This window comes from Amblyomma maculatum, chromosome 11 (assembly GCF_055883805.1).
Source record: "Amblyomma maculatum isolate TAMU_Amacu chromosome 11, ASM5588380v1, whole genome shotgun sequence".
NCBI lineage: Eukaryota > Metazoa > Arthropoda > Arachnida > Ixodida > Ixodidae > Amblyomma > Amblyomma maculatum.
This window is the reverse complement of record NC_139354.1, coordinates 74,568,216-74,640,304: the sequence shown is the minus strand read 5'-3', so window position 1 is coordinate 74,640,304 and position 72,089 is coordinate 74,568,216. Positions and strand designations below refer to the sequence as shown.

Genomic DNA, 72,089 nt, shown 5'->3' with positions numbered 1-72,089 from the left:
CTGCGCCTCCCACGCCAGGCAGCCACCGAAAGGGACGATGCTCCTATAAGGCGTTCATAGCGGCTTCGTAACTCGCCACACTAGGCACGCATCAGAGCAACATTCTAACTCTTCTTTCTCTCTTTCAACTTTAACTCCCACCTTCCTCCCTTCCCTTACGGCGCGGTTCAGGTGTCCACAGACAGAAGTGTGACAAATACTGCGCCTTTTCCTTCCTGTCCCAGTCGAAATAAAACTACAGAACCATGTCAAAAATACGACAGAATATTCTGTTGTTCTGTCGTAAACGTCAGACTTTCCTGTAGTTCTGTAGTACTTCTCTGTAGTTCTGTAGTTTTTCTGTAGTAGCCTTTTGTTGTCTATGGTTCTATAGCACTTTGTAACCACAAAAAGCTAGAAAGGTGTGATGTTACTATAGAAAGTTCTGTTGTCACAACAGGTTTTCTGTCAAAAACCGCACAGAAATTCTGTCGTAACAACAGAATTTTGTTTGTAGTTTTTCCAACCGGGGTGAACCAATTATTATTATTATTATTATTATTATTATTATTTTAACGTCCTAAAACAACTCAGGCTATGAAAGACGACGTAGTGGAGGACTCCGGAAATTTCGATCAACTGGGGATCTCTAACGTGCGCTGACCTCGCACAGCACACGGACGCCTCTTCGTTTCGCCTCCATCGAAGCGCCTAATCTGCCAGCTCCTGAGACACGCGACGCCTAAGTGCGCGACCCTCTACCGGGCTGTGCATGCGCCAAATTGATTTGAACATATGCCACTGATTTTCACCACTATAACTAAGCGAAGCACACACGAATCATGTACGCGCACATCAAAACGCCGCAGACGAAATGAGCCAGCTCTACGAATGGAAAGCGGGAGCAATACTGGCCGGTGGTCAGAAATGTGAGTCAGCGTCTGAGGCAAGGCCAGAACATCCATAGCCGTCATGCATGTAGAAAGGGACAGCGGCACATACGCGCACTCTAAACTGTTCGCCGGTGAACCACGACGCCATGTTAACTGGATATCCGGGAGTGGCGGGAATGGAGCCGAATTTCCAACGAATGATGCTTGGAGGCTACTGCGTCAAACGCACTTTCATGTAACAGGCACCATTGAATTTAGAAAATGTCCCTAACCCAAACTTTCTTTCAGGCGGCAATTTCTCTATAGAATTGTTGCCTTTCAACGACCGCCAACGGGTGTTATCACCAATGTGTTCAATACAGTGAAAATCCGTATAGAAAGAAAATATTAGCTGCGTTTGAAGTTAAACCGAGTTTGGAGTCTGAAAGCGTGGTTTAATTTGGCTTATCTCTTGGTCCGTATTTCTTCAGTTTTTTTTGCTCTAAGTTTCGATTTGGTTATGATATATGATATATACACATTAGGCAACATCTACATATTAACGGAGTCTTCTTTCCCGTTCCATTGCAGGCCATCGAACATGGCGCACGTCTTCGGCCGAGAGAGTAGAATGACTAGTAGAAGGAGCTGACTCGCCACTCCGGCGAGATGTGATGCGCCCTATCGATTGCTTGTTGCCCCTATGCAGGCACCTATGACGCGCAGTAATACATCAGACAAATCCCGTCTGTACTGAGCCACTCTCAGTAGTACACAATCTAGACAACCTTCTTTTTCCAGCCAATTCGATAATGACCCTGCCCCGAGGCGGGCAGAGGGGCCCTTACCTCTCAAATCATTTCGTCTCGCAAACGTGGCAGCAGCGTCTTTCTCGAAATATTGCTCTCGTGAGGCCACTGCCGCAAATTTATCTCAAGCCCCCTCCTGCCAAACGAAGTTACGACGAGCGGGACTTCTATGGGATGCAACTTCTTATTACGTGAATTACTCTCTGGGTCCTCGCCTCCACGACTAATGGTCGCTGTTTCGTAAATGACCTACAGGAGCCTTGCGCTGCCCAGGGGGCGCCGCGAAAACGGTGCAAAAAAGCGCCCCCTAGGCGTCTGCTGGGTAGTACAAATCACCGGCGTCTGCATTCGAATGCAGGGAGTCAGTATGGGTCCACCGCTTTAATTTTTATTATGTATGAATTACAACAAAACTTAGGCACTGAAAAATCTTTTAGGGCTATCACGACGTAAAAAAGAAAGCAATAAATAATCCAACGTCAAGGCATTATACGAGATGCAATAATAGGAGGCGAAGTCGACAGTCTCGGCGCGCTGCCAGTCGATAAAGTCAGGCGAGTGTCGCGCGAATTCGTGGAGCTCTACGAAAGCTTTAACGAAGCTAAGCTAAAGCAAGTGAATACACGAAACTGCAGTAGGATATGCAGCGTAAAATAATCCCTCTGAGGCACAAACAGTCCTTCCGCTGGGCACCTTGAGCGGGCCGTGCATGGGCTGTTGGGGTTTGCGTTCAGTGTATAGCATGTGAGCTTGTAAGTTGATCCTAAGCTGATTTTTGCTTTTTACGCACCGTTTAGCTGATAAGTCACACTCGTAATGTTTGGAAATACAGTCCACATACTGGAAAGTTCCACAAAAATCTGAAGCTGGGACTGCAGAAACTTTCGAATTACAGCGCGGCAGGCGCTTGTGTTCGTCGTTAGTTGCAGATATCAGAAGGCACGCTGGCCTAGTTTCACTGCTCTACGGCCTTTGATTTATGTACTTGCAGCGCTCGAGCCAGAGCTTTTGCCTGTTGTGGGCCACGTGGACTTTGCATATTAGAATTAAGCTCTCTATCTCGATCAAGGACGCGCGGTGCATGACCGAAATGCTATTGCCGGCTGCTTAGTAATTAAAATATGCCCAACATGACGTCTATTACTGTTTTCTCTTGAAAGTGAATAGCTGCTTTCATCGAGGTGGCAAACGTTTTAAGTAAACTCTAGTTTATTGCCCTCACCTTTCGTTGCTTGACGTACGCACGTGCAGTTCTTACTTACACAGCTGCCGAAAACAGTAGCATAACGGACGGTTTCTCTCTCGATCACAGATAAAGATATATCTGTACTCTATACAATTTCAGCTCTGAGCCGGCGGAGCGGGCAGCTTGAGCGAACGGCGTTTCTCTAACCAGTGCATGCATGCACATGACCGCCCGTACCAATCGCATCGTAGCCCCGTTCCGTGCGGCTTGAAAGAAAGCAGTAGAGTTGAACTAGGAAATTGTTAACTTGTCCGTGGCACCCTACGATGCAAGCGAAAATAGCAGCATGACGATGTTTCGGGACGGATGGTACACGGCAAGATCAATTGCATGCTTTGAGCATTTCGCCGGAAGGCAGCCGCAGTGCTTTTTTTTTTAATGTTAAGCCACTGCTGGTTCACAGTGATGTCCATGATACGTAACAACTCTGTTCACACTCACGAAGGGGCCCAAAGAAGCACGAATCGACGTAGAAAGCCTTCAAGATACGCGCTACAGCATAGGCAGAGCCGCCGTTGTACTACCCACTCAGGCTTTTCTTGACCGCCACGAGGTGACGCCACCCTACTCAAAACTCCAGCGCTAGGTCCCTATGGCGATGCGAAATGAAATTTTAAGCCCACGTGGCGACGTATACGAGTACCGTAATTCACGGTCTAGACTCCAAATTCGCAGTATAGCTCAGGGTGAACATGAATAAAATATTGTGAAAGTCAAAAGGCGAAAATATGCCTGCAAGGCAGTTTGAGCCACTAAAGTGCGATTATGCTAAAGCTCTTTGAAACACCGTTGATTCCTGCTTTGCTGTATCTTCTCATTTACACTGTGGGGTGTGAAGTTCGAGAAAGCCGCACGTCAGTGCTACAGTGGTTAGGCTGCCCAACTACTGTTTCAGATCACCCGAGTTCGAGGCCGGCCGATGGATGCTGTGTTTCGATGGAGGCGAAACGGTGACATCTGTGTCTTGTGTGATGTCAGTGTACGTTAAGAGCCGCAAGTGGTCAACTTTACTCGTAGCCCTCCACAACGGCTCTTATTCTTTTTTTCCACTTTCGAAGGTTAGCTTTTTAGTTATTGTAACAAAACGCTCTATAAATTCGTGCCCTAGGCCTTTGAAAAAGATCAATAGGTAAAATATACAAGAGTTGTTTCTGAAGAGAGAGTGAGAAAAAACTTTATTTGCCAGATTTAGATGGTTTTTGCCTTGGGTCGCATTCCGCTACTCCAGGTGGCTGGCAGTTTACGTTTGTCAGCGACCTCTTGCCGAGGACCAGGACTGGACGTCTGGGTTCCGGCTAGTGAGAACCGCTTCCCAGTGTCCCAGCGAGGAAGATGGCGCTAGACCTCCCTGAGGCGGATTATATGGCCCCAGATACGGTCTAAGGTGGCAGGCTGGCCGCACAGTTGGCACCATGGGTTTACTATCTCAGGAAAGATTTTGGCATACGTCCAGGGGTTTGGCTGTGAGCGTGTTTGCAGCCGCCGCCACGTGGTAGCCTGTTCCCGGCTGAGTGAAGCGTGCGGTGTTGGCATGCTCGCCCTAAGCTCCTTGTAATAAGTGGTCATGACCTGATACGTATCCAGTGACTCATTCCATCGGGCACCCGCGTCAGAGATTCTCTCACCAGCTCAGTTGAAAAAACCTCGAGCATACTGGCGAGCGGCATCATTTCCCAGAACGCCCGAGTCAGCCAGGGCCCATACGAGATCCACTACGTTCCTATCGTTTGGCCACGCGCTAAGAATTTTGAATGCAGTTACGGAGATACGACCTCTGGCAAAGTTGGAAAGGTCCGTTTTGGAATCTCTGAGAATGGTGCTGGTTCCATTTTGAACAATTCCTAGGGCTATTGTAGCCTCTTCTGCCAATTCTACTCCGCCCGTGACCACCGTAGCTGCTGCCCTGCCGGAGATGTACACCGCGCCTACTGCGAAAACCTCGTTTCCTGTAATGTTGTATTCTGCAGCATCAACATACACGGCACTATACACCCCTTGATACTTTTTGCCTAACGTCTTCGCCCTGGCCCTCCTCCGACTTTCGTGGCGATCTGCTTGCATGTTCTTGTGGAATGGTTTGACCCCAATGCGTTCACGCATCTTTACAGGCAAGATCATCTGGCTTGAAGGGTCCTCGCCCCTTATACTTAAGCCTCTCAGCCCCGCCTCAGTCTGCCTGAGCCGCTGCTCTTGCGATGTCAACTGTGCCTCAATTAGCTCTTAGAGGGTGTTGTGGACACATAGCGACAGAATTCTCGCGGTGTACGTGTTTCTGGGGAGACCGGGGCCCGGTTTGTATGCCTCCTTATCAGGAAATTCATTTTTTCACTATCGGCCTTTGTGAGGTCCAGGTACTGTGTGGCATACACGAGCCGACTGAGGACAAAAACCTGAACGAGCCGACATGCGTCGCACTCTTGCCTACCTTGTTGCCTAGTCGCCACGCGCTTAATTAGCTGTACAGTCTGCTGAATCGAGGTTGACAACATTTCGAATATTACCTTGTTGCACCTATTGGAGTGTATATACATCCTAATCCCCCGTATAGTTTCTACTTCCGGTATTTCGTTTCCCTGGATTTCTAGCTCTATCTCGTTCGGCTTTGTTTTGCAAGCCCTTCCGTTATTACAAATAACCAACATTTCCGACTTCTGTGGGGAGCATTCCAGTCCTGCCCAACGAGACGCCCACGCTCGTTGGGCAGGACTGGAATAATAATAATAATAAACCTCAGCACATTAATAATAGACTCCTCGTCTTGTTTCCAAAGATTATTAGTCGGGAGGAGGCGGTCAGGTCATCCTAAGGCAAATACAAACCGGGTCACTCCTCGCCTCGGCAGTGCTACACATCCTCCACCCAGACATCTGCACGAGCGATATGTGCCGTGTATTAAGTAGGTCCGGCGGACCAATGGCGCATCAAGTGGGACACCGCCATGTTCCCGACCGAAGCTACATCCAAGACGTACCCAGCAGAACTTTAAAGTGCCGTGCAAACTGCAGACAAGGACATTCAACTATAGGGCGTCCAGCAGGCACAGGGATCGCTCGAAAAGCACAAGCCTCACGGCCCACCACAAATGAGCCAAACTGAGGTAATGCAGAGTAGGGCAAACTCCGGGTCGATGCTTGGCCAGCGTCACGACGCATTAAAACGTCGTTTGCCGGCATCTCAATAAAGTTATACATACATACAATTAGGAAACACCTCGACTTCGTTTGGGCGTTCCCAATTAACGCCCTGTAACGTCAAGACTGCTGCCTGGGATCTCAGAAGTGCCGCTCCAAAAACGTTTGTCCTTAATACAACCACTTAAAAAAGATATCAATGACTAGCTCCAAAGCATTTTGTAACCTATTTGCCTAATAAACGTGATATCTAATATTTCATTCTCGATACCCTTGGCAGTGAAACGCTGTTCTTGTCTAGACTCGTAAGGTTGACATGACCTGTCAGAATCACCATCCTCAGACCTTATGTGATGATGAATACATTCATACAGTTGTTTTGTTACAATGGTAGACACATTTAGAGGCCCCTAAACTGTTCCTAAATTTCGGCAGACTTCATTTACGTAAATATTGTAATATACTTTCCACATCAGTTATGTCAGGCTTTGGTATAACATGTAAAGAGGATTTAAAAAGAACTGCTTCACCCCCTTTTTTCTGTCACGATCTTTCCTAAACGTCTTGTGGATTTTGGCATTAACTCTCTCCAAAATGTCTTCACTATGCCATGTTTCGGTTAGTACAATTAGATCAGGATCTTCTGGCCCTGATGGAGTGAATTAGTGTGTGACTTCCCTGATGGGGCTGCGAGGGGTAGGTCACCGCCGCTTGCGGCGGGGGGCTATCCTGCCATGAGTTTTAATCTCTTGTATGCCGTCATTGCACCCGCCACCGCTTCGGTGGTGGTGGTGGAGGAGGAGGAGGAGGGGAAAAACTTTATTTCACGAGCGAGTTTGGACCCTTCAAGGGCCCAGGGCCACCGCACGGCCCTCACATTACGCGCATGTGTCCAGGTCACGTAGGGCCATGGCACTAGCACCCCGGTTCACACAGCGAAGTTGGATGTCCTGGTCCTGCGACGTAAGGAGGACCTCCCATTCCTCTCATGATCTGATGGCGGGCTGTCCCTGCGGGGGAGGATCGGCAGGGCAGCCGAAAAGAATGTGGTCGGTGGTGGACGACGAATGATTTATTTATTGGAAGGGAAAGGCGCGGTAACTGTCTCACTTGTTTTCCTGTGGACACCGCAACCGCGCTGTAAGGGAAGCGAGGAAGATGAGAGTGAAAGTGGAAAGCGAGAAAGAGGAGCCGTAGTGTGGGGCTACGGAGTAATTTCGACCACCTGGGGATCTTTAACGTGCGCTGACATCGCACAGCATACGGACGCCTCTTCGTTTCACGTCCATCGAAACGCCGCCGCCGAGGTCGGGTTCGAACCCGGGCACTCCGGCACAGTAGTCTGGCGTCTTATCACTGCACCACCCCGGCGGGGTGGAGAAAAAGATGCGCGCCGCAAAAACATTCGGTGGTGGACGACGGCTGTTGTTGCAGCGCGCATTTTTTAGTGTTTAGAATAGTGTTTAGAATAAGCGAGGACATTCGTAACACCATTACCTGATAATATGACCTTCCCGGATCGACAGCCAGCATTCAAGACAGCCTGTGATTCCGTTCCAACTTAACATTGTATACTCAGGCCCTTAACAATTATAGTCACTGCTGTTACAATCACCAATGTTATTCTTTCCTTGCACTTACAACTATAATCTTACTATAGCAGCTAAAAATGTATAACCGGGAACATGACGCTTGCATTTTTCATTTTTGTTCTTTAACCTCTGTTCTATTGTTTTTGTAACCACACCCCTCTGAAATGCCCCTGGCCTTGAGGGTAATCATAAATAAATAAAAAATAAATAAAAAATAAATAAAAAATAAATAAATGGATGTCGTAACTGATTCGACCAACCGATCCATCACCTTCCCCTGCCCCAAAGTTTATTCATATATATTCAAAGAGCAGGTTGACCCTGAATGCAAAGAGTGTGGCGTCGACGCTACTTTAGATCACATTACAGGGGGGTGCGCGGCCTATCCGCCACCCGCCGATTTGCTGCCAGCTCCATCTCTGGAGGAGTGGGAGGCCGTGCTGCGCTGCTCGGACCCGGCCATCCAGGCTCGGGTCACTGAGTGGGCCGAAGTGATCGCCGACAGGACGCAACTGGCGGCCATCTGGCGCGGCCAGCAATCAAACTGAGCCACTTAAAGCCGATGAAATAAATGTTTTTCCATCCATCCATCCATCACCTTTGCCAAAGCCTTCTCTGCGGATGCCGCTATGGCAGTAGAAAGACTGCATTCTGTCCCCGCAGTCTGGCGCGCTGCAAGACTAATATAACTATTTGTCTTTTCCTTCAGAATTGCAATGGCCTCACGTCTCGAGCAACGATGCTTATCTACAATATCTAAACTTTGTGTCTTTTCTGTCCTCGCAGGAAAGTTAGTGGAGTTTCCATTATGACCGCCGTTACACAAACCACGTGTCTCTTCTTTTTCACAGGCCTGTTCTCTTTCACGGTGCACACCACATGCACAGCACATACAATCTGACTTACAGATGTTTGCGCTATTTCAAAACCTCCTACAATACGACATTGCAGAGGCCGGGAGACAAACAGTTCAAACCTGAAGAGCGAAAAGACATGTCGGGATTGTTGACGTATGGAAGTTGCAATTGATAAAGGATGCTCTGGATAGAATCTTGTGCATGCATCGCATTTTATCGGCGTCTATAGAGACGCGCTACCCTGGCGTTTCTTCCGCAAACTCTTGTAAAGTGTTCCAATAAGGGTAGCGAAATGGGGCTTTGCAAAAGAGGATAAGGCGAGGCGGTGCCGGCATTGACGTAGCAACGTGTCTGATCGACAAGTGTCTGAAAGGGAACATAGAAGCAGGAATTTCGCTAAGTTCCGGTCCATTTTTTTCTTTTTCCCTTCGCCCTGACTTCGCTTATTTATTTCATTCCTTCCCCGTAGTGCTTGTGCGTCATTAGCAGTGCAGCGGGATTGCAATCGAGACAATGCCGATCGATTATTTCGCGTGGGGCTGTAACGAACAAATTGCCGATGCCTAGAATTGCTTGCCCCCTAATGGAAACAAAGCGGACATTTAAACTCAAGGAAAAAGAACACCTTTTATTATATCTATAACAGAGCAAACCGTTTCCTCTTTCCCGTTTTCTCGTGTCTCCAATGGTGTCTCGTGCCTACGTTCCATCTCCCAGACACACACAATTACATGGACACCTGGACACGAAGGCCTAGAAGGAAATGAGGTAGCGAATGATCTAGCCCGAGCTCTCACAAACCGGGCGGATCCCCATCCCTACCTCACCCCTCTCCTAGGACCCTACGGCGACAGGCTGGAACACCTACGGTTAGAAAGAAGACTTTTCTCACCACCACACAAACACCTTCCTTCCTCGGACGCTATAGACTGGAGAAAAATACAAACAAACACATTCCCTAATCTTCAAATTTTAAATAAGATAAGCCCAACAAAATACACGAGCTACTGTCCTTGGTGCGGCGCAAGCCCCACACTCTTTCACATCTCTTGGGAATGCCAGGACAAACCTGACCCAACGTTAATAGTGCCATGCCCGACACACGAGCAGTGGGAGGCGGCCCTGACCAGCGACAACCTGGACCAGCAAGCCTGGATTATCCAGCTAGTCCGCAAGTCTGCTGCTGCCAGCGGAGCCCTGGACTAGGGGCACCGACCACCCAGCTCCTGCGAATATTTACTGATTACATGCTCATTAAAAGTTTTCTCTCTCTCTCTCTCTCGTGTCTCCACTGCCGCCGCTAGCGCTGCTACTGCGTCTTAGTTTCCAAAATATCAATATGCCTTTCCAGCCTCTTCGGATACAATCCGATCTGGATCAGTGGTGGCGTCGCCAAAATAGGCGTGGTGATGTTTGCAAGGACGGTTCTGTTTCTTGCGTTTTTGAAGCGAAAAAACGAGCTCACCTCTGCATAGTAACATTACATTTCTCCTTGTCGTCTTCACTGTCAAACATTCCTAACCTATGATGTACAAGGGAGCCGTTGAACTGGGCGGCTTCCCCGTTTGACCGTCCGAAATCGTAGCACCTACGTCGGGCCTCTGACACCTCTGCCTGGAAAATTATATTTAACGAGTATAAGTGACGTCGTGCCTCTGACAGGTTGTGTGGGAGCTTCCGTTTATTCCATAACAGCAACAGAAATGCTGAATCCGGTAACGTCATCGTCAACGTAGTTTAAGATCGGTGGGCTCACTTCTACGGCTCGATTGCTAACTCGATGAAGCGTTTTCTTGCTGATAGGCTGGGCGAAAAGCTGAAATCCTGCCTAAGTAGGTTAGGCCAAAGTGCATAAAGGACAAATCAAATACTTTCAATTCAATTCAATTCAATTTTATTTTTCAGAAAGCTTCTGAAGGGTCACCTGGACTAAAAGCTGTCATGTCAGCTTGACGAGGCCCAGGTGCCCGAATGTAGTACAAGGCAGGGCATGGTGGCCTACCATGCATAGGACAGTACAATGAAAAATAAAATACACAATATTCATGGTACAGATTTGTACATGTGAAAATATCAACTATGATAGGACAAAATAGATACATGTTTGCAACAAAACAGCAATGACGTCATTCAAAGAATAGATGCGAGAGAAAAAAAAAAAAAAAAACTTTAATGACAAGGGGCGTCCAAAATGCCTAAGAGTGCGTCACACACCTTTATTTCAACGCGCGTTATCCCATTCAGTGCGCCACGCGTCCGCTGATGAGAAGTGGCACCACATTATGCCCTCACCCCCCTCAACGGCCTAGATGCGGAGATAAAGCTTTGTAGAGCACACGGTGGCCATCTGGCCACGGACAAGAAATAATATCTAATGCGCTAGTACAGATTATTTCAGCGCTTACATTTGGAGATCATGGGGCTTATGAGGTTATCTTGAAGCAAGTGACGAGGGAGGAAGCTTGTGTTATTCATTCAATAAACTGACGTTTTTTTTTGCACATAGAGCGAGCGGTCGCTCTGTTTCTTATGTGTCTATCATGAATTCACACTGTCAGGTCTGAGACGAAACAAGATGTAACAACTTTAAAATTGAACGATTTTGACAAAATATAATATAATGAAAGTGCGAAGCAAGCGAGGATAAAAAAATGGAGACGCGCACCATGCGCTGTACTTGTTAATAATATAAGCCAACAAGACCAGTCTTCCCCGTTTTCCATGAAGCTTAGGTTTTTTCAGTTTTTGATAAATTTCATCATATTAGTGAGTGTCAGCTACTCATGCAGTAATAAGGAACATGTCATAAGTTTTCACTGATTGTTGATTATTATGAGCCCTGAAAATACGGACTTGAAGTTCTCTGCCTACATTACGATTTTCCTTTTATAGCGGTAGCTCTACACAGTGCAAAAGTCAAGCACCGGCAGACTTTCAGCACGGCCTCAATGTCAAACCTGTTGGTCTATTCGTAGAAGCACAAGTCACATGTCTTTGTTCGGCATGTGGCATCTCCAATAGCAAAACAGGTAATGAGTCTTTCGATGGAGTATGTCGAGTATAGCTGACCTTCATTCATTACTCGTTGTTAGTAACAACCGAGGAATTATTCAATTGAGAATAAATGTTGAGTTGAATGCTACAACAAGGTCACATACCATTGGACGCTTACGCTGAGATTAATAGCGCTTGGCTGAGTGTAGATCCTAATAATTTGCCATTTAAATTTTTATTGTGGTTTGGTTTGGTTTGTGGGGTTTAACGTCCCAAAGCGACTCAGGCTATGAGAGACGCCGTAGTGGAGGACTCCGGAAATTTTGACCACCTGGGGTTCTTTAACGTGCACTGACATCGCACAGCACACGGGCGTCTTCCTTTTCACCTCCATTGAATTTTTATTGTAATCAAAAATTTAACTTGTACTTCAGTGTGAAGCCGCGTTCAATCTCGGCAAGTAGAATAAAAAAAAGCGACTCTAAACCACACAAAAACATTCAAAACCGAGGTATCGCTCGTTTAAATCGGCTCAACCAAGGTTCATCTTCTGCCATCTTTTTTACTCTCATTATTTAGTGGATTGTTTACTTCACCCTCCTTCGGGACTCCAGTGGCTGCCGCTGCTTTTTACATATGATATAAGCATTCTTCCCAGAGTGTGTATAATCGAGCTTATGATGACTCAGTAGACGACAAAGACGAGTAGACAGAAACAGTAAGAGTGATAAATATCTCGGTGGGGTCGGAGGGAGAAAATCTATGCTGTGAAAAACGCGCGCGACAATTGGATTTCTACGAGCCGAACATCAGCCGATGACGTTTTCATGGGCGAGGCGCAGTCTCCAAGCTGTTTTCTAAGTCTTTTCTGGTGTTTCGGAGTCTTGACTTGAGGATGGAGAGGATAAGCACCAATTGTATTTTCCAACCTCTCTTTTGTTTTTCATGCTAGTTGAAAACCTCTTTGAATGAACTAACTATAACGGAATATCTCGTCCGACATCTCGTCCGCTTTTCTGAATCTCATTTAGGCATTTGATTGGTTCCGTTAGCAAGCACTTCTATTTCTTATCGCGGAAAAAGATGCTTGTCTTTGAACTCTCCCAATGAAAGTCTTACCCATATCTTTAACTGTACGAAGCTGAATAATATATTTCAATTGTGCATGAAAAAGATCGATGCATGCATATTTCCCGTCGTTGTAGGGACAGCTAAGTTAGTTCTCATTTGTGACGCTTTTTTTTCAGTATTTGTAGAATTTTCAATATTTCCCGTCATTGCAGGGAGAGCTAAGTTAGTTTTTATTTGTGACGCTTTTTCTTTTCAGTATTTGTAGAATTTTCATTTGTACTGCATCGCCAGGCAATGCTGCTGTGAAAATTATACACTAGCCTAGTGTTTAATCATTGGTGTTGTTCTTACCTCATATGATGCACGTCAGAAAATATAAAAGGTATTCAGCCAATCTGTCACCGAAGTTCAACCGAGCAAAACGTTGCACGTATGTGAGAAAACATTCTGAACCTTATATAAAAAAACTTTAGTCGACAGCTGCCTTTATTTCAAGGCGTGCAGATATATTTGCTTCAGAATGATAAGGATTGAGCTTAGTGTTGACGCATTTGCACCTTACATGGACGAAGCCATTAGGTAGTGTCATTCTGCGTTATCTAGACGAAAGGTGTCCTTTTCACCAAACACGGAGATATTCACAGAAATGTTTTTGCAGTTCCCTCGTGGACAGTGAAAAATCTGCTGATAATGTACGCTCAGCACTGACGGCGAGGCCAAAAAGATTCCCAAGATTTATTTCCAAGAGCTTCTTCAGCATGGAGGAAGGAGAGCAGCCGTTGCGTGTCTTCTACCTGAGTGCTAATGAATCTGCCGAATTGTTTCAAAAATCTGGATGCCATTCAGCGGGAGTGCATGAGAGGCAGGAGAGCAAAATTTATCGACCGTCGCTACGAATTGTACTGATCATCATCATCATAACTATGTGCCTTGCTTCTGCCGCTATCGCTGGAACGTTTTGGGCTATTCAGTACAGTCAAATTGTAAGTAAATCTGGTTTCTTTGTATGTGGATGCCGCGTTTAGACCATTAGCTGATCATGGCAGCTAGTGATACGTGCCGGCAATCAAAGACAGAAGCATGAAAATATATAATCATAGGGTACACATAAGCACAGAAAGCAAGTACTATTTCATATGTATCTGCATAGCAGAAACATTACCTTTGGTTATTTTGTTATTAGCAGAATACGAAAATGTGGCACTTCCTGGCTACAGAGGCAGCTCTCAAGCCAGTAACGAGAACGCCGCATTGCTTGCCCTAATTCCAGCGTCTTGGGTTGGAAGGGGAAAGCCACTATCAAACCGCATGTTCTGCCGTAGCTGAACACACCTATAAAGGGCAAAGTTTGTGAAGGTCATAAGGAAGCCTTCGGTCATACTACTGTATACGTAAAATACAGTGGTTATGATAAAAAATTACGGGCTGCTTGGAGTTGGTCCACTCGAGAACATGGCTTATAGAAAGAAGTGACAACGTTTGTATATTTTTTCTAACTCAAAAAACGAGATAAAAATTGCGCTATTCAAAGGAGAACTCCTTTCTATAAGAAATGAGCTGAATAAAATGCTCCTCGAGAAAACACAATGCGGCCAGGGTACTATAATCCAATCATATTCTCATAAAAGCTAAGCTTAAGCTTTTGCCATTTTTTTTAGTACAAGGAAACGTTTCATTGTAAATGAAGAAGCATGTCTGGGCAGGGCTATAATCAAGAATTCAGATTTAAATTTCATCTAAAATATAGTGACTAATCTTAATGATCACACGCGGCTTGTGCAGATGACTACATCATATATCTGAGAATTAAGCCATTCTATGATCACGGTGCACAAACTGTGCATTAGGAACTGTAAACAACTGGGCATTGTCTGGCAGATGACAACAAACACAACTCAGACCACTTCCATAACTAGGAAGAAACATATATCCACATTTCAGTAAATTGCCAACTGCATTCGTCTCGCAGCAGTTAATGAGCTTAAAGATATAGGATTGATAATAACTTCTGACCTTAAATGGGATGCCAAAGGACGAATATCGCCTCAACAGCACTGCAAATATTTTCTATCAGGCCGCGCCTCAAAGTAGCTCCTTATTACACTAAATTACAAGCTTGCAATCAACTAATTCTCTCTTTTCTCAAACATAATAACATCATTTGGTTTCATTTTGATAATATTTAAAAATAAAAATAAACTAATAAAAACAGAGGAAGTTAGTTTTATATTCAATAAATACAGTACGACGGACTCACAACCCTAAATATTGAAACTAGAGGGAGCAATACCACATCACACATCAGCTCAAGTCGCACAAGTCTAACTCATGCTTTGATCACTTATCAGCACTTGAAAATTGTCCTACTAAATACGTCACATTCTCAACAACTAGCTCAACAGGTAATAAGGTTCAAATGCGCCAACAGTAGAAAATGTTTCCTGTTTGAAGCATTAAGCTTCAAATACCAATTTTTCCCTTTAGCCACAAGAGACTGAAACAGCAAGAGTCAATTCGTTACTCAATTGTATTTATTTAGGTAGCTTTTATTCGCAGGGAAAATATATAATATCATTAGCAACAAGTTATTTTATGGTCATAATTTGCCATTATGGCGCCCTTTAGATTCTCTTAATCACAATCTTTGCAACTTAAACGCACACATATGATAACAATATACTCATGCTTTTGCTCAAAGCAGTGTTGTAATATCTGTATGTTTCTCATCTGTGCATAATATTAGAAACAACAGCTGCATATTTTGTTTGTGCATATACTCAGGTAATTGCCTGTTCCTTACACGCTTTACATACGCTTCTCCTTTACTTACATATGCGCACCTGCAATGATCCCAAATTGGATTATAAGTACCTGTAAATAAATAAATGCATAAAAATAAATAATTACGGGAAACTGTTTCTGCAAAATGTTTGAAACGAGGCGCGCTGTAACCCGTCTCACACTTTGTACAAGAACCAATGCATTGCGCATTGCAAGATAGCATCCAGTACAGCTTGTGCTCCGAGTTTCAAGTCCGGCGTTTTTGGAGCGTCTCTCACGAAAGTCAATGCTTTTCTTCACTAGGCTTCTTCTGATGGCTTAACGATCGCAAATTTCGGTGAGTTTCTCCAAGTAAGCATATAAATGAAAAAGGACCAAACATATTCTTATCTGCTTTGGATGCTGCTCTATTGTTATCCCGTGCGTTTGCTGCATTACATTGCCGTACAACGTCTTGTAACATAACTTGTTTATTTATTTCTTTCATATTCAAGAAAAAACTTGCTGAAAACCGGAGACGTCTATTTCACTAAAGGTATAGAAACTAGACGCAATTAAATACACAATGTAGCCACCAGTAACAAGATATTTGTTTACAACTAAGGCGCACAAATATGAAGAGTGGAACATGAAAGTAAAAATCCAGATAAAAAATTATAACGCAGTCGAGTGATAACAAAGTATAATATTTCCTTAAAATGAAGCAAAATATATGGGTAGATTGCTTACTTCGTTTAATAGTTATGTAAACTTCAAACATATATCCTGAACAATGTAAATGTCCACTCTTGAAAGGATAAGAAGCAGTGCACGTAGAAGTTAATAAGAAGAACAAAGTTTCGGGTTACGTTTCATATTAACACGAAAGATACCTATTGGACAGTCCGGCCGAAGGCTGTTAAAAACCGGCAGTGCCGGTACAAACCATATGAATACTAAGGAAAAAAGAAGGAATTATTGTTTATTCTTAGCATTGTTGTAGATATCCTACATTTTAAAGAATAAAAGTTTTGTGAGGACAGTAAAAAACTAAGAAAACAGCGGTGGCGGATCACGCCTTTTTTTCGTCGCCTAATGGCACATAAGACGTATATGCCTCTGTTTGTGAATCGCAGAGTCGAAAATAGACACGCGATAATTGCCCATTGCCAGTGTATATTTCATAGTAAGTTGTTTGCTAATAAAGTAATTGAGCTTAAGATATAAAAATCCAAGATAGCGGAAACAAGTTAGCGTTATACTGCTAAGATCGCGGCGGAAGTTAATAGTTATATAATTGGAGTATATAGACCACCGAAGTGGTGTGGGAAAGCAAACTTAAGAGTGCAAGAAAATTTATTTCATAGCTTTTTCTCGTATTTAATGTAAACACTACCGTCTGTACAAATCATCTTCACGCAAAATTGAAAGAAATTACTTATTTGTAGAGATGTCGCGTTATAATGAGAACATTGTATAAATATTGTTTATAACAGTTAGCCATTTTGCTCACAGGTAACTGATGTTCACTAAACCCAAGCGACGATATGTCCCTTCATATCTCATTGTAATTTCTGTTCAGAGGTATTTGTTATGTTCGCTTGTGGTAAATGCCGTTGTATAATGCACTCGAGAAAAATACCTGTGCAGTCAATCATTTGCAATCGCATTCTCCTCAAGACTGCACTTTTCCTGTGGTTGGTTCAGCCTGCAGGAACAGCTTGTCGCAATCCAGTTACGAGGAATAACTAAAATGGCATAGCAATCAATACAGGAGACCCCAGTTCTTTGCTGGTCTCTATACACAATAGCCCGCTTTTAGCGGTAACAATGTAATAGAGTGCAGCAAGAATTGGGCAAATTAGACCAAAGAGAAACTGTCATCCCTGATTTTCATTTAATCGCGATCTGAGAAACAAAGATGGCGACGAAAATCGGGCGTTGAGCAGTGCATATCTTATAAAGTTTGTTTTCCCCTAAATATCACAGTAAAAGGAATTGGTGAAAAGTTTCATTGAGCATTGTTCCCAGTTACTATTGTACCGCAGTGGAAATTAATAAATACTTGCCTGCCTGGAACGAGAAAAACATGGATGGGTCAAGCAGCAGATTTTCGCATTTTTCAAACGTGTTTCTTTCACAGACATTTCGGATGCCCTTAACATGAGACTAGTATGACTTGGGGACGACTCGTTCACCGTGGCCTGGGATCGACCAGAAGATGACTTCGACTTTTACTGGATAAACGTCACAGAAGAAGGATTTGGCCCCCGTGGTAGCAGTGCTGAAGACTACAGAAACTCGTGCGCCGGAGGCATATTCATGGATCGCGGCACAACACGGGCCTCATGCAGTCAGTTCCAGAGTTGCACAAATGTGAGCCTCACAGTGCGCACATACAAAAACAAAACGCCTAGCTTTTCATCAGCAGGAGTCGCTCTTTGCTGCATCTTCATTTCTGGTAAAGGTAAATCATATTCGTTAGAAAACAATATTTTGGTGCTGCTAGGAAAAGTTTGGTTTTTTGCTTCATTTTCCGCTATTAGGGGTCCACGTCAACGATTTCTCCTTTATATACGCTATCCCAAGTAGCACAAAGTGGGCTATGACGTGGGGGCCCGCGTTGGGCCCGTGAGGGCAGCCCATACGGGCCCCATGCGGGATTTGCAACACGTACCCAGAGGGGCCCCGCGTGGGCTGCCAAATTCTGCCGCTATCGGTCCCAATCTGTATCCGTGTGGGCAGCCCAAATAGGGCTGCCCGCATTCAGCCCAGGTAGACGAATGTGGGCAGCACACCAGAATCAATAATGGGTCCCACATTTGTGCAGGCAATGCCATCCAATTGATCAAGGTTTTAATTTTTAAGCCGATTAATCCCTCCTATACCTGAATTATACAGGCGCGGGATTTGCGAAAGCCAGTCCGTTTCGGGCTGACCCACGTGCTGTCCTGATGGGTTGAATCTGGCATTTTTGGGGCTGCCCAAATTCCAATATTCATCAACTGCGAAACATTAAGCGCTATTTTTTTGCTTGTATGCGACACTCAGTAACATGAGAGAAATTTATTCCCAACACTACAATAATGTGGGCTGGCCCACATCACCCCCAAATGTTGGTCTGAATATTTATTTCGGTGGTGTGTGTAGAATAGTAATGCCGCAGGAAACATTTGGAGGTCGTCCAGTGCATACTCGTAAAGCGGATCAGTTACTGTTGCATATTTTCTGTCGACACTGCATAATTAACGTAGTTGTTAGAGTAAAAATAAATAGTCTTTATTCATTGCATAGATATGCTTAGGAAAGTTATGTGAAACCTCCAGAAGAGACAATTAGTCGCCGGTATAACATGATTTATATAAATAAAATGGTGCCTTAAAAATAGGGTGGAGACGTTTCAGAGCGGTAAGCCCGCCTACGGCCAACTATGGGCCCGCTGCGGCATTTCATGGGCCGCCCCAATTGGGCTGATCTTGATTTTACCGCATGGACTACGAATATATGTTGCATTTTCCCGCAAGTACCCCAAGAAATACCCGTGTGGGCAGCCTGGCGGTGTGGTCGTTTTTCAGCCCGGCCGCAAACCATGCGGGACCTATTCGGTTTTTGCGTGGGCAGCCCCAATCGGACTAGCCCGTCTTCTATTTGCTTTAGGCCCACATTTGCATCGCATCTGCCCTAAATTGCCCCACAAGAGACCGATGCGGCAGAAGTGGGAAGGAGCAATTGCCTGCTCCGCTACCGCCCACGCGGAAATTATCTAGGTTTTTGGTGGGCAACCCTATTTGGGGCAGCCCAGGAATTTTCTTCATGAATTCCAGATTTTTGTCTGACCTTCCCTCAAATACCCCTCAAGGGTCCTATGTAGGCAATGTGCGGGCATACCCGTATTTAGCCCCGCCGCGGCCCATGCGGGACCTATTCGGCTTTTGAGTGGGCAGCCCCAATTAGATCAGCCCATGCGTTTCCTACACAAAGCCCATATTTCATTTGCATCGGCCCTAAAATTTCCCAAGCGGGACCCTTGAGGGCCAGATATGGGAATATGTACTCAGTTAGCCCTTTCCACGCCTATATAATGCCTAAATGGAAAAAGCAGGGACAAGCCCAATTTGGGCTTGCCCGCTTGATTCCTAAAGCGGGCCCTCGTGGGTGTTATTGTGGTTGCCCAAGCCCAACTTGCCCATACGGGCCCCCGGTGGGCCATGTAATGTGTGCTACTTGGGATGTTCTATAAATAGACTTAGACTTGACTTTCTGTGCTGGCGCAGTGATTAAGGTGCTCAACTTTTGATCCTACGGCAGGGGCTTGTGCCGGATGCAGGAGGCACGCATCGAGGGAATAGAAACCGCAATAATTAGGATTGTAGACTCGTCAAGCTGCCCAAGGGCAGCTTTTTTCTACGATTCCTCCATCTGTAGTTTTAGATGGGAAATAAACTTTGACTTGTCGCGTCCATATTGCGATCTAAGTGCTCATTAAAGAACCATATATTCAAACCTTGCCAAAATTTACACGGCGTCCCCCGCCGCAGGCGAAAGGCGCTTTAGTTTCTGACATCTAAACCAAACGAACTCATAAAATGCATATTGATTATTACATATAGTTGGTCGCCATGTGTTGAGTTCCTACAGGGTACCAGGAAAGGTACACACGCCAATGCCACTTAAACTCTTCTATACAAGCCTTGCGTTCATAGTCGACTACATACAGGCAACCAGCCAACATAATAATATCGTTAGGCTCGTCCTTACCTATTTGTGTAGCTTTTTTATTACGTCCAGATATATATGTTGTTTTACAAGAGGATGAAGAGAACTGTAGTAAAACTCCAAGCTGGGTTTAATGGTTCATAGTTATTAAAAGGTTCTGCAGCGCTAAGAGACGACACAGGAAGATATTGCTTCTTTCTCTATGTGTCATATTTTAGAGCTGAAAATTGCGGTTATGAAAAAAAATGGCAAACTGCGCCTCCCAGCACTTTTAACATCCCAACGCAGCGCCGATAATCTGTACCGCTGTTCTTGCTTTCGTTTTAACCGTAAGAACTTATAGAATTTTTTTTCATAGGATTCGTGAATGCGGATACAACTAGATGCTTTATGCGATATATCTTAATTCTTGTGAAGAAACTTTTAATCTTCACAATTAGTTGTTTCTGCCTACAAACTGTAGCTACCATAAGTAATGCAATCTCATAGCGTGATATACCATCGCCGTTAAGCGGCTATCTGTAGTTCATTTAATACTATCCTCACTGAAAGCGCTCAAATTACATAGCATTAATTTAAAGGTGTTTTGCTTGATCAGGTCTTCTAGCCCCTACCTAACAGTTACCTTGCTCTCTCCTTACACCAATAAAAGTCGTCGTTTGACATACTATTCGCTCCTTAAGCATGCTGAATCGTGCATAATTATGGTAGTCATTACCACTGAAAACTAAGCATGTTTCGCCTTTCCAGTCCGTTGCGGTCATTAGAAGTCATAGTTTCACATATTGGTGGTTCAATAGGCATTTTAGTCATTTTGTGATCATTTAATTAGTCAGTAATATTATTCATTAGCTCTGTTGATATATATTGTAGCGCGTGTATTCACTACAAATCACAATCAATAGTTCTCATTCCTAATTTCCTTCTACATACATCAGTTATTAACAAGTGGCACATCAGCACGCAGATCCTACACACAGATCCCGCGCATGACTCGCTCATAGCCCTCGCGCACGGGAGTTTGTTCCCTGAACCTACAAAGGCTTTCGCTTTTAAACAAGTGTCGGCGGCTGAGGCTGTGTTTCAGCTATGAGACTTTGGAGAGAGGCGATAGGGACAAATTACTCCTAATAAAAAGAAAAATGTGCCGCGAAAAATGTTTCATAGATAAAACGTCCCAAAATGGTTTCATGAGTTAAGCACCACGTAGATCTTAAATATATATTCAGGTGTCGATGTCCGTGTACTCGCGAGCTTGACACTTATAGGGGGAGCTTGGTGGTGCAGGTATGGTATCTGATAATTTTCGCTTACAGTGCACGAAAATTGTTGTGGACAAATAATTTGATAAAATCGGTTACTGCAAATTGTTTTCAAGTATGACTGTGAGCATTGCTTTATTTTTTATTGTAGCATTTAACCTCTTACCTATCTTCGTCCCACTCTTCAAGGTACACGGCCTGACCCTCCAAAGAATATCACCATGATCGCGAACTCTCCCTCGTGTTCCCAACTTCAGTGGGATTCGCCGATGAACGTGTCCGGCACCATCGGCTCGTACACGGAAAAAGTGTGTGCGAAGCTGGAATCCTGTGACTACATTTACAGTTGGAATAACTGCACCGAGCTTCAGGCAACAAATACTTCTTTGGAGTTAGACACGAAAACTGGAACCTCATACTGCGTCCAGGTCACGGCTAATGCGATCTGCGGCGGACACATTGTTGCAAGCCAGGCAGCAGCCACCGAGCTGATGGCACCTATTTTTGGTGAGCAAAATTATTTCCAAGGCACCGCTCTAGGGCGGAAAGTGTTCTACTGCATGTCGCTGGTATAGACGTTGGCGTAACCCTCGACATAATCATAGTCGTAACAACGCACTTGCCAGCCGTGGAATGTAGCAGCAGTGGGAAGCGCAACCTGACTCGGCTGGCAGCTGGCAGAGGTGGTTGATGGAACTCCTTTCTCTATATTTATAGGAACAGGAAACTGGAAATGCAAGGTTTGGCTAAGTCGCTTAGGGTGTTCAAATAGGGCCAACGCATAGGCAACGAAAATGAACTGTGACCGGAAGGAAAGAATTATGTCATGAGGAGGGCTGAAAAATACATTTCCTTTATTCTGTGCGCGAAGTCGAAGGTTCACTATGTAAAAACACATCGTTATGTGAAGATGACTCTTGCAGATGACCGTTGAGAGGCATGCTTTATAGGAAAATAAATTTCATTATGATGTCCCGCTAAATGCACGTAAAGAAGCAGTGTGAACACTCACACCGCATTATTATATATAGCCCGCAAGAAGAATGAGCTGAAGTGAGGAAGCAAAAACGGTTTGATTCAATACACTGGCGAAAGGCACCATTCAAAAGGGCAAAATACAAGAATTTGCAAATAACACAACTGCACAGTAACATTAAAAGTCCCAGCTCGATAAGCGTATATGCAGCTGTGTAGATGAATAACCGAATTACACTCGATGGACCCGACTATTTTCACTCGACCATCCTTGCCGTTACCCATTCAAATGCAAATTTCTCGAGTTATTTCATTTTGTTCTATTGTCGCACCACAGTTAGCTTTTTTTCGATGACGTTTAAACCTCCTAACCAGTTTCCTGCCCTCATATACTGATGTGTCTACAGATAAGGCACGCCGAGACGTTGAGTGGGCAAACGTTGTGAAGGCGAGGAATTGAGGAACAGCTGTTAGAGCAAGGGCAAAGGTTATGTGACCTCTTTCAGAAATATCATAATGCAGCATGGACATTTGCTATCAGATCGAAATACACTCTATTTCCCACGTGTTTGCTTCCCCTCACATAGTTTCGCGGATTGCGCTGAAACCACTCAGACTTTCTGACCCACATTTACGTGCGGCACATCACCTTCCCCATGCTTTGAATCAGGACACATTCGAACGCTAGTTGGTTGACTGCTACATCACAGAAACGAAACCGTGCGAAGGAATGTCTGCAAGATAGAATACAATACACACAATTTGTGCGTATTTTTCGCGCACGTTTCTTTTTATCAGTTTATATTGTGCGATTTCCTACATATTAGACTAGCGTCCTTATAAAATCAGTCAATTGAATGGTGCTCTAGAATATTCTCTGCAGTATCTGCCCTCTACGCTAGGTCAAAAACCATTCAGAAACAAAAGTAAAGTATTAGTTTCAAGATTATAGCACTGCCGCTACCACGTCCACGTGTTCGTAAATTGTTGCAAAATAAAATGTTTTAAAAAGCTCACGTTTGCACCCTGCTGCGGTATGCATACGCTTTTTGTTTATTTATTTATTGTACCCTCAGGGCCAAAGGCATTACAGAGGGGAGTGGGTTAATTAGGATACAGAATAATGAATATAATACAGTGAAAACAAGTAGTACAAAATAAAATTCCTGCATAATAAAACAAACAACATTCACAAAGCGTAAATAACAAAATCAATGTACACAACACAGTGGAAACAGATATAACATATGATCAAATTCCTTCAGAATAAACATTGTTAGCTATTGCGTCGTGAAAAGCTTTTTTATCTGAAATGGCTGCAATATCGGGGGGAAGGCGGTTCAATTCCACAGATGTGCGGCGAAGATATGACTGAAAGGAAGATTTGGTGTGGCATGTTCGGATGCCAACCTTGTGGTGGTGATCGATGCGATGTGAAATGTATTCTGGGGGTGATATGAAACAGTCGTGAAGGGCAACGTGATGATATAGCTTCTGAAATAACGTTAGGCGACCAATTTTACGGCGAGATTGTAACGATGGGAGTGAAACGTTAGATTTCGTGGCTGTGATGCTTGCCGTACGATTGTAATTTGAAAGAATGAAGCGGACGGAATTATTTTGGACTAGTTCCAAGGAATATATAAGGTTTTCATGTGTAGGGTCCCATATTAGTGCTGCGTATTCAAGTTTAGGACGTATAAGTGCTTTATACAGTAAAAGTTTAAGAGATGAGGGAGCGGCAGAGAAATTCCGACGTAAGTATCTAAGCTGCGGTTAGCGTTATTAATAACGTAGTCAATATGAATCAGTTCAGTCATTCAGTCGTGTCCGACTCTTCGTGACCCTATTGACCATGTCACGCCACGCTTTCCGGTCTCTCACTATCTTCCTAACATCACATAACTTCATCTACAGTGCCTCGAGGATGCCATCTAACCATCGCGTTCGCTGCCTACCCCTTCTCCGGCAACCCTCAACCTTTCCCAACATCAAATCTTTCTCCAGCGACTCCTCACTTCTCATCAGATGACCAAAGTAGCTGAGCTTTAACTTTAGAATTTGACCCTCCAATGAGCAGTCAGGGTTTATGGTCGACAATATTGACTGATTTGATCTTCTGGCAGTCCAAGGAACTCTCAAGAGTCTTCGCAAGCAACACAATTCAAACGCGTCACTTCTTCGGCGGTCAGCCTTTTTCACAGTCCAACTTTCGCATCCATACATCACAACTGGAAAGACCATAGCACGAGTTATACGGATCTTGGTTGGCAGACTAATGTCCCTGCTCTTTACTAGGCGGTCAAGGCTAACCATTGCTCTCTTTTCCAGAAGCAGGCGTCTCCTAATTTCATGGCTGCAGTCTCCTTCTGAGGTAATCTTTGAGTCCAAGAAGAGAAAATCTGTCACAGCTTCCACTTCTTGTCCCTTGATGCTCCAGGACTTGATAGGGCAAGACGCCATGATATTTGTCTTTTAATGTTCAGTTTACGCCCAAACTTCTCACTCTCTTCTTTTACGCGCATCAGAAGTCTCTTGAGTTCCGCTTCACTTTCTGCCATTAAAGTGGTATCATCCGCATATCTAAGGTTGTTGATACGTTTTCCAGCAATCTTAACTCCAGCTGAAGACTCGTCCAGACCAGCCTTCCTCATGATGCACTCTGCATATAGGTTAAATAGGCAGGGGCGACAGTATGCAGCCATGCCTCACTCCTTTCTCAATCGGAAACCAATCAGTAAGACCATGCCCAGTTCTGACTGTGGCCTCTTGCCCTTCATACAGGTTCCTGAGGAGACAGATGAGGTGAATTGGAACTCCCATCTCTTGGAGAGCTTGCCACAATCTGCTGTAATCTACGCAGTCAAACGCTTTCGCATAATCAATAAACCAGAAGTGGATAGGTTTCTGGAACTCTCTTGCTTTTTCCATAATCCAGGGAAGGTTGGCAACTTGGTCTCTAGTTCCTCTGCCCTTGCGAAACCCAGCTTGCACGTCCGGAAGCTTCCGATCCACATACTGCTGCAGCCTACCTTGGAGGATTTTCAACATCACCTTGCTAGCATGCGAAATAAGCGCGATCGTGCGGTAGTTGGAACAATCCTTGGCACTGCCTTTCTTTGGAATGGGGATCTAAACTGACCTCCTCCAATCCTGTGGCCACTGCAGGGTTGTCCAAATCTTCTGACATAATGTATGCAGAATGTTAACAGCGTCATGGTTGAGGTTTTGAAGCAACTCAGCTGGAATGCTATCAATTCCGCTAGCTTTGTTCTTAGCAAGGCTGGCTAAGGCCCATTCAACTTCACTCTTCAGGATGCCCGGCTCGAGATCAGTTATCACAACCGTCTTATGTTGGGTTTGCACATTCGGGTCCTTCTTGTACAGTTCTTCTGTGTATTCCTGCCACCTCTTCTTTATCTCTGCGGCTTCAGTGAGGTCCTTGCCTCGTTTGTCCTTTATCACGCCCATCTTAGCACAGAAGCTTCCTTTGATATCTTTGATTGTCTTATACAGAGCTCTTGTGTTCCTTAATTGGCTGTTGTCCTCAACTGCTTGACACTGTATGTTCAGGAAGGCATTCTTATCTCTCCTTGCTATTTTCTGGAAAGCCGCATTAAGAACCTTGTATCTTTCTATTTCCCCCATAACTTTTGCCATCCTCCTTTCCTCAGCTATTTGCAAAGCCTCTTCAGATAACCAGTTTGCTTTCTTGCATTTCTTTTGCTTTGGAACTACCTTAGTAGGAACTTCTTGTATTATATCACGAACATCAGACCACATCTCTTCGGGCTCTTTGTCTTCTAGATCTAATTCTTGAAATCGATTCCTCCCTTCCACAGCATATTCTAATGGAACTTGATCCAGATTATACCTGAAAGGCCTTCTAGTTTTCTGCGTTTTCCTCAATCGAAGCTTAATCTTGGCAACAAGAAGCTGATGATCGGTGCCACAATCGGCCCCAGGCCTTGTTCTTACTGCTTGTATAGCGCTTCTCCATCTCTGCCGGCAAAGAATATAATCGATCTGATTCCTGTACAGACCGTCCGGTGAAGTCCATGTGTACAGGCGCCTCTTGTGCTGTTGAAAATGAGTATTCGCTATGGTCAGGTTGTTTTCTTGACAAAACTCTACTAGCCTCTGCCCAGCTTCATTTGGCTCACCAAGACCGAACTTGCCTGTAATTCCGGATATTTCTTCACTCCCTACCTTAGCATTCCAATCTCCTATGAGAAAAACGACGTCTGATGATGGGGTGCGGTCTAAAAGGCATTGTAGGTCTGCATAAAATCTCTCAACGTCAACTTCTTCAGCAGTAGTGGTCGGTGCATAGACTTGGAGAACTGTTATGTTGAAAGGGTGACCTTGGATTCGAAGTTAAATCATTCGGTCGTTTTTGGTGTTGTACACTAGCACTGCTTTGCCCATTCTTCTGTTTACTATGAGAGCGACCCCATTCCTTCTCTTGGATTCGTGCCCACAATAAAAGACATAATGGTCGCCGGAGTTAAATTCTCCCATTCCGGTCCACTTGAGCTCGCTGATACCCAAGATATCAATGTTCAATCTGTCCATTTCTCGCTTGACGATATCCAGTTTACCTTGCGTCATAGATCTTACATCCCATGTTGCTATGTGATACATCTCCTTGCAACATCGGACTTTCCGGTCGCTTCCCGACACATCCACAACTGAGCGTCCTTTTGGCTTTAGCCCAGCCGCTTCATTCGTCCTGGAGCTACTAGGAATCGCCCTTTGTTCATCCCCAGTAACATGTGGGATGCCTTCCAACCTGGGGGGTCATCTTCCGGCGCCATATCATTAATGGTATTGTGACTGGCCATAGGATTTTCTTGGCAGGAAATACTGGAGTGGGTTGCCATTACCTTCTCCAGTGAATCACATTTTGTCAGAACTCTCTGCCGTGACCTGTCTATCTTGGGTGGCCCTACACAGCAGAGCTCACGACTTCATCGAGTTTCGCAAGCCCCTCCGCCACGACAAGGCAGTGATCCATGAAGGGGAGTCAATATGAATAGACCATGGTAAATTTTGAGTGATCTGATTACCTAGGTACTTGTATGTTTTTACCCAGTCAAGAGGAGTGCCATTAAGATAATATGAAGGAAGAGCGTTAGATGCACGGGAAACACGCAAAGCTTTACATTTATTAATGTTTAATTCCATATTCCATGCACTGCACCAGTCTGACACCAAATTGAGGTCTGACTGGAGAGTGTCAGTATCGTTAACGTTATTTATTTCCCGAAATATTACACAATCGTCAGCAAAAAGGTGAATGTTAGAGGATATGGCAGACGGAAGGTCATAATTATAGATTAAGAATAGGAGGGGTCCAAGGACCGATCCCTGAGGAACACCAGATAGCACGTTAGTAATCGGTGAATTAGTGTCATTAGCATGTACAAATTTCCAATGGTAAAGAAGGAAAGATTTAATCCAGTTGAAGACGTTAGGATTGAGATTAAGATGGCTCAATTTATGTAGCAGCAATTTAGGACATACTTTATCAAAAGCTTTGAAAAAATATAAAAAAATGCAGTCAGCAAACGATGAGTTGTCAAGTATGCGGTATAGCTTATCAGTAAAGGCAAGTAATCGAGTTTCACATGAGTATGTTTGACGAAAACCATGTTGCGAAGCAGGTGTGAAAAATGAATTCTCATCGAGAAAGGTAACGACATGCTTGAAAATGATATGTTCTAGTAATTTGCAGCATCTGCTTGTGAGCGAAATGGGACAAAAATTTTGAGGGGAGTGCTTACCACCGGACTTGTGAATTGGAACCACCTTCCCAATTTTCCAGTCGTTAGGAAGGCTTGCTGTGTCGAGTGACTGTTGAAAAAGGGGAAGCTTTCGCTTTCTACCAGCGTTGGCGTGGCCATTTCGTATGGTGCGCTTTCGCGTCGTCTGCTACACTGCCGTCCAATGTGTTTCCAGCCCGCTCCCGAATCATGGCGCCACATCCTCGCGCAAAAGGCGGATTGAGAGGAGGAACGAGGAGGGGGAGGATAAGTTGGTTAGACTGGCAGTACTGGTCAAAAGCGCTGTGCGCGACCGCTTCGTTGCGGTCCACTGTGTCAACGTCAGCATTTCTTGCGCTGTATTGTACAGTCATCCACCACCACTAACGCAGACGCTCTTTAGATGCCATCACTGTCCTAGTAGGCGCGGTGATGTCTTCAGTGGCGAATACGTTTGACGACGTGGCACCATCTGGTGCAATTCTTGTAATTCAAACAAAAATACGATGTACAAGCGTGCGAAAGATAGTGCAATTTGTCCAATAAGTTACGTACTCTGGCGTCAGGGCGTACTCGTTAAACTTTCCGAAACTAACACGCATGTGCCTTTACAAGTCGGTATTCGATGTATTAAAAATATTGCACGCAGAAAAAAATATTGCTGATCAGCAATGGGAACATAAAGTGTAATTGCTTGTTTTTCTTTATGTAACACGGCTAAGCCAAAGACAAGCGCAGCTGTTTAGGCCGTCAACGCATCCGGCGTCATGTGCTCACTCGGCCTCCGATTGGGCCAAAATAGATCAGTGGACCGTCCTCTGATTAGTTTCGTCGATGTCGCGGGGCTGAAATTCTCACACTACGGCGATAGGGGACCGTTGGTTCCTCCGCTATCGTATCCGGAGTAGCGCGACAGAATAATGCGTTTATAAGCTAACCGCACAGCCCCCTTACGTTGATCGTGCCTTAACTATGCTGTACAAAAATACATTACTCTATATCGATTTTGTGCACTAACATGTTCATGAAGCACGCCTAAATGATGGACGACCACTACGTAAATCCACGAAAAAAAGAGACGTGTTCTTTGATATTATAGCCTGCATTGCAGACCACGCTCCGCCCTATATGCTCTTGTGAGGCCCACTAGCATTTCAAAGTGGCGGTTGTTCTCGGTATAAGTAGTTTCCCAGTATTTCTTGTTTTTTTTTTTGTAATATGCGCTTCGCGCTTGGCGCCAAGAGTTTGCGAGTAGATAGATGCTTTTATCGCCCTCTTTAATTAGCTGTAGTTGAGCCAAACACTCTGGTACGCCTGAATCCTCTCTTACGGCACAATTTTATTCAAGTAATTGATAACATTGCTGTTGTTGTTGTGACTGTAGGAAGAAGGAAAAGAAAATGCATGGGCCTGTTACTGGCTCTGTAGCTGAGCCACCTCCGCTGATTTATCTTTTTTTTATAGGAAGGGAAAGGCGCGGTAACTGTCTCACTTGTTTTCTGTGGACACCGCAACCACGCCGTACGGGAAGGGAGGAAGGTGGGAGTAAATGTGGATAGAGAGAAAGCGGAGTCGTAGTGGAGGGCTACGGAGTAATTTCGACCACCTGGGGATCTTTACCGTGCGCTGACATCGCACAGCACACGGACGCCTCTTCGTTTCGGCTCCATCAAAACGCAGCCGCCGAGGTCGCGTTCGAACCCGGGTACTCCGGCACAGTAGTCGGGCGTCTTACCACTGCACCACCCCGGCGGGGCCCACCCCCTCCGCTGATTTAACTGATTTATTTATAGGAAGGGAATGACACGGTAACTGTCTCACTTGTTTTCTGTGGACACCGCAACCGCGCCGTAAAGGAAGGGAGTAAGGTGGGAGTGTAAGCGGAAGGAGAGAAAGAGGAGCCGTAGTGGGGGCTACGGAGTAATTTCGACCACCTGGGGATCTTTAACGTGCGCTGACATCGCACTGCACACGGACGCCTCTTCGTTTCGCCTCCATCGAAACGCAGCCGCCGAGGTCGGGTTCGAACCCGGGTACTCCGGCACAGTAGTCGAGCGTCTTACCACTGCACCACCCCGGCGGGGCCCACCCCCTAAAATTAAAATAAATTGGTTCACAGGAAGGGAAAGGCGCAGTAACTGTCACACTTGCTCTGTGGACACCCGAACCGCGCCGTAAGGGAAGGGAGGAGGGTGGGAATGAAAGTGGAAAGAGAGAAAGAGGAGCCGTAGTGGAGGGCTACGGAGTAATTTCGACCACCTGGGGATCTTTAACGTGCGCTGACATCGCACAGCACACGACGCCTCTTCGTTTCGCCTCCATCGAAACGCAGCCGCCGCGGTCGGGTTCGAACCCGGGAACTCCGGCACAGTGGTCGGGCGTCTTACCACTGCACCACCCCGGCGGGGTGGGGCCCACCCCCTCCGCTGCCTCATGCGGACAGAAGAGAGTAGAGAACAAAGAAAAAGAAGAGGGAGAGAAAGACGCGAGCTGCCACAGCCGTCGTCCACCACCTAAGCGGTGGCGGGAGCAATGACGGCCTACGACAGATAAAAAGTTTGTGGCTGGCTAGCCCCCGCCGCAAGCGGCGTTGACATACCGTCCCAGCCCCGTAGGGCCAGCTAATTGATAATGTACGTCTCCGCTGGTGCATCTGCTATAACATTCACATAACAGGTCTGATCATATATGTGCAGCTATTAAAGATTACATGATTTTGACGCCCGCAAAGGTATCAGTTATGTAGTACTGCCAAATGTAGGCACCAATAACTGTGCCCCTTAACTGAAATGTACCGAGCTGTTTCAGACGTTATTTTTCGACGCAGTGTAAAATAACGTTTTCCAACCAACATTTTTAGGGCAATATTGGGCAACTCCTACAGGTATAGTGTAAAGAACCAGCCAATCATATTGTTCTGTATGAAGTGTCATGAAAAGAAAGTGTCATGTAAGAAATAGCGCTCGGTTTTCACATTTCACCATTACTGGGATTTGGACAGCCGGAAAATGCCAGCACCCACACACGAGCGTAATTACTGAGCAATCTCACAGTTAGCGCACGTAGAACCAGTACTGGCATTACACGAGTATTTGAAAGGTTCATCAGTATAAGCATTAAAACGTTCATCCATTGGCGCTGACCCTGCCTGTACTAATTTAGGACCCTATGATGATTTTATTCGCAGCCGAAATCCTACGATACGAGCCGATCGGTGGGAGCCTCAATTCGGGGCGCACACGTGCACGTATTTAGGCCAACCCATGTATATGCGCCAGCCCGTGAGGGGCTCTTCTGAGCACGATTTGCAAATCTGCATGGCGCCCGCATGGGCTGCCCACATGGACCCAGAATAAACCTTCACTTCATAGGCTACTTTGTCATACTAGGAGATTCTCCTCAGGCACAGGGTTCACTCAATTTAGTTTTAGAACCACACTAAAACAGTGCCCTCATCCAGCTATGAATATTACCAATGAATGTGACTTCGTAAGAGTGATCGGGAGAAAAGATATTCCATGTAGTACGTTAATTCTTCCTGCGGCCCTAATATAGCCAAATAAATCCTAAACTTTAACTAACTTCAGTGACAGTAATATTTCGTGTATTTATACCATGATTTTGAATATGAGGTTGGTATCAAAATGTAACCGGATCCTTTTGGAGGCTTAGTTTTAGTAAGCCATTTACACTTATTAAGTTAATTAAACAACTTTTTTTTGCTACACATAGAAACGTGGAGAAAGTACCGCAGTTTTGTTTTCATGTCCTATCCGAGCACAGTTATGAAGAAATACGGTTATAACTGCAGCCAAACTGTTTCAATGCCTACCGCAGCTCCTCGACCCTTCGATAATCTTCGTTTGGAAACGATTGGTGATGACTACTTCTCTGTTGCTTGGCAACAACCCGAGGGCCATTTCGACCACTACTTGGTGGAAGCCATTGATGGCAGTTATGGAGACTACAAAGCCGGAAAACGCAATTTAGGGTCCTGCTCGAACAGCACCTTCCTGCCCCGCGGCCAGACACGAAAGCTTTGCACAGAAGTAGAAGACTGCGCCAACGTAACCTTCAGAATTTGGACATACAAAACCGGGCCACCCAAACGAATGTCCCGTGAAACCATGTTACATGGAATCTTCATTGCTAGTGCAGGTAACTTTTACTTTTTTTTCATTGCGCAGTGGATACGCCACTAACAGCTCCTAATTTGGAGCTGAAGCTGGCTGAGAAGTACGCACCATAACAAATCGTTGAAAGGTATAGCCGGCCTATAGCGAAATAAAATTTACCAGTGTTTTTCATAATGGAGAAATTTACATAATTGTTAACTCATTTCTTAGAAAGGCTATACATTCTGGTACAAAATGACTTTGTAACTAACTTTAGGTTGCCTAAATATTTAATAGAGAGCCTCCTTTATCGGTATTTAATAGCTTCCGCAGTAGGATGTGCCTAGGTGAGGGAAAATTAGTCAATGTAGGATGGGAAGCAATTTGCTCTCATAGACCAATCACCACTACTGTAGGACGAAGGAATTGGAGGTCATTTGTTGCGCCGCTCGTCGCCATCGGGTAAAGGTAGCTCGAAATGGTTTTGGTGATATGTTAAACTTATATGAGGACCATGGTGTTTCCATCCAAAGTATCACAATAGCCTTTACTCATCTACAAGGAGCGTGTTTTGTGGCTCTTATCGCTAAATAGTTATCGATAAATAGTTATAGTTGTTCAATAAATTTAGACCAAATGTTATTAGTCATCATTTTGTGGTTCAGTATTTAGAACAAGGAGCATCGTGATTTAGTACAGTGTTTAGCTGCTTTTCAGGGAAACATATGTCGCTGCGGAATTTAAGAGGTCGCTAGGACTAGTGCATATACGAATATCCCACGAAAAGTCCACATAAGTTTCTCTCATGAGCACCATTAAACCTTACCACGTACGATGCGGGAAATCAGCTATTTGTCCAGCTGTTAGTATTGTTCCAGCCATACATGGAGAAATTACTTCTGAAACGGAAATACATTTTATCACTAACTACTTTACTTGAAATTGCCACAAAGTAATTAAATTACATTACTAATTGCTGCTCCCAAAAGTAATGAAAGATTAAAAATACTTTCACGGGGTAATTCAAATACTTTTAAAACACTTTGTACTTTTTCTTCATGCCATTACTTACTAAAGCTAGTAGACAAAACAACTTGTTCCCCAGAAGCGAAACGCACTTGGCCTTCCCGCCAAATTCCATCCTAGAGCCATTCCTTCCCTCTTTCCTACAGCACTTGCCATTACAAAAAGAAGAAAAACGCAAAACAAAACAACAAAAGCAGACGCAATGTCAAACGGTCTTGAAATGAGCGTCGAAACCAGCATCTTGATGGCCCGGAGCTGTCTCCGCCATTCGAAGGGCAAAAGAAAGCTAGATATTTATTGCTTCCGCTGTCCCAAGAATCGCCGTCGGCACCTTGCACTCAGTAATGCTTATGGCATGGACCCTTCCGCCTGTCTCCCTTATGGAGGGCGAGTTTCACATGGAGGGCGACTCGCACATGGAGGGCGAGTGTCTTGGCCTAAATGCACGGTTTGTGGCTAAGACTTGTTGAAGGGGTCAACTGTTTGCATCTTGCGATTTTTCTTTATAAGTGTACTGGTTTTATGCTGCCCATTACTACATAAGAGGAGCATGAACTGGCATCACCGACCTTTTTGTAGGAAAACACCGCCAGGTCAAGTTCTTTTCGCTCAGGCAGATGCAAGCTAGATCCCATGGTAGCGAAACTTGTATAGAGCCCCATGGTGGTGACTGAGGGAGGCACGACATTTTTTGAACCGCCATGCCACTCGGAGAATATTTATAAATAGTACTGCTAATAACAAACAAGCAAAAAGCAAGCCTTTATAGCGACATATGCTCGGCGCGCTTTTCAAATTTTATTTCGTGTAGATAACAAAAAACAATGCCTGCGAAGGAGAAGTCTGAACGATGCTCGGCCAAGTATGCAAAATATTTGCCCCATAACTAAATTAATAAGAGCGAGTTGGCGGGCTAGTTGGTTTTGCATAATTAAGGAACAGTGCATAGGACGGGACACGGAGACACAAGAACGCACAAACAAAGGCGCTGACTATCAACTGAGGTTTATTGAAAAAATGTCAGAATTTATATAGCGAAGACACCTGGGGGTGGAACATCGATAAAGATAGCGCTCAGTCACCGGCCGTCAAAAGATAGTCACGTCCCAAAGTTAAAACATTTGCTAATGGTTGAAATTGTGGTGAAAAAACAGCCGCCGATGGAAAACAAGATAAACAATAGATTAACAATAAAGGAAGATGATGAGGAAGAGCAATGGCGGTAAAATCTATAAAGCGTAAAAGTTAAAAATTCGAAATTGTGGTGAAAACAGCCGTCGATGGAACACAAGATAAACAATGGATTAACAATAATGAGAGATGAAAGGCAATAACGGTAAAATCTATAAAACGTAAAAGGTAAATTTCAAGGTGTAGAGGGCTTTCGTGAGAATAAAACACACTAAAACAAACTGAAGCCGAATGGCAGACGCAATCGTCAGCGCCCAAATGGGTAAAATCTTAAAAATCTTTAAAAAGTATAACATTATGAGGAGTAACATGCCTACGGGGGAAGAAACAATTAAAACCAGTAAAATTGTAAATACAGCAAAAAGCCAGGCGATGAACAATAATACACTAAGAAAGGAAAGGGAACCATTATAACGCATGCCCGGAGGCGCTTAGGAATTTCAGTTCTTTCTCCGATAAAAAGATTGAAGGTGTGCTTGCACAGTGGTCCTTGGTACGGCGGATGTTGATAGCTTCAATAATCTCCCTAGACGTACGATCTCGTCCTTTGACGATAATCGAACAATCATGTAATACAGGGGCGCAAGATTTCTTTTCACATTTTTTGCAGTGAGTGGCCATATTCCCAGAAATTACAGTATTTCCTACATTGTTTTTATGCTGTTGCAGCCTTATATTTATGCAAAAGTTGAGAAAAGGGGAATGAGATGCAGGAGATAGAAAGTTAAAAGGAGGAGTGAAGTCCAGTTGCGCTTAGGTATTCGCAGAGGTTGGCGGTGCAGCGATTGTCCATTGTCCACTTCTTGTAATCACAATCGCGATTCCACCGCAGGCCCATCTTAATTAGTATACGTTGTCTAATTGGAGTCGTTGCTGGACACGTCCACAAGTGACGCACATCACAGAGCTCAGGTGCAGTGTCACAGTGAGGGCACCTCTCAGTCACTGCAGATCTTTATCACGCCAACGATGTCGTACAGATGGGGTCAGAGCCACCCCTGCCCGAATCCGGCGCACTGATACCTCCTGCTGCCGAGTAAGATTACGGGGAAGAGGATGCGAACACGGAAGAATGAGAGTGCGTGTTCGCTGGCTCAGAACTTGAGAATCGGAAACGGGGGACAGGAAAGGTTCTGGGGGAAGAGGGGAAGGTGCTGGATCGCCTGATGTGTTTATGTGCGTCATAGCATCCGCTTGAATATTATGTGAATCGTGAGCATGGCCGCGAAACCAGTGTATGCGCACAGTAGATGGGTACTTTGAACGGAGCAAATGAATGGACTGTTATTTGGAATATGCGTCGTACGGCCTAAATCTGTTTAAGGGCAGTGAGGGAGTCTGTGCACGTATCCGCGGTATGTGTCACGTGAGTGTTGAGATGCGGATGGGAGGGACTATACACAGAAGCAACTTCTTGCTGTGCAGTATGTGATGCACCGGTATATAATATGCACCCTTCAGGTAGATGTGCGGATGATACCGACAGGGAAGCAGTGGGGCGATTGTCCGTGAGCTGGCAGTGCGACCATAGATGTAGTGTCTTTAAACGATTGAGTTGTAAAGACTGTTTGCGAGCTTTGTTTGCCATCCGCTGATCAACGAGTTCACTGAGCGTATTTAGCTTAGCGTACTCCTGAAAAACTGGTATGGGTGTTAGAGGGGGGAGACATGTTATTGCATCATAGCTTCACGATTGATGGCCTCAAGGGAGTCCCACTGTCTGCGGGTGACACGTTGAAACTGTGCCTGGTAGATTATACGCGGCTGGAGGACAGAGCGAACAAGCTGGCAGGCCGTGTGAGCACGCGCGCCGCCAGAGCGCATAGCTATGCGACCAATCAGACCTAAAGTAGCGTGAGCGCACTTAGGAATAGCTGCCAGCCAAGGGGTGCCAGTCCCAGAGGAATGAAGAAAAAGACCAAGAATGCGAACGGTTTGTGCCTGAGGAATCGGGGTATATCATAACATTTACAGTGGGAGCTTTCCAATGCGAATGAAACAGGATATTGTATGCGAAAGAGTTAGACCCAAAGGAGGAAGGTGAAATGTCATTACATCCAGCGCATGCTTGAGCGCTGCCTGATGGACAGACGTATCTGGGTAACAGCACCATAAGGTTATATCATCGGCATACGCAAGCACGCGTATAGAAGAGATGGTCTCTAGGGCTCGAACAAGTGGAATAAAAGCCACAATAAATAATGTAGGGGCTAGAATGGAGCCCTGGGGCACTGCTCTGTTTGAGGGGAAGTGACCAAAGGGCATTCCATGGACACGCACTCTGCACGTTCTATTTGTTAGAAAGGCGTTAAATGAAGAGGAGAAACCTGTTATTGAGACCAAGAGTTTGTAGGGAGACAAAAATGACTCTGTGAAGGATGTTATCATATGGCTTTGTTATATCTGTAGCGATCACGGTTCTAAAAAGATGATTGTACGAAAAGTGGTGAAGCACGTCAGCAACCAAAGTAGCAAGGCCGTCCTCCGTTCCTATTTGCGGGCGGAAGCCGATTTGGGATTCTGGATAACAATCATGGGATTCCAGCCACCACGATAAGCGAGTGGTGAGAAAACTTTCGTAAAGCTTGCAGATTGTTGGCGTCAGGGAAATTGGACGAAGCGCCGAGAGAGATACTGGAGGGTGACCTGACTTCGGTATTGGAACAACAATAGAATGCTTCCACTCGACCGGCATAACACCAGAAGTTGTGTCAAATAGTTCGTTTTGGTTTCGTCCTTTTCAGACAATGCACCTTTTTTAGGTTCTGTTTTGCAAAGTGATCCTTCATGGATCCCTTTGCGCAAATAGCTACGTTAACTCGGCGACCATTTGTTTTGCAGGATTTAATAAGGGCCGTCTTCTAATAAGGTGCAGCGGTGGCGTAGCGGTAGAACATCCGCCTCGCATGCAAGAGGACCGGCGTTCAAATTCCGGTGCCACGCAATTCTCCACCGGAAGAAAAAAAAAAATCCGCGTGTCGATGGAATTGCATAAACAGGTTTGGGGTGCGACCTGATGCCGGTGAACACCTCCGGCAACGCACTCCCTCACCAGAACAGGAGTTGGCCACCCTGGTGCAGTAATTGGCCACAACCTCCTATCATAAGCTCCATAAAACCCCGGCCCTCAGTCACCAGCGGCCGCGGAACAACTGACCACGGCGGAGGTCAGACCTGTGACGCAGCAGGGGGTGCTAAGAAAGCCTGGCTCCGCCGAACAGGCCGCCAATGGAAACTGACCCTGGCAACGTTTAATGCTAGAACCCTAGCTAGTGAAGCTAGCTTAGCAGTGCTGTTAGAGGAACTAGAGGGCATGAAATGGGATGTCATAGGGCTTAGTGAGGTTAGGAGGCCGAATGAGGCATATACTGTACTGAAGGAAGGACATGTACTGTGTTATCGAGGCTTACCAGAGAGGCGACAACTAGGAGTAGGTTTCCTTGTCAATAAGTATATAGCGGGTAATATAGATGAATTCTATAGTATTAATGAGAGGACTGCAGGCATCGTAATTAGGTTTAATAAGCGGTATAAACTGAAGGTTGTACAGGCCTATGCACCTACATGTAGTTATGATGACCAGGCAATTGAAAGCTTCTATGAAGATGTAGAATCGGCAATGCGAAAAGTAAAGACGCAGTGTACTGCACTAATGGGCGATTTCAATGCCAAGGTAAGGAAAAAACAGGCAGGAGACAAGGCAGTAGGTGACTATGGCATTGGTTCTAGGAATAGAAGGGGAGAGTTACTAGTTGAGTTTGCAGAGCGCAATAACTTACGAATCATGAATACCTTCTTCAGCAAACGGAAGAACCGGAAATGGACATGGAAAAGTCCTAACGGAGAGACTAATAATGAAATCGACTTCATAATGTGTTCAACCCCCGCCATTATGCAAGATGTAGAGGTAATCGGGAAAGTGCGATGCAGTGACCACAGGATGGTGAGGTCCAGAATTAGCCTAAATCTGAAGAAGGAACGCTACAGATTAGTAAGAAAGAAACCCATTAACGAATTAGCGGTGAGGGGGAGGGCAGAAGAGTTCAGGATCTCGCTACAGAATAGGTTTTCAGCTCTAACTGAGGATGGCGACGTTACCCTAGAGGCAAGGAACAATAATTTCAGAGATATCATTACTGAGTGCGCGGTAGAAGTAGGCGGTAGGATAGTTAGAGAGGATACCGGCAAGCTGTCTAAGGAGACGAAAGATTTGATTAAGAAACCCCAGAGTATGAAAGCTTCCAATCCAACAGACCAGATTGAATTGGCCGAGATATCAAAGCTAATCAATAAGCGCAAGGTGGCCGATATAAGGAAGTATAAGATGGAGAAAATTGAGCATGCTGTAAAGAACGGGGGAAGCCTTAAAGCGGTAAAGAAGAAATTGGGCACAGGGAAAAACCATATGTGTGCAATAAGGGACAAGGCGGGCAACGTCATCACTAATATGGAAAAGATAGTCAAAGTAGCCGAGGAGTTCTATACAGATCTCTACAGTAGCCAAAGTAGTCAGGACCGTAATGAGATTGGCGGTAGGGAAAAACAGTCAGACGTTCCACCAGTGACGAAGGACGAGGTCAAGAAAGCACTAGAAACTATGAAAAGGGGGAAATCAGCTGGAGAGGATCAGATAACTACAGATTTGCTGTAGGACGGGGGGGATATCGTGCTAGAAAAACGGGCCACCCTGTATACGCAGTGCCTGGTGTCATCGACGGTACCGTAACCATGGAAGAACGCAAACATTATCCTCATTCACAAGAAAGGGGACTCTAAGGACCTTAAAAATTACAGACCAATCAGCTTACTGTCTGTTACGTATAAGGTATTTACTAAGGTAATCGCTAATAGAATCAGGACAACCTTAGACTGCAATCAAGCAAAGGATCAAGCAGGGTTTCGGAAACGGTACTCTACTATCGATCATATCCATACCATCAATTCAGTGCTAGATGGATGACATGCTCTAAACAAGGCTTGCGTATTAGTGAGCGTGCTGCCACACCGCCCGAGCTGAAATAGCAGAACGAGGGCAGAATAGTGTATAGAAAGAACCCAGCGACGACGTACCGCGAGAAACAAAACTTAACGCGCTTGTGTAATATCTTAAACGTTTTTGTCCCCTTGAGTTCTCTTTCTTCGAATTGTACATGTTGTTCGTCATAAGCCTTATTACTCGCGTTAAAGAATCTGTTGTGTTTAAACTTTGTAATGTTTCTATTTTAGTTACTTTGTTTATTTTAGAACATCGAGGCGATGTTTTCTAATGGGGGAGTAATGCCGCGAAACCTTCAAAACTGTATTTGTTGTTTTTTAACAGCCGCAGACATGCGGGCTTATCACTGTGTATCAATTCTGTATCCCGTGTTTGTTCATGCTCGTTGTCGCGATACGACGCGTTATCATTTTCTTTGTCGCGAAAGATGCGCCAAGATCTGTCACGAAGATGCCGATCACTTGCGTATGTTTCTGCAATGTTCCAAGTTGTGCTAGTAACAGTTTGCGACTTTATCTAGATTGTTCTCAGCAGCCTCTAAATTGAGCGTTGACTAGTGTGAAGGGCATTCTTTGTTCGGCGATCGACAAGCACGTTTGTTGCTATCGCCGCCGCCGGGTTGCTTAGTTCTTTTGCGGGCTCAAGTCAGCCCAATAAAGAGTTTCTTCAGTGCAATCACTGACTCTTCATTTGTGTCATCGACCTTGGTCACCACCACGTGACAATATCATGCCATCCGAGCCGTCAGGGATTATAGTACTTTCTCTAGCATTTACTATTATAAGCAAGTTTTAATTGTAAATAAGATCATGCCATCGTTGTTCCATGTGTCGTTTATAATATACTTTCACGCTTTATTCCTGAGCATTTTTCATCGGAACTCCCTCTTTACGGGCAGTTACTTGCTCTGTAGCAGAGCGCGATTAAACAGCCAGCGCTGGGAAAATTGCAAGCGCTGCGAAACATGTTCTGTTAAAATACTTTATATGTAATAGGGCTCATAGGCAACTAGAATGTCAGTGGCAGTTCTCGAGAGCTGGCAACAAGCTGTAGTATACCATCAGATATAATTTTTGTATCGGCTGGCTCGGTTTCTCTACTTCAAAACGTCTATTCATAGCATTAAAATCGGCAGGTGGATTAGAAGAAACAGCAATGACAGCTGCTTCATTTCGTGCCTTGGTAATGTTTCGCGTCCAAGGCAGGCGAACAATGCATTGTTCGTGCAATTTCTACCACCGAAATTTTTTGTTCGTTTTAATTGTAATTTTCATTTTTAATGTATTTAATTTATTCCTTTATTCATTTTTTTCAATTTTTACCAAAGCCCTTTTTTTATAGCAACCACTATTGTCGTATGAAGTGCACCAGTATGAAGGATGTCAGTACTCAGCGCCGAGTCTCCCAGATACAGGCGCCTTGGGTTTTGCAATATGGATTTAAAAAATGTTATGATAACCACTGTGCCGAGGCCGCTTCAAATAACTACATCGATATCACGGTACACCAAACCGTTGATGCACAACGCTTGTTGTTTTGCTTTTGAAAAGGCGTCATATCCTGTTTCCATTTTCCGTTGCCGGCTAATGGGGACCAGTGACTGTCCAAATGCGGTGGCGCCGGCAAACGTCGTCATCGGTCGTGTTCCGTTTCGGAGGTCTGATACGATAAGCTTCCACCCTTCGACGCAGTTCCTTCTCTATTCTCAGCGCCGCTTGCTCGCGTGTTGCCATTGTGCGCAGAGCCAGGGAATAGAACCTACGGGTGGTCAGCTGCGAAGCTTAGCTTGAATATTGCACTGCCCTTTGCATGCTCCCTCCTAATTTTTGCCTCAGGCCGCAGCGCTTTTTTGATGGGCGGAACTCGGTGACAAAATAACCTCCAACATTGATTTGGACTTCTGAGAATTTGGCATTAGGAATACTGTTAAAGGATAAAACAGGGTGCAGCTTAATTTCCAGAAATGGTTTGAATACTATTGCGTTAAACTTCTCTCAGGAACGTTGCTGCGAATTTGGAATCTCCTTGCTTTGTTTAGGTAAAGTCAAGACCATTACACTATTTCATTTAACGCTTTGAGGCAACCTGTGGGACTCTTGAAGAACGCACTTACTTATCGACCAGATACAGCCTTCCATCTAGGTTTGTGTTAGCATTGTTCCGTGTAAATGCTTAGTTTTGTACTGTGCTTCACTGCTTAACGTAAATTGTAATACAACAGCGGGTCTTATATACCACTTCAAACGGAGAATGGAGAATGACAGGTCATCACTGGGAGTGCAGTATTCTTCTACTCAGGCTTTGGTCAAACTTGTGGACAATGCGGATGGCGTAACGACCGCATCTCAACTAAGGCAGTGGAAGAAGAAACAGCAGCGCCGACAGACCGCAATATGGATACTGAAGATTCTTTTTGTCGTATCGCTCATTATTGTGGGCCCCGTCATCACGTTCTTAGCGCTACGTCCTGGCAAGAAGGTGAGCTGTTGGTGATTCAATTGAATTTTTACAACGCCATCCGCGGTGGATAATTATACAGGATATTTAGGTGTAAGTGTTCAAAACCACAAATCTGAAGACGAAATATGCCTAAAAAAGAGCGCTTAAAATTAAAATAAAAACTCTCCATACATAAATACTTTGTTCTTGAGGAGCATTGCTCGTGTTAAGGAGATTACACTAAATAGATACAAGACATTTATTTCTTTGTGGGCAGCGTGAATCTCAATATCGATTTCGCTTTCATAATATCAGCGCACCACATAAGATGTTCACTGATCACATACCGAAGAAAAAGAGTGCGAATGTGAAACATACATCACTCACCCTGAGTTTAAACGCAAGAATTAACTAGGTCTTTAATTTAGTTGAAACGCTTCAGGCATTACGCATTTTTCAATTTTAAATAAATAACGATTGGCTGTTTCAATTTGTGGAATCGTGCTTGTAACTTGTAATATTTATTTACCACAGCGGAAAAGTAGAGATTATTCTTGAATTTTAAGTGCTTTGTATGTCTTGTCGCTTTTCGTAACACATTCTGCTAATATGTAGAAAGCACCTCCTCGCTGTCACGTGTACCTACGTGAAAGTTGCCATCGACAAAGGATCAGAAAATTTCTCAGTTATAACGAGCCTCGTTCAAATTTTTTGAAGGCAGGCGAAAAAAAATATATATATTTTTGCAATGAACCTTTCTTCATTGTAGAAAAACTGAACGGCGCGAAAAGAACGGAACTAAAGAAAAAGAATGCAGAACGAACGCAGACTTACAAATTATGCCTGCCGCCCTTATGTATTTGCGATCTGTTATAATAGGGAACTGAACAAATTTAGACGCCCTGAACCTAGGAATGGTGAAAAGGAAATGGAAAAATTGTGGCAAATTTTTCATCGTTTTAAGTGCGCCACAATGTGTTAGAGACCGATGGTGACTCATTTGTGCCAAACGCAATCCCAATCCTACGATCAAACCTATTCGCAATGATAGCTTCTCGTATCTCAAAACTATGTCAGATGTGAACACCTCTTACACTATCCACTAAAAAAAAGTACATAACTATTATCCACAGATATATACTGTATGAAATGGCGCCTACACCTTTTTTTGTTTTACCAGCTAAGCTTGCGCCAAATTTTTTGTGCTTCATAAACGGCTATGGGAAGGAGCGAGAAAGCTTCAACTCTAAACTGAATTCCATTTTTCCGACACACCACGACGCCTGGAAAGAGAAACATGATAATGCCGTTTGAAAGCGTGGTACATTTTAAACAAAGCGTTGCTTCATTAAAAAGGCAACAACAAAGAACACGCATCAAAGGCAAAGGCTCGGGCTGAGCTGTGTGGCGGTATTTCGCAGCCTGAATGAGCGCGATGGCTTCTATGAATGAAATCATGTAGCCTGTGTACTCAGTAGACGTTGCACGGAGAATCCTAAAGGCGTCATATAGGCTAATATTTTGCGATTTGGCCATAATGCGAATTTCTGGCTGAAAGAAACTTTAGCATGCTTTGTTGTTTTATTCTTTGGAATTCTTCGATATTTGGGACGAATTTCTTAGCATCTGCAGAAAGGTACACCGTGAAGGAATTTAAACTTTGTTCTCCAAATGAATTACAGCCGTGAATTATCAGAGCATTGACTCACTAATAAAATAGTAACTTGTAAACTTGTGGAGTAGTGACGGATTTGCACTATTTTCTTCGCCATAAGGACGTATTTATTTGCCTAATAGAAGTTGCATACAAAGAGCCACATACCCGAAAACAAAATGAGTATACCCGGTGGCCGCGAAGTGTAAGAAATGAGATTTCAAGCTAAGGAAAAAGTAACAGGAGGAGGCAGTAAGTAAGGCGGGCGAATGATCTTAAAAAGTTCTTAGAGGTGATGTGGAGGCAGCCAGCACATGCCCGGGTTAGATGGAGTCATACAGGAAAGCCCTTCGCCCTGCAGTGGGTTTAAACCGGTCGATGATGACGATGATTATCACAAACGGACATTTATTCACTCTTACTCGAAAGAAGTTAGTTGCCGTCTTTATCCTCTCTCTAAAAACCTCAAAATCGTTCAGATGACGAAGCGAGAAAATGTATAACGTTATCGTGCATTTAGAATTGAGAGCCCTTCGCTATAGCTAAATTGTTCCAGTTAAAGTGTGTAATCCAAATGCAAATATTAGTTATTCGTCCACAATATTACACTCATATTGCGAAAAGCTTTACGTTGCGATAAATATGTGACGATGTTGTAAATAAATGTTGTAAAGATGAAAAATATGTTATACAATGCAAATAATGAATAGTGTCGATAACAGAGACACAATGATTCCAACATAATATTTCGGTTGTTTACAGAGGTATCTTCAGGATTAAAGCCGGAATACTAGATCAAGGTCATGTATATTAAACATCCCTTAGGAAATTAAATATTGGCGCTTGCTTTGCATATATACCTGTCATAGTAGAGAACCCAATAAGCAATTTTGAGTATCGACAGGAACTTCCGGTATAAAATATATTCGAGAAAATCAGAAATCAATGTTCTTCTGTGTGCGAAGCAAAGAATTAGCAATATACTGCCGGCCGAGATGCAGTGGAAGTAATAGTGCAGGCTGACACTGGATGTCTGAACTGTGAGAACAAAATTACTCAATATAGGAATTATAGCTGAGTGCTTGAGGCACATGCTATACATAAACCGGCAGCAGTGTAGTTATATCGCTCAAGAATAATAAATTAAAACCCTTGTTTTATCGTGCTGATTTTCGGGGCCGGGAGGAGTACATACTGAGAAGGTTAAACATAAACTTACAAAACCGTAGTGAGCAAGACAGTCTCACATAATAAGGGTGTGGTCTAAAAGGAAGACTGGAGCAGGGTGTATAATGGAGGAAACACTAGGAAATCCTATCATACTTAAAATGGAGGCGAGCTGAACAAACGCTTGTGTGGAGTCTCACTTTACAGGCCAACCCAAAGTTTCCTCACAGGACTCGTCAGACAATGACAAGTCCTCTTGTAGAAACTTTGGCTTTGTTTGTATACTAAGCATCCCCCACAAACCTTATTCAGTCGTTCTTCATACAGTGCAGCCATTTTTCTCTTTTTTCTATTCTGGATCTTCAAAAGAGAAAGCCTACAGGCGTGTGCAGGGCTTGTGACGCATAGCCAACCTAAGCGATAGCTCGTTAAGATCATAACGAGCTATATTGTATAAGAGGGTTGGTTTAGCTGGCAATGCATAGGTTAGTAGAGGGGCATCGGAGATCAGAATTTCGGAGACTAGCTGCGCTCACCAGATAAAGAGGCCGCAAGTCGCAACAAAATTGAGGCAGTCGGAAAGCTAATAGACATATATTTGCCGCACAGTGCAAGCAGGAAGGCTGAATGTACTGACCAATACATTAACAGTACTTCACGCTCTGCTTTCGCTTCCAGTGTATTTGGATGGCCAAGGAATTTGAAACTACTCTTAGCGTGATTTCTTTTTTCGCCTCTACAGTGCTGAGTGAATAAAAGTTTGAATGAGGACAAAGGTAAATTATATTTTATGTTTCAATTGAGCTGCAGTGCACAGGTAAAATGCCCACACTCACGAGTTACTGACTTTCCAGGTTTATTCCCAAGAAGTGCAAAGCGCCTTTTTCGGTGAGTGCACTATTTATACTGCTTTTTACCTGGTCAAGCTCTCAGGAAAGTAATGCGCAAGCATCGGTGCCTAATGTTGTCTATTTCTCTGGAGGCATGTTCTTGAAGCACACAAATATTTTTGTGAACATAAGTATTACTGCTATCATAATTTATGATATAGGTAATACTTATTATATAGGTAATTTATTATATAGGTAAGACCGGAAAGCGTGGCGTGACATGATCTATAGGGTCACGAAGAGTCGGACACGACTGAACGACTGAACTGAATACTTTCACATCAAGTACCATACGGAAGCAAGACTGAAAAATTTAACCTTGCTCTGGACGCCACAATAGACGATTAGAACAGGACTCGGTGGAGTTTAGCAGATTTTTGGCTTCTGCGGGTCGCTTCAAACGTTCGCATTAACGTGGTTATAAAGCAAGCTTATCTCATGAATTTTTTCGTCTATTGAGGTAGAAATGTTTTCTACCTTAACCAATGTTTTCAAATGTCACATTTCATCTTAGCAATAGGCAGGCGATCAGATTCCTGTCGTGACTGATGCACCTTTAGCCCCACTTTACTGACTTACTGTGCACAAAACTCAAAAGTTAGTTGTGGTTTAGGTCTGGCTAACCCTAGTTGAAATGTGCTAGCACCAGCGAAAGCTTCTTTTGCCTGCTACATTATTCCCTTACCCGCCCTATCTGTGTAAGGCGATACATTATTGGGGACACTTAAGGTTATCCTTTAAGAGTAAGACGCGAGAGTGTAAGCTACCAGCCCACATATTAATGAGAAGGGTTCAATACTGCCGAAACGAATGTCGAGCGAAGGCACGTCTTCTTCTTCGTTGTCTTTTTCTTCTTCGACTTCTTCTTTATCTTCTTTGTCTTCGTCTTCTTCGACTTCTCTCTCTTATTCATCTTTTTCGTCTTCTTCATCATCGTCTTCTTCTTAGTCTTCTTCTTATTCTTCGCCATATTCTTATTCTTCGCGGCTGTTCTATATCAAAGGTGGCTACGGCCGGTGCTACGCGACGAGGCGAAACCTGGTGTAGTATTGCTACCGCAATAAAATGTTATTTCTGATTTCAGAAATCTAGCTCGCACGGCGACGCCATTATATCCGATAAAGACGGAACTTCCCTTTAAGGAATGGAATTAAGAACATTTACAGGTAGTCCTTAAAGATTGTTTTCCCGGTTGTACCAACTTGACAGTGCGATCGCATGAATAATTTCGTCCTGCGTGTGGTTTCTAGAAAGAATATTCAGGATGTAAAGACGAAGCCAGTGAAAGTGCATAGTGACTCAACTAAAGATGACTCTCATTTTACTCTACTGGCGAGGTATGCTGAGTGGCGATCAGTGGTGCCTTTTTCACGTCCTCAGAAGGCCATCCATCATGTAAAGGATGGCAAGCAAAATAAAATTTTGTCGTGACAAAAGAGAATGCACTGGCATTGCCTCGAGAAGAAATGAGAAACAGCAGATAAAAGTAGGCCTTATAAGGCATTTTGTTGATGTATCTATGTTTCTTGAACAGAATGGGCCCTTTCCCACGAGGCCTAATATCAGAGAGCAGACATGTGTCATTTCGTTTGTTTTTTTTTTCAATTGATAACCAGGGCGCGAGTGTCGTGATTTAATCGCTTCTGCATTGATACAGCTGCCTAGTGCTCTAGAATATTAGAGTCCAGAATAATTTGGCTTCAGAAATTGATTCTACTAACGCAGTCTGCCACAGTTGAAGACATGCTGAAAACGACATCCTAATGTCAACTGTCTTGCTTGACATTCGTAACAAACACGTCCTTATCGTAAAAGTAATTTACCTAATCACACGGCAGACAGGCTGAATGCGACTGTTGCATTAAAATCGTCCAATGACAGAGTGACGTGAAAAACGAAGCACTATAAATGTCCGCGACGAAATACTCTGGTAATTATGTCCAGAGAATTTCAGATAACTTCAAGCATTGTATAAAATAGCAGTTTAGCTATTTATCACAGAAAAAAAATATTATATTTCCTTTTAGAGTAGTAATTTTCAGACCTGCTGTGATGCCTCACATAGTTATTTGCGGATTAATGTGATTAAAACAACATTGTTATATTTTCGTCGAGCGCATTGGGCTTCAAATTTTGCACAAGGAGATTGCAGACAGCCGTTGTATTTTTAGGCAGCGGATCTCCTAGTGGCACTATTTTTTGTCATTTACAAAGAGAGCAAATGCGAAAACGCATGCACAATACGCACATGGTTGCCTTTTTATGCCAACAGCAGAGCACCGAAGGTTTATTTTTGTAGAACAATAATTTTTCCGAACATGAATTTAATTTAGTAATGGCAGTGATCAATAAAAGTTCTAAGAAGAGAGCAATGAAGTAAATATCGACATCTTCGTAATTTGCACCTCTACTGGATATAAAATCAGTGTTTCTCGAACAGTATAAAAAACTGCAATAATCGCCAAGTCGTTTCTGCAAATATAATACTGAAAATCAGTCAAATAAATGCGATTAATCAATGTTCACCCCAGCTTGTTAAAACCGTCTTGGGGTTGAGGCCTTGCACCAAGAAGTCAGAGATTCCTTCGAATGCTAGACAGTGCTGTATCCCGAGCTCAGGTCGACTAGAGAGCCTATCTAATTATGGAATAAAATAGCGCCCCAGTATAAATACGGCAGACAAATCTCCGAACTACACAAATCAATAGGCAGATCTCAATAAATCTGCTCGAAGTAGCAACAAGTTACTTGCATTAAAGTATAAATACCTGTTTTATTCTAACCTATCATGTCCTTCTCCTGCTGCGGCTAACCTCTCTTATTTCCTCTTTCTTCACGATCCCTTTCTTACCACTGAACTAGGTTATGTGCGTCTGGTGATTTATTAGCTGATATCGCGAAGCTTGAATACATCGTTTCACTTCTTTTTATATATTTTCAGACTAAAGCAACACCCCCTCCTAGACATGCACAATTTTGCACCCATACATACTGCAATGACAAGATTTCAACTCAATCTCTTCGTGAGGAGTCAAAACAGGCAACGCATTTTATGCGATTGCAATCCTGATAAGGCTGTGGCGGGCCTGAAACATTCTTAAAATTCTCCCCCGTAGGATTTATCGCTCTGCTAAGACACGGCAAATTACCTCCCGGTCATGAAAACGTATGAAGACTACATAAGCTCCACCTTTAAGTTATGAAGGGATAGCGCAGGCTACAAGCCAACATATAAAGCCCCGCTTTATTCGTGCCACAAGAAGATGCATACATGACCTAGAGGTAACGTGAAGACAGGGGTCCTGCAAAGCTGATTGTTGTATCACCCTGTCATATGAAAGGTGAGGCCCGAGTCGGCAAGTCCATACAAACGTTATGTCTGGCGACACTACATCCAGTTAGTGCACGGCTATGTCAACTGCCAGCTAGCGACTGGTAGTGCTAGCTCTTGCTTTTTCACTCACGATACCAGCGCTGGCGTACGGCGGACGGCCGCCGACTCCGCATTTTTGGCGAACAGAGTCTTTAAAGGTATTGCTTTAAAAGCCACAAAGTGTCAGTGCCATTTGTCGGCTCCCTGGTCCCCAGCGTAGGAAGGGAACATGCCTGAAGGGGTGAAGACGCCTCTTTAAGAGTATAATATCTATTTATTCAGGGGTTAGAACACCGATATCGACTGCCTCGGCTGCCATGACCTTTAACGTCCGGTAGAGGTCAAGTAGGTAAGGCGTCTTACGTTTCTTATGAGCAAAAGTGTAAATTGGTTTTATACAAAATTAAATGAAGGGTGGAAGGGAGAACGGAGGAGGAGAAAAGAGGTTGGTTGCGTTGCGAACGACTGTGCACAAAAATTCAGCAAAATCAAAATGTTTAACGTGCGCTAATGATGTACAGCAGAGATACGCCTCTGCGCTTTGCCTGCATTTACTTACGGGTGCCCAGGTGGAGTTCCAGATGGGTACTTCTGTTCAGTACCCGAGCAAATCTAAAATACATAGAGAAGTATATGATTCGATATATACTGCTGAGAGTGAGTATAATCTGATAACTTAAATGATTATCGACTAAAAATGTTAAAACATTAGTGATTCAAATATAGAATAAAGCGCTACATATCTTTGAATAGCGACCTCAGAGCACATTATCGTAGGCCTCAATGCTTGGTCGCCAGTAAACCATGATATACATAGCTTAAGATAGTTAAACCAGGTCTGAGCGTGTGTAACTCCAGCAATATGCACCTGCTTCACTCTCTTCTCCTGCGAAGGCACAGCCATAGATAAAGGTTTTGGTAGAAGGTGGATACTTCCTTACAGTTAAGTTGGAAAACCGTAACTCGACAAATCGGAATAGAATATAATTACGGGCTACTTCCACTTTCGGTTTTAGATGCACCCAGTTTGAACTCGAGCCTGTGCTACGTTTTGCACTATCGACGCTGCGATTTCACGTTGTTTTACGCGATAGCGCTAAGCGGCTACGTTCTTTTAAAATTCATATTTTGTCGGCTTCGTGAGCGAAACAGTCGGGAGCACGGCTTTTGTAGGTGGTAGTTTGCTGATGGCATTTGCGAGGGACTAGCTGGGCGGCATTTATGGGCATGACGCATCACGTCCACAAGAAGACGGTGCAACTAGGGGGCTTTCTAAGATTGGAATCAATCCCATTGGGGCCCTTGGAGCAAATAGCAAGCACATTAATTCTAACGCACGCAGGTCCGTTCATCTGTCTTGACTTATGTGTGACATTATATCTCTATCGGCGGGTCTTGCCTTAATATAGTTTTTAAGACTATAGTAATTAACTTATAAATGTTAAGTGTAAAAAAGTAGCAAAGGCTATATGCGCTAACGAGAGTTGGCAGAGGCTCGGACGGGAAATATTACCGTTGTTGCATCAAATCGTTAAAACTGGAGCGTAATTCCCAGTCGGAAAAGACTACAGAACATTTTCTGATGTTACGACAGAATTTCTGTGCGGTTTTTGACGAGAAACCTGTTGTGACAACAGAACATTCTGTCGTAACATCAGAAATGTCTGTAGTTACAACAGAAAAGTGCTACAGAACTACAGACAACAGAAATATACTACACAAAAACTACAGAACTGCAGAAATGTACTACAGAACTACAGAAAAATCTGATGGTTACGACAGAACTACAGGATACTTTGTCGTATTTTTGACACAGTTCTGTAGTTTTTTTCGACTGGGAAGTGTCCCCAGTATATTTTTTCTGTATGATCTCCAACTCTCTTTAACCGAAAATCCGGCGTTGCCGTTCTGAGCGAAGAGAAATGCGCTGGCAGGCAGTAGCTGGCGGCTGGCAAGGCTGTGCACTGATTGCCCGTAGGGTTGCCTGACTTAAAGTTTGTCAGGAGCTGCCAACTGGGCCCTCTCGTTTCATAACTCAGGAGAAATTTAAAATGGATGACGTTCTAACTTGTCATCAGCCGTCAAAGTGGCGGCAACACTGCACTTGTCGAGGACTATATTTAAAGATAATACACGTCATATGGATAGGGTCCTGGAGAGATGAAAATATATTTTGTCTATGTAAGCACAAAATCCAGTAACAGTTGGCGAGGCCAGGTTGCATATGCAAGAAGGCCTCATCATACCTATAAAACAGGGCACATCATGTAACCAGTTTTGTACAAGGAAAGAAACAGCTGATCGATATCAATATATATTTGTTTTCGTTCAACGACATGCATTATTAGTATACTCGTGATCCATTTCCAGTACTGCAAGCCAACTGAAAAATACTAAAAAGATTCCACACTAAAAAGCAACACAATTCATAATTACAGAGCAAAATCGCAGCTTGCGTCTATAATGTATGACATTTATAACACAAAGGAACAGGATATATATGTAACAAGAGATATTACAATACGTCTAGGGGCGTCTTGAGCATCACTAACTTGCAAATTATCCTAAATATACTTGTAATATCTCTCAATTGCCTCTTGTTCCTTTTTTAGAAGGAATGATAAAAAATACAGAAGAGCATAGGTTACATTACTATTCAACGTGATCAGATGATCGAATTCATAGAATTCATTGTACAGTTTTTTTTTAATGTACGGTGCGTGCTATACACGTGATTCGGAATTCGAAACTATAGTTAGCCACAGGTTAGAATGCGTAGAATACTGTAAACGTAACAAAATGTATCCATTTATTCACAGCCCTGCCTGAAGTGGTAAACCTTCGGTTAATCTCTGCTGAAGACGACTCCTTCACAGTGACATGGGAGCGCCCAAACGATCTCTTCGACTTTTATTGGATCGACGTTGTTGGTGAAAGCAGTGCAAGCAGCACTGGAAATGAAGCGCACCATACGGGATCATGTGCCAGGGGCACCATTCTCCACCCCGACCAGACGCGAGTCACGTGCAGCCACTTAGATGCTTGTACGACGGTGAATTTTACAGTTCGAACATACAAGAACGGCCCACCTGAGCATGCATCCTCTGGCGCAACTCTGCAAGGAATTCTAATCCCTGGCAAAGGCAGGTTTCATGTTTACTACGGGCAACAATGATTCATTTTGTTCTTTTTATATTAACGAAACCTTTTTTGCGACAGTGCGTACTTTATTTTTCAACGTTTTATGCCAGAATCTGCACACTAAGGTTTTAAGGCTTCATATCTACTAAGTGCATTGTCAGAGAAGAACGAACAGTCCTTTCTTTTTTGTACAGCTTGTTAATGAATAATAAGTGTTAATCATTACAATTTGCATGCACGAGGACAGGAATCTTTGTTATTTTATTTTTGCAGCTTCTCAGATGAGAAATGCGTCATTAGGATTGAAACTTTAACAAGTGAAGCTTATATTTATATATTATATTAAGTTTGAACTATATTGGAGTGTTTAATTGGAAACCAAATCTCGTCATGTTCTTTTATTTTCAGGGAACACTTCTATATGCATTGTTTTTGCATGTTTACTGAAACGTTCACCATAACAGTGGTTTGTTGGCCTTTTTTTTTTTCCAAGATAGATCTTTAGTTTGGGCAAGCTCCTGCGCTGCTCACACGTTTTAGCTAAATTTGTAGACATTCTCGACGGTATTTATTATCACCCACTGATTGGCTGATTATCACTATCCTCCAATAAAGTATTGGGGCATTGGCCATCAACATAAATTGGTGTAAAATAGATTACATGCAGTCTTCTTATTCTAGGTTTCACTTGTTATTCATGGTGTGATGGCGATTATAAAAGTTTTTTTTCTCATGCAATACTTTAATTGGCCATGTTTGCTTTCATTAAAAGTGTTCACAACGCTTTCCATGTGCCTTATGCAGGCCCTCATCCTCCTAAGAATATCAGCGTCTACAGGTTATCGTCGAGACGGAGCCGAGTCCAATGGAGCCCGCCGGCTGAGGAGCTCACAGGCCTCGTCTCGTATGCGGTCAAAGTGTGCGACATGCTTGCGTCTTGTGAGGCAGAATATTATCAGAGCGGCTGCAGAGATTATGAGACAACAGCGACATCTCTTGAGTTTGACAGCATCTCCAACAACTCTTACTGCGTCGTTGTCTCGACTGTCGAAGTTTGCAGCGGACAGGTCATTTCTAGCCAGCAAGCAGTAGCGGAGTTGAAAGCCCCTTCAGCAGGTAAGGTTACAAACAGGAAAGATCTTATTTGTCATCGCGAAAGCATAGACACATAATCAACAATTTCTTCGAATCAATAGCAAAGTAGGGAGAGCTTCCTCCTCTCATATGTAAGGATTGAAATTACCTTCAAAAAGTCAGGTTACAGCTTAAGAAATGATTTTAGTTCTTTTCACGAACGTTTACACATGTAATGATTAAATCCATCGAAGTGGTGGCTAAGTAGCAAGAATATGGAGGTTACAGAGACCAATACTTAATTTCCCTTGTACACACCGAGTTCTAATGCACACAGGCTTTCTTGCTTTGATTATTGGCTGTTCTTGGGCGAAATACTTGGGAAACGGTTTCAACCGCACATGCCCTTTCTCGAAGGATATATGTATATCTGCTTTATTGGGCAAGCTCAGACATGTTGCTGTTGTTTGTAGGCCCTTTAATCTCGTTTTGACACCATAAGAAAGCCCAGGCTCGTTTTGGATGCCATGCACCCTGTATAGCCAACCATTTGGCCATCTGTCACCCGTTAATAAATAGGGGGATATTATTAACGATGCGCCCTTAACGGTGCGCACACTCCCAGACACCCTTTGAGTGAGTGGGGGTAGCTGTTCCGGTCGCAAAGGAGATGCCCTCGACCTGCGTGGCAAGCTCAGCCGGAATTCAACTACCTTGTGGTGACAGAAGGGGGTGGTCGTTTGGTGCCCAGCGGTCGCCGGTTCAAACCAGAGAAAGGATCGGAGACAGAAGTAACAAACAAAACACAATTTATGCACAGCAAGAGACGATACAAAGAAATACACAAGATCACTTGAAATACATAGACGAGAGGTTCACACAATACAAACGCTAAGCATGCAATTACACAGTTCAGTTCAGTTCAGGCGTTCAGTCGTGTCCGGCTCTTCGTGACCCTATGGACCATGTCACGCCACGCTTTCCGGTCTCTCACTATCTTCTTAACATCACATAGCTTCATCTGCAATGCCTCGAGAATGCCATCTAAATGCAATTACACAGGTATCCAATAACGTAGAGGCTTTACAACAGATGAAACACGAGAGAGTACATAAACAAACACCAAATTGTTCACCGGGCACTGTTGCAGTCCGACGCCTCAAGAGTCACGATGTGGCCGCCATACGAGACGAGCGCCGCTCCCTTGAAAGTCCGTGGGCTTGTCAGCAGCGGGTGATCCTCGGGAGTCCAGCCGAAGCAGAGGCGAGCACGTCGCAAAACACTGACGAACTGACTGACTGACTGACTGACTCATCAAGCGGCGCGGTCTCTTTAAATAGGGCGCGCCGCGTCTGTTTGTTAGCACGCGCCAAGGCTAGCGCGCACACACACTTAGCTTCGCTGGTTACAGCACTCTCTCTTTCTCCCGTCGAGCCGCGCGTCGCCATTGGCCAGGTCCCATAGAAGTTTCTCGAAAGGCCTGGCACATTCCAGGCCGATGAACTACCGTCTTTCCCGGGCAATGGGAAAGAGGGTCACGGCAACGCGTACAAAGTTACGCGCTCTCCCGCGCGGGGAAGGGCTTTTCTCTCCATGCCTTCCACGCGAGGCCGTGCGGGCCTCGCGCCGTACCGGCTTGATGAAAATGGGCGCCGATTTCGTGACACCATCCGATGGCTTATAACCGCGTGCAAAAGGTTATGAGGCACACAACGGCCGTAGTAGGTCATCTCACCATTTCGCAAGGCTGAGAATCGCAAAGTACTGTGAATACCTAAACCACACTGTATCAAATATTCCAATGTCTTATGAGTAATACCTCTATTCATGCTTTGTGAAAAATAACTATTTTTATTGAAACATTTAAATATGTAACAAATATGGTAAGATAAATAAAGTTCGTTTCTTGCCACCTCGACAGTCTTGATAGACACTCAGAAGTCGACGCGGTAGTGTTTGTGATAGCAAAACTATAGTCATAGGTTATTGTAGGCATTAATTTGTGGGGAAGCCAATTGGCTGGCCCACATGAACCGACAAGTTTTTACTCCGTTATTTTTTTTTTCACAATGACGCGGGCAAGATGATCTTAAGCTTACACATCCTTAAGATCCAGCAGATTCACTTCAAGTGCAGACGTGATTAAAGTCCTCACATTGGCTCCATTTTGCCGAATGATACCCCAATCCTCCTTTCTAAACGTAACGCCCTCCTTTCCGCGCCGCCCAACATGGACAGCATGTTGTCTAAAATTTAAATCAGGAACCGAGATTTTGAAATAGATATCTTGCGATTTGTTTTCAGTTATCCTAAATAAATAGCGAGAGCACAGCACGGATATCGTTTCGGAACTTTGACCTAGAACGGCATTCTCAAGAGACACAAAGAACTGCCATGAAAATCTTCCAACACTAATATTTAGGATTGATCAGATATATCTGGACATGGGGGGGGGGGGGGGGGGGAGGGGGACGTCGTACCGCTCTCCACATGTTTTCAGGTGTCTGAATCATGCGTGTGCGCGATATTGGCTAATTTCGATGAATATAATGCACTACTTGGTAATACGTGCGCATATTTCAATTACAACAATTAACATCTCTCTTCACAGGCCTGCCAGAAGTAGTAAACCTGCGCCTAGTGTCTGCTGGAGAAGATTCGTTCACCGTGACCTGGGATCGCCCCGACAGCCACTTCGACCACTACTGGTTCGACGTCACTGATGACAGCAATAGCAACCTTGATGGAAATGAAACACACCACGTTGGATCATGTATCAGGGGCACCATCCTCCACCCCGATCAAACAAGAGTCACGTGTAGCCATCTAGATGCTTGTACAATGGTGAACTTTACAGTGCGAACATACAAGAATGGCCCACCGCTACTTTCATCATCTGGCGCCACCCTCCAAGGCATCCTAATTCCCGGCCCAGGTATTTTTCATTAAAGCTACATGTTGCAATCTTCTAAATGCGTATTACATGAAAGGTTGATGAAAGTAGGTGGATTTTATTTGGTGACATTATAACCGATGGAACCTAACCACAAGGTGGTTTTGTTTCAAACGCAGAAATGAAAACATCTGCAAGGAATAACTAATTCGTCCGCTTTGTACAGTTTAACACGTGCTTTAGCACACTTAATAAAAATATGGCAGTGAGGTATGCTGCATGGTACAAGTCATGGCTATTGCTTTTTTAGGAATTCAGACGCAATGTGTTGGGTCATAAAGGAAGCCGGAACGTTACCCAAGAATGAAGCGTTTCATTGTTATGAAACAAGTTCCAGTGTTGCGACAAATGGGCATTCCTCTTTTTTTTTGTAGAGAATATTGCCTGCATCGATTTGTATTTCACTTGAAGCATAAATAAGGACATTAGCTGCGATGTAATGCTTCAAATAGGCGTCCGCGCAGGTAACAAAAGTAAGATAAATAGAACAGTGTCTTCAGAGGTATTTTATATATCTAGCCTTCATCCCAGCCGTCACAAAGCATGCCCCCCCCCCCCCATTACTGTTTATTTATTAAAATAACTGAAGTCTTCTCTTTACATAGGAGCATTGTGTGAGTTGGAGATACAAATGAAGTATCACAAGTTAAGAGCAAATACAATGATGCAAGGGAAACGTTACACAATTGGTACCAGAAAGCATTGAGCACAAACGCTAAAAGCAAGGAAATAGCTTAACACATAGTGCCAACCATCATCAACACACATTCAAATATGGACAACATTCCAGTGAACAGAGCGCATACTTCAGTAAGTTTTAAAGGCAATAGCTCGAACATAGCTGGGTGTTTCGTTTATTGTGTTTCATATTTACAAAGCCTGGTTTTAAGAGGCCACTTTGATGAAGGCTGTGAGAAGTACCTGAAGGATTTTCCTTAAATATAATGTGACATCACAGCGCTCACGTTCCTAGTGAACTTTCATTTTTTTACTCTTTGTGAACATGCAGGTCCCCATCCTCCGAAGAAAATCACCACAGTTGGAATATCACCTACACGAACTCGACTCCACTGGGAAATGCCGGTTAGAGCGTCCGCAAGCCTCACCTCGTATGCGGTGAAAGTGTGTGATATGTTCGCATCATGTGATGCGGAACAATATCTGAGTGGCTGCACAACTTATGAGACAATAGAGACATCGCTTGAGTTTGACAGCCTCTCCAACAGCTCCTACTGCATTCTGGTCACAACGGTAGAAATATGCGGCGGGCGCGTCATCACCAGCTTGCCGGCGTTAGCGGAGTTGAAGGCACCTTTGTCAGGTATGGATCTAGGGGCATTATAGTGAACTGGGTGTCCAAGCTAACATCAGCCAATAGTTAAAAATGGATATCTTTGTTGGTGGCAGAGAAACAAGTTACATAGATCTGCAGTCGTTCGGCGCAACACAGGAGTTTTATTAGCAATTAAGATTTTGTGTGATTAAATTAATATTGCTATTAGCCTACAATTGTGATTTGAAAAGTTGTAGAATAAAATCCTCATTGCATGAAATTTTGATAAAGAAAGCCTAACGTGTATCTTTATGCGAGCTCTAAAGAAAGCGAGCGAAATACAAATAAATACAAATTAGAAAATGTTATCTTCATAATTAATCAATTGATAATTATATTACCTGTGTTACCCCTGACATCTGACAGCTGTATGAATGCTGTGTTGAGGACCTACCTGAGATGTTTTAGTTTTCAACACATGGCTAAAGTTACTTTATACAACCCGTATTTCATCCGCGTCAAGTCTGTTTTGGTAACTGTGAAATCAGCGTATGTGGTAGGAAATTGCTCAAAATAGGTTAGCTTTTTGGTGTTTGTTTTCTGCGCTAAAGGAATGTTCCTCTATAGTAGCTTGAAGGTAAATGTTCATCCCACGCACTTATTTATTTTTTCTTTACAATACTGCCAGCTTCACTACGAGACCGTAGTAGGTGGACAACCAGTACAATAAAAAAGGTCAACAAAAAGTACAAATTTCAAGCCGATCAACTCATATAGAACGCTGACAATAAATGTTATACAATCACTAGTAGGTGGTTACAAACAATAATATAAAAGTTCAGTACAGTGGAACAAAACAATTACCGAGAAGTCGTTCTTCCAATCAAGCATTCTAGCATTCCAAGCGTGTAACAATAGGGAATTATTCGAACATTAAGGTAACGGGTTACAGTAGGCGACGCAGTCATACGTACAAACATACTACATCATAGAATGGGGCAATAAGTACTGGTAGCGCGGTCATCTGGTAGAATGTAAGACAATGAGTACTTTACCGATCTTTGTTAGACTGTACCTTTGAGGTGAATGAAGATAGTCTGTATTGGTAATCGACGGATCGAGGTGAATGAACTCATTGATCACTAATGGAAAGAAGGAAAAAATTCACAGTGCTGTTCCGACAAGAGTTTAAAGTCACCTTATGTGCATGCTTTTGCCTGGTTTGCCGTGACATGGAGGGGGATGCATATTTAAACACAATGTAGTTGTTCTTTTATAACTGCTAATAAATCTTCAGGTGGGATTCCTTTTTCTTATATAATATTGATAAGAAGTCATATAATGCAGCAAGGTAAGTAGGCGAGTCAAAGGACCCTATTTGTAATGAAGAGACCTTAAAACCTTCCGTTGCACTCTCACAAGTCGAGTGACCTTTGTGATTGATTGCGAGAACCAAACAACGCTTGCTTATGCTGGCATCGGTCTTGAAAGGGTAGTGTAGGTAAAAAGCTTTGTATTTTGAGGAGCTAAATGTAAGCATCCCCTTCATGGATCACTGCCTTGTCGTGGCGGAGGGGCTTGCGAAACTCGATGAAGTCGTGAACTCTGCTGTGTAGGGCCACCCAAGATAGACAGGTCACGGCAGAGAGTTCTGACAAAATGTGATTCACTGGAGAAGGTAATGGCAACCCACTCCAGTATTTCCTGCCAAGGAAACCCTATGGCCAGTCACAATACCATTATCGATATGGCGCCGGAAGATGAGCCCCCAAGGTTGGAAGGCGTCCCACATGTTACTGGGGATGAACAAAGGGCGATTCCTAGTAGCTCCAGGACGAATGAAGCGGCTGGGATAAAGCCAAAAGGACGCTCAGTTGTGGATGTGTCGGGAAGCGACCGGAAAGTCCGATGTTGCAAGGAGATATATCACATAGCAACATGGAATGTAAGATCTATGACGCAAGGTAAACTGGATATCGTCAAGCAAGAAATGGACAGATTGAACATTGATATCTTGGGTATCAGCGAGCTCAAGTGGACCGGAATGGGAGAATTTAACTCCGGCGACCATTATGTCTTTTATTGTGGGCACGAATCCAAGAGAAGGAATGGGGTCGCTCTCATAGTAAACAGAAGAATGGGCAAAGCAGTGCTAGGGTACAACCCCAAAAACGACCGAATGATTTCACTTCGGATCCAAGGTCACCCTTTCAACATAACAGTTATCCAAGTCTATGCACCGACCACTGCTGCTGAAGAAGCTGACGTTGAGAAATTTTATGCGGACCTACAATGCCTTTTAGACCGCACCCCATCATCAGACGTCGTTTTTCTCATAGGAGACTGGAATGCTAAGGTCGGGAGTGAAGAAATATCCGGAATTACATGCAAGTTCGGTCTTGGTGAGCCAAATGAAGCTGGGCAGAGGCTAGTAGAGTTCTGTCAAGAAAACAACCTGACCATAGCGAATACTCATTTTCAACAGCACAAGAGGCGCCTGTACACATGGATTTCACCGGACGGTCTGTACAGGAATCAGATCGATTATATTATTTGCCGGCAGAGATGGAGAAGCGCTATACAAGCAGTAAAAACAAGGCCTGGGGCCGATTGTGGCACCGATAATCAGCTTCTTGTTGCCAAAATTAAGCTTCGATTGAGGAAAACGCAGAAAACTAGAAGGCCTTTCAGGTATGATCTGGATCAGATTCCATTAGAATATGCTGTGGAAGTGAGGAATCGATTTCAAGAATTAGGTCTAGAAGACAAAGAGCCCGAAGAGATGTGGACTGATGTTCGTAATATAATACAAGAAGTTGCTACTAAGGTAGTTCCAAAGCAAAAGAAATACAAAAAAGCAAACTGGTTATCTGAAGAGGCTTTGCAAATAGCTGAGGAAAGGAGGATGGCAAAAGGTATGGGGGAAAGAGAAAGATACAAGGTTCTCAATGCGGATTTTCAGAAAATAGCAAGGAGAGATAAGAATGCCTTCCTGAACATACAGTGTCAAGCAGTTGAGGACAACAGCCAATTAAGGAACACAAGAGCTCTGTATAAGACAATCAAATATATCAAAGGAAGCTTCTGTGCTAAGCTGGGCGTGATAAAGGACAAACGAGGCAAGGACCTCACTGAAGCCTCAGAGATAAAGAAGAGGTGGCAAGAATACACAGAAGAACTGTACAAGAAGGACCCGGATGTGCAAACCCAACATAGGACGGTTGTGATTACTGATCTCGAGCCGGGCATCGTGAAGAGTGAAGTTGAATGGGCCTTAGCCAGCCTTGCTAAGAACAAAGCTAGCGGAATTGATGGTATTCCAGCTGAGTTGCTTCAAAACCTCAACCACGACGCTGTTAACACACTGCATACATTATGTCAAAAGATTTGGACAACCCTGCTGTGGCCACAGGATTGGAGGAGGTCAGTTTACATCCCCATTCCAAAGAAAGGCAGTGCCAAAGATTGTTCCAACTACCGCACGATCGCGCTTATTTCGCATGCTAGCAAGGTGATGTTAAAAAGCCTGCAAGGTAGGCTGCAGCAGTATGTGGATCGGGAGCTTCCGGACGTGCAAGCTGGGTTTCGGAAGGGCAGAGGAACTAGAGACCAAATTGCCAACCTTCGCTGGATCATGGAAAAAGCAAGAGAGTTCCAGAAACCCATTTACTTCTGCTTTATTGATTATGCGAAAGCGTTTGACTGCGTAGATCACAGCTGATTGTGGCAAGCTCTCCAAGAGATGGGAGTTCCAATTCACCTCATCTGTCTCCTCAGGAACCTTTATGGAGGGCAAGAGGCCACAGTCAGAACTGGGCATGGTCTTACTGATTGGTTTCCGATTGAGAAAGAGGTGAGGCAAGGCTGCATACTGTCGCCCTGCCTATTTAACCTATATGCAGAGTGCATCATGAGGAAGGCCGGCCTGGACGAGTCTTCAGCTGGAGTGAAGATTGCTGGAAAACGTATCAACAACCTTAGATATGCGGATGATACCACTTTAATGGAAGAAAGTGAAGTGGAACTCAAGAGACTTCTGATGCGCGTACAAGAAGAGAGTGAGAAGTTTGGGCTTAAACTGAACATTAAAAAGACGAAGATCATGGCGTCTTGCCCTATCAAGTCCTGGAGCATCAATGGACAAGAAGTGGAAGCTGTGACAGATTTTCTGTTCTTGGGCGCCAAGATTACCTCGGAAGGAGACTGCAGCCATGAAATTAGGAGACGCCTGCTTCTGGGAAAGAGAGCAATGGTTAGCCTTGACCGCCTAGTAAAGAGCAGAGATATTAGTCTGCCAACCAAGATCCGTATAACCCGTGCTATGGTCTTTCCAGTTGTGATGTATGGGTGCGAGAGTTGGACTGTGAAAAAGGCTGACCGCCGAAAAATTGACGCGTTTGAATTGTGGTGCTGGCGAAGACTCTTAAGAGTTCCTTGGACTGCCAGAAGATCAAATCAGTCGATATTGTCGACCATAAACCCTGACTGCTCATTGGAGGGTCAAATTCTAAAGTTAAAGCTCAGCTACTTTGGTCATCTGATGAGAAGAGAGGAGTCGCTGGAGAAAGATTTGATGGTGGGAAAGGTTGAGGGTCGCCGGAGAAGGGGTAGGCAGCGAACGCGATGGTTAGATGGCATTCTCGAGGCATTGCAGATGAAGCTATGTGATGTTAAGAAGATAGTGAGAGACCGGAAAGCGTGGCGTCACATGGTCCATAGGGTCACGAAGAGTCGGACACGACTGAACGCCTGAACTGAACTGAAATGTAAGCATCTTCTCAGCAAGAAGGTTTCGCAATGCGATATGTGTGTCCAATCCTAGGTCAAACTTTAAAATTTATCCTAGATATTTATGTTCAGAGAGGCTTGAAAGCGTTGATCCGTTTATGGTTTAGTTATAACTATATGACATGCCTTATTTTTGCCACTGTCGTGCTGACGGATTTTTTTAAATTCTATATTGTAATCTGCCATGTGGTATACCATTCAAGCATATTAAGATTGCTGCTTCGTATAAGGTGATCTGCGAGATTTTTGTAGTTTTGTACAGAGTGCAGTCATCGGCGGAAAGTTTTATATTGCAGTGAATAATTTGGTTATATGGCTAAAGAAGACTAAAAACCATACTGTTCTAAGGCAGATCTCTGCGGGACATCTGATAAAACGGGAACTGGCCTTCACTGAACTTGTTCAAAAGTTACGAATTGTGAGTAGGTATTGAAAAAATATCTGGTCCAGCGCAACACTTTCCTATCGCTGATTACGCTGTATAGCTTTGAAGTTAGTTTATTGTGACTAACATTTTGAACTGCTTTACAAATGTCTGGTAGCGCCGCCGTGGTGATGCAGTCGCTAGGGCGCTCGGTAACAGTGCCCAAGGATGCGGGATCGAATTCCCGCCGCGGTGGTCACTTGCTGTAAACAAGACGCCCGTGGGCTGTACAATGTCAGTGCAACTTGAAGAGCCCCAGGTGGTCGAAATTTTCGGAGTTCTCTGCTCAGTCACTTTGGGACGTTTAACCACACAAACCAAACCAAACCAGAAGTTTAATAGAATAATGTCCGTTTGCCTGCTGTGAGCAATACTAAGAGTTAGGTCATGCGCGACCCCTGCTAGTAGAGGATCCATGATCGGTTTGCCCAGACGAAGACAAGTCCACTTGTCGAAACGTTGGCTCTTCTGCGAACTGAGGCGTACCCCATTTACCCTTGTTCAGTTATTTTTCATACCCTGTTAGTAGAGTGATAGTTGATAAGCCAGGACGAAAAGCATATTGAAGGGTGATACTATGTTCCGCGTCTCCAGAAACTGGTTTAAGTATTTGGGGTAATGTTCTCCATGATTTCCCACAACGTACTGGTAATCAAAATGGGCCAGTAGTTAGAGGGAGAATTTGTACTTCTTTCCTAGTATATGAATAGGTAGAACTCTCGCTTCCTTCCACTCGTCGGGTAACTTTGATTCAGTTAAGGACTTACGAAACATTTTACCTAGAGATTTGCTGCACCATTCTGCATGTCTTTGAAAGAATTGTTTTGGGACGTCGTCTTGACCGCTTGCTTCCTTTGTGTTTTATTGTCATTGTTTTTACATCGTTGCTCTCATTGTATACGTTTTCCGGCAAACAACAACAATCGAGAATACCGCTCAGCGGAACAACTTAAAGCCTCTTCAATTTTTGTTCAAATATTTTTGACTTTCTTTTACGAATGATTGATCGAATGATGCGAATGTGAAACGCTATTAGCACTGTGCTGCTGAAACATTCTAAAAGTGTAGAACATATTCAGCGGATGCATATTTATTCTAGAAGGCGTGAATAATCTCAAATACCTTATTAATGCACAGAAGCTGTTTGGCCGTCCTGCGTGCCCAGTAATTTAAAGTCAGCTGCATCCAGCAGGTGAAAATGAGCCAAGTGTGTTACGGGGTAGCATGACGCTATATCATGAGTAGGGTGATGTGAGTCGGTACGCATTTATGTCATATAGCACGCTTTCAGCATTTACAATCTTCAACTGAATGCCGAAGCGCAAGTAAGTAGATTAACAAATATCATATATAAAGAAATGATATTAAATCAAATAAGGAACAGTCCAAATATCACATATACCATCAGGTGATTTTTAAATGCTTAGCAACCAAGAAAGAAATGATTTAGAGATTAGAAGAAGAGGTCTTTGATTACCAGAAGTTAATGACAACGTTTTATCAGAAAAATATCTCGAAAAGGTAAATATTACCTTAGTATCTAACCATAAAAACCGGAAACATGACGTGCTTTTCCCTCTTGGGCATCTGCGTCCACTTGTTTATTTGGCAGATATGTCGATGCAGATTTACAGCATTGATTTTGCCACGTATTCTTCTCGATGGGCTACAAACAGGCGTCGTAACGCGAGCCAGTGATCGCAGCCGGTGGCTTACTCTGTTTAGTACCGGCCACTGCGCAAAGCTTTAGAAAATTTAGTCTAAAATAAAACCTGCTTGCCACTGAATTGGTAAAGCTGTTGGTATACAGGAGTACAAAAATGCAATCTTTCAAACTATGCCCTAGTCGGAAGATAGTTTGTTCAAATTAAATTAGGTAGCAAAGTCTAGTACCTAACAATTGAACGACCGACTTCGGGATGAATGTGCACATGAATAGGTTCTAGGTTTTCTTTAAAAGGTTCAAATTGCAATTAGCGCTCGATGGTACCGTTAATATAGCATTACATGTTGGCCATAACAAATGGCGACACGTGACCTGTTGGTGGCGCATTTCTCGCCTAATGCACACAACAAGTATCAACGAATGCAGAACAAAGAGAAAACAAATATCATTGCCTGAAACGCTGCATAAGATGCTGCGCTAGTGCTTAGGTAGCATAGAAACTTTCCAGCTTGTGATGGCTATCACGTAAAGTCGCTATGAAACAAAGGTTTATTGAGGATAACTTGTTGTACACAATTCCCTCTGGTTTTTATATGGGCGATCTGAAACTTCTAAATTTATACTGTGCTCTCACCTGTAATTGATAATTGTTCAGCTATTTAATTATTCAATAAACTTCGAACGATCTAAATACTCCCGACTCGGTCAAGCGACTCTCAACAGCTGTTAATTTCATTAGGTCAGGACACTTCGTCTTTCTTGGGAGGCTTGGTTAAACAGCGGTAGGATCTCTTGCATAAACATAGATTTTGCTTGATATAAATGGGAATCAGGGTTGTATGAAAGTGATTTCAATTAATATTAAAAGCATCGCAAGACGTTGAAGTATGACATAAATAAATATCACAATTCCGCGTCAAGGTGAAAGACATGCCTGTAAATTTGTATGTTGCCCATTTCGCTTCAAGAACAACAGTTAAATTAGAACGATCTATCGTTCCGTACCCCACAACGTGTATAGAAATAAGTATCCTTTTCATTGATAGAAATAAAGTGATGAAAATCATAAATATATCCCGCAGCTCCTCCCGATGTGACCGACCTGCTCTTGGAAGGCGTTGGGGAGGATTCTTTCACTGCCTCTTGGAAGCGACCGAAGGGAACATTCGACTACTACTGGGTCGACGTACAGAATGAAAACGGTACTGGATATCATCTTCTCGGGTCTTGCGCCCAGGGTACTATTCTTCACCCCAATCAGACCAAAGTATCTTGCAACAAACTCGAGGCGTGCGCCAATGTCACCTTCAGGGTGCGGACTCACAGAAACGGACCTCCTGATCAAACCTCGCCCGGAGCTTCTCTTCCCGGCATCTTCATTCCCGGTGGAGGTATTCAGCATTTTGATTTATTTATTTATTATACACTCAGTCATATGGTACATTATAGAGGGTAAGGGCGAATAACAAAGGCAAATTAAAAAAGTCAGGAATACGAATATAAAAAGCAGGAACACGAACATGCAAAACAACAAACAAGGAAGACGAAACAAAACTATCAACGTGAACAAGAAAATAATTCTTGTTCAGAGTGTTCCATGATGGCGCAACCGGAAATCTCCACACCAAATACATATAAAAAGGCAGTTATTATGCACAATGAGTCGTTTGTTAAAATAGCTTTAAATGTGAACTATTGTACTGCCGATTTTAAACTATCAGTGCTAGTTATGCTGGTGAGGGACCCCGGTAAGTTATTCTAATCTTTGCTTGTTTGGGGGAGAAAAGAGTATAAATAGCATACAGGTAACTCTTCGAATTATTCCCTTTTTGCCAGGGATCTAGGCGATATAAAATATATGGCGGTGATTAATTCCGCGGAAAACGTAATTATGGAACGGGATAGTATATTTTATGAAAACGACATATGCGAAATAGTTTTCTGCCGACGAATAACGATGAGAGGTTTAGGAACGATTTCTTAGTATTAATACTGGAAGTCCTTCGTAGTTTATTAAGATGAATCGGGATGAGCAGTTTTGTGTTGCTTCTAGAAATTGCATTAGGTTGGCGTGACCGGGGTCCCAAACTGATGATGCACATTTCAGCTGTGGATGAAGGTAAGCTGTGTATAGTAGTTTGGTGATGATTGGGCCACGATAAGAATGAAATTGCTTTACAGTTGTTTTCTACAAAGAGCTTGGTATTGGACATTTTAAGTTCGGCGCGCATGTTCGTATGATAATTGAACAAGGGTAACCTGAAGCAATTAGACCCAGTATTGGGAACTGTATACGAGGCTCAAAACAATCGCGACTGCAATATTTCGCACCGAGCCTTACCAGCGCAAGTGCATCCTGATGTCCGAGATTTGTCGCAGCTCTCATACCGCGGCTGTGCAATGACCCAACTCAGTCAGTTAGTGTCGCCGAATTTGGGAATAAATTCTTGCGGTAGTTTCTCACTCACGTCTTCTCATGTTTGTATGCAGAGTCAGCTAAATTCGATCATACCTTTATTTTCAATAAACAGTTAAAGCTGCATGCACAAAGTTTTAATGGCAGCGTTTTGTCGCACAAATGATAGTACAGTCTGAGAAGGGAATGCTAACGTTTGCGAGAGGCTGTCCGGCATTGCGCAAGCGACGTTTGCGATTTCGTGCGAAGAGTATGCATCTCGTTCGGCCAAAAAGACTTCGGCGTCTTAGTAGTAGCATTGGTAGTAGGTGTTGGCACCAGCGTGTCAGATGTATTCGAGCAAAGAATCCTGATTGGTCGAAAGCTTTACACGTCACAACCACATAATCTCGTGCGGGAAAGTCTGACGCCTAACACTGATAATAGAGCTATAGTACATTTCATGAAATACATTTGTTTGCATTGTTGCTCGAACCTATGTCCTCTGCATGCACGCAAACTACAGGGAACGAAGGGTAGTTGGCAGCAAGCTTGTTAGACGGACACCTAGTGAACGCCTTGCGGTGCCTACAACTTCCTTACTTGTGTCTCAGATGTGTAATAATCTTCCAGTAATAGCACTTTTAAAACTAAAATGATTTAAACGAGAAATATATAAAAAAAAATGTTGCTCAATGAATACGCGGAGTTGAGGGTTTTGCGTATTAGGGCAGAACTTAAGTGTCCACCTAATTTTTGCTCCTAATATCACGTTCCTTTATGGCGAGCTCTGTCATGTTTGTAGCATTTGTAGCTTGTGGTGGAGGAATGGCAGTGGCAGTTCCATATTTGCCTTGGCGAATACACCCCTTTTCCAGATGGAGCACAAAAGAAAAACGCTGTGATGTTCTGCTGCATTCCAAAATAGTGCTAAAAATGCTCCAGGTTAGATTATTTAAATTACAACAACTCTCTTACCCGCTCTCTCACAAAAGGCGCAAGCGGGAGTGTTTGAAGAAAGTTTGAAGTTTGAGATTTGCGAGCATCACCAGAAAATGCAGTCTGGCGAAGCTTTAGCCTGCATATTTAGCCGAACATATCTGCTAAGACATCTAATTCGCCATGTCGGATTATGGTTTTTATTTTTGCTGAGAAGGCATGAAATTCACAGCGTTAAATAATGGCCGTTAAAAAAGGGGTGTGGAGAGGGAAGCCAACTGTGGCGAGAGCGGCGAGGTTGCATCGCACTTTTAAAAGGAATTCCCGAGTTCGAACTCTTCCGCTGCGACAATAGTTTTTTCGTCCCTCGTTTCTTTACTATATATTTAACTCCTCCGGATGTAACAGATTTTGGTTATTTTGCTAGGCTAATTACAACCGAAACAGTAGTTTTGCGCTAACAAAAATCATTTTTTTTTATGCGAAAGTAGAATTGTACCCCATAATGAGGCAAAGATGTCGGCTTCGCTACCCTGAGGTGTCAATCCTATTGCGCATTTTGGTTGCCGGTTTCTTCATGTGCCACTCTGCCAGTCACTAACGCTGCTCTTTCGCATGCCGTCAACCGCATCTCATTCATCTCCTCAGCCGATGTTATACTAAAGAGCGGATCGGCGGCATTGTGAACGCGTTGTGGCATTTGTCACCTGGCCACCACGTGGCGCATGAAAATGCAGATGTTGGGGTTTTAAGCGCGAGTTGCTTCCGCCAACGACCGGTTTTATTGCTCCATCAACAGGTGTCTTGGACGGATCGTCGTACAGAGTAGCCTACATGTGTCTCAACAGTTTGTGTCTGCCACCTTGGGTTAGCATAGAGGCTAAACCAGGCGCTCTTGGAATGTTTAATCTAGTGCATTATCTACTCAGTGCTCAGCTACATAAATAGCCCAGAAGCTCTAGCGAACTGCTGAGTGAGACCGTCGAAGAACGATAGATCTCGAATAAGGAAATCACAAATCCTTTAGGAAATTTTCTTCTTTCGGCTGTTGAATTTTGGAAGCATAGCTATGCTGAGCCATCCCTCAATTTTTTTTTGTTTCTGCTGAGCAGTGTATTGATATATGCGTCTTTTTGCCTGAAGAGGTTGAGGTACTGAGAAAGTCATTTATGCTCGTTGAAGTTTTTGAAAGGTTTGAAAATCCCGCTTGCTTGATATTTTGCTTACTCCCTTAAAGCAGAACGTTTTTGTGCACCTGATTTTTTTTAAGAAGTAGTACTATGTATAAGCAAGAACACTTCTTATACTTATTGGCATTAGGACGTAATAACTGTCAAAAAGAGAAAATTATTCCATGTTGTACTACATCGTTAGCACATATTGCCTGAACGTTAAAACTTGGGATTCCGGAAACCCACTATGTATATTTAGCGTTATAGTATTTCTGCATTTCGCACACAGGATAATAATTTATTTGTACGAATTGAGAGCAATGATGCAGGAACAGAATTTTGTTACAGACCTTCCCATCTCTTCTTTTTTCTCCTCTGCGCGCAGCTCCTGAAGATTTTGACGTGGACGCTACAGCCACCAGCCCTACGACAGTAGAACTGTCGTTGCACTTATCGCAAGTAAAGCAATGCCTGAAGGCTAAGTGCTACGGACGAATTTTGGGAGGCAGCAAGCCGATTCCCTTCCCTTGCGACGACTACGTGGGCTCTAACAAAACGCTCAGAGTCAGAAATGTTGAGCGTAAGAAGACTTACGTTCTGCACGTTGTGCTCGTCAACTCTCACAACGAAATGAATGCAACGAAGGCGGTTGTTTTCAGAATTCCGTAAATAAAACAGCTCAGAAAGAGAAGCTTGTACATTTTGGCATATCGCACGATGTTCTATTAAAGCAATAAACAGATATGATGTCTGCTTTCTACACTAAATTATTTTCGTTTCCCAGAGATATTTTCACATTTTTGGTCTGATGAATCTTATTGCACCCAAAATAATATTACACATGTCTCTGCAAAGCAACTGTGCGACGCTTTGCTTTTAGAAGATATTTGTCTCGAGATTTATCTTCAAACAAAAACACCAAATTCTAAAGAAATCCATATCACTGTTTATGCCTTTGTCGGCCTCGCATTACTCTGAGCAAAGTTGCGAGTGTGACTCTAGCAGTTGGTTTTTGGCTACCGTGGCCTGTCACTGATTAATCGTATGGCTCTCTGATATCACGCGAACACATGATACCCCATTTTACAGGAGGGGCCAACTTAGGCGTCTTATTGCTCATGGGAAGGTGAGGTCGAAATCGGTCTTCTACGACCTTTGCATTTGCAGCCAGACAGGGTTTTGTGAAGAGAGGCTTGATACCTATTTAGGGTTGCATTTCACATGTAACTATAGGCTAAAGTGTACGTATAATATACTGGAAAAAAATTGGCAACTCTTAATTAGACATGTCGTAAAGTTCATGTACGCGAACCGTCATCAACGAAACAAACGGGGGTCATTAAGATTGCCATTTCCGACCGCCTAACGTTTAACGCGATAGCGAATAATCACCAGCGAGTGCCTGACAAGTTGTTGCTGGCAGATGATATGGTGCCGCATTGAGTAGATGTAGGGTTGCCAGAAGTTACGTTCGGCTGGAGGAGCGATTTTGGGGATCTCCTTTTGTATCCTTTTGTATGGCAGCGGGATATCAGAACCAGCCTGCCAGGCCCCTTGCTATCACAATGCTGGCAGGTTACGCCTACAGACACGAACAATCCCATCAACACAAATGGATTGTAAGGCACGACAGAGGTTTTGTCAGGATGCAAAAATCTAATTGTATGTGGTGTAATTTCAATGTGCTTTTTAAGAATTCTTTGTAGTATGTCGGCACAAAATAAAGCAATGATCAATTGTCTCAGGCGCATTACAGAGACGACAATCCACCGACCAGGGCACAGATATCTCCTTATCATGAAAAAATGTCTTGACAGGCAGCGTCGCTGTGTGTAATTTGAAAAATAACGTTTTGGAGCTCCCTGAATGAACATTTGCCTAACACGCTTTAGATCAGTGCTGTCCAAAAACCCCAGATAAGGCTGCCGGCGCAACGGTATAGGGAACAAAGACTCAGTGAGAGCCTGAGGGATCTGCTTTCTCGAGATGCTATACAGGTAATTTGCACAGAAACGCACAGTGAGAAAATTGAAAGTGTCAGCAACAACCTTAAGGAATCCCTATAGAGGCCCCTCACGAGCCTGCCCAGTCGGTGCGAACAAGTAAGGTAAATGAGGACTAAGATGCCTAATGAGCACAGCTACAAGAAACGGATGGTTTGCCGATTTGAAGAAGAAAAAACGGGAAACACGTTGATGCACAAACAAGTGCACAAGGCCCACTCCACCAATCTCTAAAGGAAGGAACAACTTGTCACTCCGCATGGGCCCCAATTGAGGGCGCCACACAAATGTTGCAAATATTCGGTGTATGACTTGTACCTTCCTGATCGCACAATGCAGGACTTGAAGGACATACGCAAGCTTTACAAACAACAATATGTTACAGACCTGTGCCCTAGCAAACAATGAGAGTTCCCGACCCATCCAAGCCTGTGTTTTTCGACGAATAGGTACTATATGTGAATCTCAGTAGGCGGCGCTGTTGCGAACTTGGTGCAGCGGAAGCCCTAGTTACTGAAGAGAGCTACAGTCCCAGCATATGCCTCCAAACTGGTTTGGTCTCGTAGCAAGACTCGAAGCTGGGCTTGTTGGTTCATAGTTACTAAAAAGATTTGCAGCGCTAAAAGACGTCCTCTGCATCTTTCTTTCTCTGTGTCGTCTTTTAGCGCTGCAAATCTTTTTAGTGGCTTGGTCTAATGCCCCAATGGTCCAAACAAAAGCCTTTGGATTTATCTAAATTAGGAGTCGCGCCTGATACATCGCACAATTGCTCTGTCAAGTGTAAAGCCTCGGGTACAATTTTTTTGTCAGAACAAAAGAGGGCGATATCGTCCGCGTAGGCTAAAATTTTAACTTCCCATTGAGGCAGAGAGAAACCACGGATGACTGCACTGTTAATTATGCTGAGACAGAGGGGTTCCAGATATAAGACAACCAACAGTGGAGACAGTGAACCTCCTTGACGAACAGATGATTCCAGTAGTATTGGTTTTGTTAGCTCCAGATAAAAAATCAGTCTTGTATACGAGTTCATATAGCGCAGCCTTATAACTTTGAGCAAAACGTCACCAATGTTTGCATGCTCCAAGACCGTGAACAAGAAATCGTGCCGAACTTCATCAAACGCCTTCGCCAGGTCAACTTGAGGCAGAGCTACTTGGCCTGTCTCATCTGATACTGTCTCGATTACTCAACTTGCAATATGGATGTGTGTTTGAATACTGCGCGCTCTGATACCACATACCTGATGCGAACCTATCAAGTTTATAATGACCAGCTGCAGACGACAAATAAAACCTTGGCAAAAAGTTTGTAATCAACATTACAGAAGGAAATTGGACGATAGCCTCCAACAGGTTTCAACCGATTAGTATATTTGCTT

General features: G+C 43.8%; 1 protein-coding gene across 1 annotated transcript; it reads left to right on the top strand.

Annotated features, from left to right (window-relative positions):
• Nucleotides 1–41,038: 41,038 nt before the first annotated feature.
• LOC146174178 (uncharacterized) lies at nucleotides 41,039–69,473 on the top strand. The gene is made up of 8 exons (XM_084584280.1): nucleotides 41,039–41,835; nucleotides 45,472–45,505; nucleotides 51,700–52,023; nucleotides 52,826–53,137; nucleotides 55,707–56,030; nucleotides 57,058–57,369; nucleotides 65,282–65,590; nucleotides 69,091–69,473. The coding sequence occupies exons 1-8, from the start codon at nucleotides 41,608–41,610 to the stop codon at nucleotides 69,372–69,374; spliced, it is 2,127 nt and encodes a 708-aa protein (XP_084440406.1). The 5' UTR covers nucleotides 41,039–41,607; the 3' UTR covers nucleotides 69,375–69,473.
• Nucleotides 69,474–72,089: the final 2,616 nt, after the last annotated feature.

Bases quoted from the DNA above. Each gene is read 5' to 3' on its own strand.
- LOC146174178 (XM_084584280.1), top strand. From the start codon at position 41,608: ATGGAGAATGACAGGTCATCACTGGGAGTGCAGTATTCTTCTACTCAG. The intron at 53,138-55,706 runs GTAAGGTTACAA...CTCTCTTCACAG, and splicing joins GTTGAAAGCCCCTTCAGCAG to GCCTGCCAGAAGTAGTAAAC. The intron at 57,370-65,281 runs GTATGGATCTAG...TATATCCCGCAG, and splicing joins GTTGAAGGCACCTTTGTCAG to CTCCTCCCGATGTGACCGAC.